This window comes from Heloderma suspectum, chromosome 4 (genome assembly GCF_057233095.1).
Source record: "Heloderma suspectum isolate Gila_16-S chromosome 4, 16-S_ref, whole genome shotgun sequence".
Lineage (NCBI taxonomy): Eukaryota > Metazoa > Chordata > Lepidosauria > Squamata > Helodermatidae > Heloderma > Heloderma suspectum.
The window spans coordinates 146952810-147023738 of NC_139461.1; the positions used below are offsets into that span (position 1 = coordinate 146952810).

The following is a 70929-nucleotide window of genomic DNA, read 5'->3' on the forward strand; positions in this document are numbered from 1 at the left end:
TTTTGCAACTTTTATTTTATCTTACTGCCTTCTGTCTCACTCAGCTCTATTCTGTAAATACCTTAAGTTGTGATTTGCTAGTTTTAATTTACCAGTAAACTGTTGTGGTTAAACATGTGTCTAGAGTGTCAGTCACCTCACACCTACAGCCTAAACCCCATATTGGAAAGGGGAAGGTAAAAGAAGGTGGGATTCTTAAGGAGTTGCTCAAGGGGTCCAGGTCATAAGAGCAGCCCTGACGGAAGCATACATTTGAGTTATAATTGAGATATAGTAATTTTGGCAGCAGTTCTGAATTTTTAAATTACCACTTTTTTCAGCATCAGAATGTCATAGAAGGCTGGATTATACACCAAACTATGCATCATGGAATATTCAATAACTAACATGTTTGGTTTCATAACAGATTCTGTACAGATTTTGAAATGCTGCCCAAAGTAAATTTCAATTGGTTGTCATTTTTTTAAAAATTGTGATTCTTGGTTTTAGGGTCAACATTGCTTAGGTATAAACAGATTTGGATTCAGCAGGTCACAAAACACATGCGACACTTACACAAGCAAATTTCTCGTAATCTCAAAACTATTTGGATATCTCCCTATTGTTAAAGGCACAAGAGCGGTGTCAGAAAAAATGTGACAACTATGTGCAACATGAAAACTTGTTTTAACCATTTAAAAAATTAGCTGTTCCAATAACAGCATTGTCTCATCTGTTCCATTTCTTGTCCTCTGGGAGCCATTCTGTTCCTTACAGCAGGATCCTATGTATGTCTGTCAGGGGCATTGCTAGGCCTGGGTCTGTTCCTCAGAACCCTAAGGGTCAATTGGTACCAATGGAAGGTTTTTCCCCAGTTTAATTGACATGCAGGAGGAAATTTTCAAAGACTACTGGAGCTGGGATGGGTTGACCCTCTCCTCATGCTGCAGCACTCTCCAAAAATCCCCCCTAGACAGCAATTAAATTGAGGGGAAAAAGCCTGTCCATTGCTGCTGTTGGGAGGGTTTTTAAAGTCTTTGCCATTCAAGGAAATTAAAACCTTGAATTTAATTGCAGTGGGGGAGGGGAGTTAACCTTACCCTCCCTGCATGCTGTGACCCCCCCCATGTGGCAATCAAGCTTAGAAGAGACAACAGCAGAAGGGAGAGAGGGATGGAGAGCCATCCTTCTACCTCAAGCTGTTGCCTCTTCCTCTTCCCAGGCTCTCTCCTCCTCCTTCATGCTGCCTAGTCCTTTTTCCATAATTCCCCTCCTTCTGATCATCAACCCCAAATGTGCCTGATTTCCTTCCTAACCTTCTTCCTTGCCCCCTATTTTAGAGTGCAAACAGCTACATATTTCCCATTAGATAAAGATTCTGGAACGGATCGTTCATATTAATGCGCAATCCTATGCCTGTATAGACAGAAAAGTTCTAAAACTCCCAGCATGCCCCAGGCAGCATAGCTGGCTGGGGCATGCTGGGAGTTGTAGGAGGTTTTTTCGGTCTAAACATGCACAGGATTGTGTCTTAGGTTAGCTGTATAAGCATGGAGGACACTGTCTATCATGACAAGCAGCAAAACTAACATGCTTTTGAAAGGCCAGTACTTCCTAAGGTTTCACGCTCAGCCACAGTGGAAAAGATGGGAAGCACATTGCCCACAAGTCCAGTTTCCTCAGAGCTGCTGTTTGTACTAATAGAAAATGAAGTAATTAAAAAAAAACACCCAGTACTGAATAACCCCAAGTGACTTAGGCTGGTAACATTCCAACAGAAAAGGAAACAAACTTTATTTTTTAAAAAGAAAAAAGCTGAATAACCCTGTGGCTTCACAGGCTGGTAACATTCCGTAAAGGCTGTACAAATCTGCCACATTTAAAAAAAAAATGAAACCAAAGAGACTATTCCTCCAGCCTACTCTTGATCTCCTCTATGAGATTCTCCTTAGGAACATCGATCTGAAAAGCAGATGTGGAACACTGGATCAGTACAATTAGCCAAAATAAGGAGTCTTCTACTGAAGGAAATTCAACCTATAAACATTTATCTGATGTCAATTATGTCCAAAGAGCTCCAGGGAAATATTATTTCAGATCAATGGCTTCCAGTGGACTCTTAAAACACCAACCTCTTTCCTGGTAGCAACATCCCGAAGTTTCACAACTCCATCATTCAGCTCCTGTTGTCCTATGATGACAACAAGTGGAATTCCTGTTACTTCACAGTATTGCAATTGGTTCAGCAGCTTGGGGTTTTTCTTATAAAACATCTCTGCCTGTAAGACATTCACAGCAAACAAAAAGTCAACATTCACGCTGTGTGTAGGTTGTAGTAGTGAGTGAACTGCCCTGGGAATTATTTGGAAGTATCAACACTATCATACAGACTGACCTCAAGACAGACTTTCCACCAAGTTAGAGCCCAATTCTGTCCCTCAGTTTCACGAAACAAGATGAAGGGTCTAGTGAGCTGCTTCTTTCTCTGAAGACTCTCCCACTTCCTTGTGCTTTGGGCTCAAAAAATACTAGCTTCTAGGAATACAACAGTGTAACTTTGACTTCTCAGAGGTACCTTGATTCCTGCATCCCACAGTTCAGAGATGAGCTTCATTCTCCAAGGAAGAAAGTTCTTCTGAGCAGCTGCCACCAGTACTTGTGTCTCTGTTGTGCAGATCTTCCCCTTGGACATTTCAGAGCAGAGGGAAAAAAAATACACTAAAGCAACTGGAAGTTACTACAATATTTACCAACCAAGCCCCAACTTAACTGGGCTCAATCACGCTCGGAAAAAAGATATTCCGTATGCACTTAATTTGTTGACTCCTCCTTGAGACAATTCCACACACTTTCTTGAGTCTGGGTATTCTTAAACACAAGTCTGCAAACACACGGTGACTTGGACTGCAAGCCTATGCACATTTACCTGGGAGTAAGTCCCATCAAACATAGTGAGACTTACTGCTGAGTAAACATGGATTGTGTTCATATGTCCATTTCTCCCATTGTTTCTAAGCCAGTTTGTCCTGATGGTCTCTAGCTTGCCTCCTACTTAAGTCTAGAGAGAAAAAGCAAGCTCAGCCACCTGCTGGTGGGTAAGTAAAATGCTTGCTTCTCCTACCTTCTAGCAGCAAATGTGGTGCTCCCTTTCACAGCAACAAGAAAAGCCTTTCATTGCTGGCTGGAAGGAACTTACAGCATCAGATCTTTCCCCTAGACAGGCTCAATTTCTTCCTGCTTGTACTGAACAACACTCACTCACCTGGTGTCAGGCCCACCCATCCTTGGTACTGAACCTCACTGAACAAGTTCCCAGGGTGGTTAAGTGGGAGACTTCATCCCTGAAGTGCTTCTTCAATTATATAACGTGTAATTTATTTATTATGGTTTTAGAATTATGCATTACGGTGCCTTTAATAAAAGCATTCACCTGTTAATTCTGAAAGTTGTTAAGACCAATGAAGAGGTCATTTTAAAAGTGAGGAAGGGTTTTTGAGTTTATTAAAGAAATCTTAATCAGGCTGGATGTTAAGCAAAAAGAAAAACTGAGGGCAGGGGAGAGAAAATGGTGCTGGGCAAAACAGAAAGCCCTATTCTGCAGACTGTAAAGTGTAATGGGGAAGATGTTAAGTGACTTTGATTAGGTTAACTGTTAGTCTGTGCATGGTGCAAAAAGATTTCAGGTTGCACTGAAGGCTCAAGAGACAAACACGTTTTTTTCCCCTTTGAAAATATAAGCACTAACAGTTACTAGATTCTAGCATTACTTGGAACACACAGGTCCCTTGTATGGCAAAGAGGAAAAGTAAAGAGAAGCAATGTAGTCTTTATATTAGTGAGCTGGAGACTGATTTTAGGTGATGCTCTAGTTATAAAACCAAAAGAAGCCAAATTTAATAGTGTTACCTAGTGGCCAGAGGGCATGTTGATGCCCCCATAGGCAAAATCCCATCAACAGGTGAAAGAAAGTCATCTTCCTTGAATTCTGTGAACTACTACTTGGACAACTACATCTTGTGAAGTAGACAAGCATTGCAGGTAGTTTGGTCAATCGTCAGACTAGGCCTTTTCCATCATGCTCAGCAGCAGCCATTTCTCTCCCTCCACACTTTTTGGTTTGTTGGTTTGGTTTTTTGCTTATCATCCAGTGTGATGAAGAGTTTTGACAAAAGCTTGTTTACTTCTCTGAAATCACTCAGTTGGTCCTAATAAAGGTATTCCATTACTGTTACTTTGGGATTTTTTTCTGCATTTTTTCAGCAAAGTTTAATTTTATCGCTAATTTTCGCCATCTATTTCCATCTACATTCCAAAATGTTATTAGGTATACCACTGCTAGGTAACAGCATTGATAATTAAAAAACAAAACAAAATGGTACGCCTAAAAACAAACACAATTATAGCAACATCAGTACATGGAAAGCTAAAGGCTTTCTATCAGTACATAGAAAACTAGTGCACCATAGTAATTAAAAGCATGAGCCAAATCACCAGGGCCAAACCTTATACTAACTATGAACTCAATTGGGTGGCCTGAGGCAAGCCACCAGCTCCCATCTCTCAACCTCAGTACTACAACTGTAATATTGGGCAGGGCAGAGTGAGGCAGGGAAAAAAATACTGGACTACATTACAGAGGTGAGAGATACAGGTAGGCAATTGTTCAGTATTGCTTTGTCTTCATTTAAAAGATGCAGCCATTCTCTCACATGTTACCTAAATAAATTTTTTATACAGGAATAAGAATTTGGCAAAGCTTTTGGTATTGGTTTAAGTAGGTAAATGGCTGTGCAATGCTGGGGTGTTTACATGCTTGCATTTTTGAAAGAATACATAAATTCTTTCAAAAAGAATTTTTTGGCAAGAGTGTTGGACTGGGAGCTGGGAGATCCGGGTTCTAGTCCCCACTCGGCCATGGAAGCTCACTGGGTGACTTTGGGCCAATCACACACACTCAGCCCAACCCACCTCACAGGGTTGTTGTTGTGAGGATAAAATGGAGGAGGAGGAGGACAATGTAAGCCGCCTTGGGTTCCTTGCAAGAGGAAAAAAGGCAGGGTATAAATAAATAAATAAATAAATAAGGTCTCTTCAGAGCGTTGCCCAGCCATTACCTACTTAAACCAACACCAGAAGTCACTACCCTCCCCCCCAGTAGATCAGCCTTCCATAACATGGTGCCCTCCAGATATTTTGGACTACAATTCCCAGCATTCCTGACCACTGGCCATGTTGGCTGGGTGCCAGGTTGGGGAAGGCTGGTGTAGATCATTAGGAAAGGAACTGAAAATAAAACCACCAATATCGCAACGCACTCATACAAATCTATGATGTGACCACACTTGGAATACTGTGTACTGGTCACTTCACCTCAAAAAGGACATTGTAGACAGTGATACGGATTTTCATACTTTTTTAGTATAAGTAAATGTATGCCAATTGCAAATACAGTATTAGGCAAGCTTGGAGTTGTAAGTAATGTTTTTCAGGTGATTATCCCTAGCAAGCATGTGAGAGAAGTAAAGCAGTTTGCAAAACAGGGATAAATATATTTTCTTTAATTTCTCCCAAATGTTTCGGCTTCCACCTTGGTCAGTGGCAATTAGTATAAGAATTGAAACACAGCCCCTCAGGGTGAGTTATAGAACATTAGTGCTGTGGATGGAATTCCCAGATTGCTTCTTCTCTTGCAGAGGCAACTTGTCTCTCAACACCAGTTCACAGTGAACACGAGAGGAGGGCGTTGTTGCCTGCATGTCCTGCTTGTGGGCTTCCTAGAAGCATCTGACTGGCCACTGTGGGAAACATAATGCTGATCCAGTAAGGCTCTGCTTATGTTCTTAACCTCTGCTGACAGAAGGCAGCTAAACGAGCAAAGCACAGGCAATTTGCATACACACACACCAGCAACTCATGAAGTTCATGTAATAATACAATAAAAACAGAATTAAAAAGTTGATCACAAGAGCATAATTAAAAAAAAAGAAATCTGGGGTTGGACATTATGCTCAGCAGCAGCCAATCATGGGTTGCTGAGTAAAAGCAGAAGTGCAGGACAACTGATAGGTTTTTAAACTGATGTCGTTATGTGTGAACCAGGTCATTACGTCAAATTCACTTATCTCTTAAGATGGTTCAAAGTCAGACTTTGGTAGGCCTCTCTAGAATAAAATTCCACAATTATGGTGCCATTCCATGCCTGACAGATTGTGCTGGCTTGCAGCTGGAGGCTCATTTTCATAGACCATCCCTTCCGCCACCCCACCTTACTGGTGATAAACAGCTCCCATGTGTGTTCAATGAAGCTTCCATAAAGAAGAGTGCTGAGAGACATAACTGATCAAATGATTGGTTTAAACAATTCATTCAATTAATCTTCATGGCTTATAGGCAAAGCAGAGGGACTATTAGCTCCTCACTATTTTGGATGGCATATGACTACAAGCAAATTGTTGACTTACCTAGAAGTCCTACATTATATAGATCACCCCTCCCATTTCCAGTGCTGCTGCTGCTGCCTTGCTGGAGCTCTACCTCCACCTGGGGGACTTCTACTCTGCCTCCCTGCAGACCCAGGTCCAGCCAAGCCCCACCCCAGTCCCAGCTGCAACACCTGTGGGAGCTGGGGCATAAAGCCCAGGCCCTGGTGGGGATGGGACCGCTGCTGGCGGGTGTCGCTGCCGAAGGGGGCAACACCAAAGGGGGGGCCGCTTCGGGGGAACACAAGGGCGAGGGGGACTCTTTGCCTCAGTGTAGCCTGCAGGACTGCCTGCACTAGACATGTGTTTCTTAAAGAAGTGGGGAGGTGTTGGGAGCCAGGGAATGGCCATTATGGTTCTACAGGGCAGAGGGAGATACGGAGGGGGAGACAGTCACACTCTAAAGGCAGGGTGTGTGACAACAGGGTGTTGACTGTCCCTAAATTGTCCCCCAACTCAAATAACCTGGATGGCCCTGGCAACAGACCCCCTGGGTTGAAGCTGCTGCTGCTGCTGCATGCCAGGTCAGTGAATGGTTAAACAACTGCTATCCAGGACTTGATCCTGGATGAGCACACTGACCTAGCCTGCATTACAGAGACCTAGTTGGAGGAAGCTGAGGGGTTAACCTCTCTCAGCAATGCCCTCCAGGGTTCTCTGTCCAGCAGCAGGCAAGATCTGGGGGGCAGGGAGGTGGAGTGGCAGTGGTCTACCAGGATTTGATCCCCCTGACCAGGTGCCCTATCCCACAGTCTGCTGGGTTCGAGTGTGTGTATTTGAAGGTGGGTGCCTGGGACAGAATAGGGATTCTGTTGGTGTACCGTCCACCCTGCTGCTCAACAGTCTCCCTTCCTGAGCTAGCCAGGGTAGTCTCGGGATTGGTGCTGGAGACCCCTCAGCTTGTTGTGCTGGGGGATTTCAGCATCCATACTGAGGCTGCCCTGGCGCAGGATTTCATGTCCGCCATGAGAACAATGAGTCTGTCCCAAAAGGTATCTGACCCCACCCATGCTGCTGGGCACACTCTGGACCTCTTTTTCTGTGCTGGATGGGGTGATAGTGATCTGAGACTGGAGGAACACTCTATAGTTCCATTGTCATGGTGGGGTTTAGACTCGCTGGCACTTGGAACCTCTACAGGGGTGGAGGGCCGATTAAGATGGTCTGCCCCAGGAGGTTTATGGACCCAAATAGTTTACTGACGGCTCTTGGGGATTTTCCTGTTGCCTTGGCAGGTGATTCTGTCAAAGCCCTGGCCAATCTCTGAAATGGAGAAATGACCAGGGCCATGGACACAATTGCTCCTGAGTGTCCTCTCTCACGAAATGGAGCCGCACCAGCACCCTGATTTTCGAGGGAGCTGGTGGTGATGAAATGAGGGAGAAGATGACTAGAGCGACTTTGGAGTGAATCCAATCGAACACAGGCTAGAGCCTATTTGAAGGCCTACTCTGTGGCAATACAGGCAGCAAAGAAAATATTTTTCTTTGCCACTATTGCGTCTGCAAAGAGCCATCCAGTGGAGATGTTTTGAGTGGTAAGGGGTCTTTTATACACTAGCCCACAAGAGGATAATTTAAACCTCTCGACAGCCTGCTGTGAACAATTTGCTCAGCACTTTGCAGACAAAATCGCTTGGATCTGCTCTGACTTGGATGCTATAGTTGATACAGACTCAGTGACGTAACTGTGGCCCCTGCTTGTCCAGTGTTGTTGGATACTTTTGAATTTGTACAGCCTGAGGATGTGGACAGGATCCTGGGAGAGGTGAGAGCCACCACGTGTGTTCTAGATCTCATAAAAGCAGCCAGAGGTGGACTAGCCAAGTGGGTAAGTGGAGTGGTTAATGCCTCCCTTAGGCAAGGTGGAATTCTAGCCTGCCTGAAGGAGGCGGTGGTGAGACCTTTGTTAAAAAAGCCCTCCCTGAACACCACCATATTGGATAATTATCGGCCAGTCTCCAATATTCCATTTCTGGGCAAGGTATTGGAGCACATGGTGGCCTCCCAACTCCAGAGATTCCTGGATGAGACAGATTACCTTGATCCATTTCAATCTGGCTTTAGACCTTATTATGGGACAGAAACAGCTTTGGTTGCCTTGGTGGATGACCTATGCCAGGAACTAGACAGGGGGCGTGTGTTGCTGCTGGTTCTGCTGGACATCTCAGCGACTTTTGATACCATTGACCATAGTATCCTTCTGGGCCGCCTCACTGGGATGGGACTTGGAGGCACTGTTTTACAGTGGCTCCATTCCTTTTTGAAGGGGTGGACCCAGAAGGTGATGCTGGGGAACTTCTGTTCGACTCCCTGGCTGTTGGCTTGTGGAGTCCCTCAGGGTTCTGTTTTGTCCCCCATGCTATTTAACATATACATGAAACCACTGGGAGAGGTTGTCCGGAGTTTGGGGGTTCGGTGTCACCAGTATGCTGATGACACCCAACTCTACTTTTCCTTTCCATCTAATTCCAAGGAAGCTGTTGGGGTGCTGAACCGGTGTCTGTCGGCAGTAATGGACTGGATGGGGGCAAACAAATTGAAGCTTAATCCAGACAAGACAGAGGTGCACTTGGTCAGTCAAAAGGTAGATCAGGGAATAGGGATTCAGCTTGTGCTGGATGGGGTCACGCTCCCCCTGTAGACACAGGTTCGCAGCTTGGGTGTACTTCTGGATTCAGCCCTGAGCCTGGATGCCCAGGTTTCAGCGGTGGCCAGGAGTGCATTTGCACAGTGAAAGCTAGTGAGCCAGCTGTGCCCGTTCCTTGAGATTTCTGACTTGGCCACAGTAACACATGCCCCGTTTGGATTACTGTAACGCGCTCTACGTGGTGCTGCCTCTGAAGAGGGTTTGGAAACTTCAGCTGGCTCAAAGAGCTGCTGCCAGACTCCTGACTGGGGCTGGCTACAGGGAGCATATAACTCCCCTGTTAAAACAGCTTCACTGGCTCCCAGTCTGTTTCTGGACTCAATTCAAAGTGCTGGTCATGTCCTATAAAGCCCTATACAGCTCAGGTCCAGGCTGTCTGAAAGACCATACTCTCCCCTATGAGCCTACTCGTGCCCTGAGATCTTCAGGGGAGGCCCTTCTTGCCGTCTTGCCACCATCATGGGCACATCTGGTGGGAACGTGGGAGAGGGCCTTCTCGGTGGCTGCCCCAAGGCTCTGGAACTCTCTTCCCAAGGAGATGAGAGTGGCACCCTCCTTGATAGGCGTTCGCAGGCATGTAAAAACTTTTTTGTTCCAGCAGGCCTTTGGGGATAGCTAGTCTGGACCTGTAAGAATATGATGAATGGATACTATACTTCTTGTTGTCTTTTAACGTTTTGATATTTTATACCATTTTAATAATATTGATGATTTAATTATATTTCTAACTTTTGTATACTTCTGTTTATACTTTTTATAGGTTTTAATTGTACTAGTTTTAATGTTAAGCTGCCTTGTGTCCCATTATTGGGAAAAAGGCGGGATATAAATAAATATTATACCACCACCACCACCTTACCTCAGTATTCTGCTCTATGATGGAGAAGATCCTTTCAACACCAATGCTGATTCCTACACAGGGTACCTTTCTCCCTTTTGGATCAAATTGTGCTACAAGTCCATCATAGCGTCCACCACCAGCCACACTGCCCACACTGAGAGATTCCTTTAGGTGACCATCTTGTTGGTGCAGCAAGACAGCTTCAAAGATCACTCCAGTATAGTAATCTAGACCACGAGCCAGACTCAGGTCCAAGGAGATCTGTGAAACAGGCCAGGAATCCTATTAGCAGGCAAAAAATAGATCAGCCCGGGCCACACAGACAGGCTTAAGGTAGTATCCAAACTCACCTGATCCATGATGCCAAACAGAGTAAGGTATTCAAATAGCAGTTTCATGTCCTCCAGCCCTTCCATGGCCAGCTTACTCTGGGACAGCTTTGGATCCTGGAGCAGCTTATCAATCAGACACAGACCCCCTGTAGAAAAGACGTATTCAGGATGGAAGATACATTTGCACTGGCCCAGTTTCCAAAGTACTTGTTCCATCCACCTCAATCCAGCTCACAGTGACTATTCCTTGTCCTGTCAGAAAGGTTTCCAATTCTCTCAGCACTGCTTGAGTTTTGAACAAATTTGGGCTGGAATAGAATGCTGGGAGCATATGAAAAATGAGTAGGGCACTTGGTTTACATGGAAACAAACAGCCAGTCTGGCTGTCTTGGTCTAGGGCTTAAGTACTGACCCTCTATATGGTGCCTGCATTGAAACTCACCATGGAGCTGAACATATTCGCCAACATGATCTACAGCCTCAGGACAAACCCCCTTCTCTTTGATCATCTCATTTTTCACTCCTTCCCATGTCATCTATAGAGGAGATGGGAGTGTTAGCTCAGCATATTCTTGGCCAAAACAATTTATTTTCTGGCTCATGGCCAGATCCCTTTGCTAAAATATACTCTAGCAGAAGACCATTTAAACTGGTAGTTTTGTCAATATGGATGTGGTAAAGGCATGCGGAATGTCAATCTGATAGGGCCCAAGTATAATTATTATTCTACTTTAGTGATAATGGTGGAGAACTCTTCTGGCTCTGGGGGCTCGACTGCCTTCTGGGACAACCCCTGAGGTCAGATAATATCAAGAGCCCCCTCCCCTCCCCTCCCCCAAAGACCCACCCCAGATGTCACTGGACTCCTTTCTCCATGCAGAGAGAATCACTCCGTGCCTCTCTTTGCATGGAAAAAGGGAACGAGCAGAGAAACCCCGCTCTTCTCTCTGATCTTTCTCTAGTGTTGAGCACTGGGCATGGCTTGTAAGAAGCTGTTGGGCTTGAAGGTTCCCCATGCCTGCTCTATGAGATCATAGCTGGCTTATGCTAAGATGTAGTCCAAGAGAGACAGATTGGACTGAAGATTCTTTAACTGCTTACCTTGTCCAGTTTGTCAAGGGTGGAGCAAGCGGTTTCAAACTTTGTTTTGGGAACACCACATACTGTAAAGATCCCATTCAAAATACGTCTGTCATTGATCTGGGGAAAAAGAAGAAACACTCAGTAAAAATCAAGTAAAGGATCCAAACTAAATGCACTCACTTCAGCACCCATTTTTCCATCTTGTTTTCATTCCATTTCTATTTTTCACAGGCAGGGTCCATTCTGGCCCTCCTAGGAATAGCAGAAAGCTATCTTACTTTGATAAGGAAATCTCCAAACTTCAGGGCACTTAGAACCTCATGCATGACCTTCAGACACTCTGCATCAGGAATCATGGGATCATATTGGCCGGCAATATCGAAATCCTGAAGCACAGAAGGCAGCCATCAAAATCCCAAAAGCACAACCTAGATGGAGTAATTGTAACAGTGGAAATACTAAACAAACAATTCCTATTGTCTTGAAGTGTGAAGGAAGGTAAAACTTATACCGTCCCACAGAACACCCCACTTCCTTGCATTTCAGACAGACCTCTCTGCTCCCCACCTGCTCCAGTCTGAGATTCTAAGGGCACAGCTCTCTCACTCTCTCTCCTCTCACAGGAAATTAGCAGTTTGCAAATACTCACACACTGGCAGAACTCTCTGAAGCGTCCCCTTGCCATCACTGGGCTGTCACGCCTGTAGACTTTGGCAATGTGGTAACGCTTAAAATTGGTAATTTTATTCATAGCCAAATAACGTGCAAAGGGCACCTGGAAACTCTTTGTTAAGAAAAATTGTCTGTAGCTCAGAAACGGATGACAATCCTCTTTTGTCAATGTTCTGAAGGCTGCTATTATGATAATTCTACTTCATGAATAGCTGAGTTCAATGCACCGCTGATGCCAAGTAAATGTTTAGAAGCAATTGCAACCATGTTGTCTGAAAGGCTATGCAAGAATCTTTCTGACAAATACACAACAGTGTATAATTTATGTTATATTACAGATAAGATCCCCCACATCCTCACTTCTAGTGCCTTAAGAATTCTAAACTTCATCACATCTGCTGTTCCATATGAATTTCAGTGAGATCAAAGTAGAAGCAGTCTAGAGAAAAAGACCTGGTTTGCATGTCACACTAAGCCATGGTGGGTTGTTATCATGGGGAATTGCAGGGTGGCTTAGCATGACTTCCAAACCCGGAGCATTTTTTCCATTGTGGCTTCCTTTTCGCAAACAAGCCACCCTGAGAACCCATGGCTTGTAGTAGGGTTGTTTAGGGTGGCTTGTTGTGACATCTGAACCCAACAGGGTGATTTTATCATGGGATACAATCAATGGGTCATTGGGAACAGCAGAGAGCCGCCCAGCAAGAGTGGCAAAAGCCCCTGCTGCTCCTCATGATCTTGCTAGTGCTGCCACCATTCTCCCTCGTCCCTTTGCAGCAGCCTCCACCTCAGGCTGGATTTTTTAAATTTTTCAAAGGAATCTTGAAATAAGGACCCTGGAGAGTGTCTCAAATGTGATTGCAATTAAAAAAAAAAAAAGCCAATCCTGTGCAAGTGCACAGAACTGAACCTCCACTGCTAGGAATTTTGTGTAATTTCCCCATTTTACTGCTCTGCTTTGAAATTTGCACAGTTTTCCCCTCTGTGCATGTTTACCCACACAGTCCTTGCCCTGCCTTGAAATTTGTGTAGGTTTAGTGATCCCACACACTGCTCTGTAAGCCTCATGTACATCTGACAGCTAGCAATGGAGACCAATGGAGGGAAGTGACAAGCATGGAGGGTGGGGGGAGAGCTGAAAGCATCTGGTTGCTGCAGGAGAGAAGGAGCTTTAGGGGCAGGTGTTATTACTTCAGTAGAATGTCAAGTAGATTTTTTAAAAAAGGTATTCACCAACAAGGGAAGGCTTGAATTGGAGGATGAAATTAACAGAGATATTGACAAGAGAGGGATATGGCTATACTGGGCTCAATAGCAGACAGGTGGCCATGCGGTCCTGCACACTTGTACAAGACGCCTAAAATATATTTTTTTTTAAGATTGCAAATGCGTCCCCAGGTTAATAAGCGCTCAGAAACTTAAATCCCTTTGGCGATTTGATGCTGGAGGGGGGTGGGGGAGTTTCCCTCAAGCCAGCAACCCCAGTGGACTAACTGCAGAAAGGATGCTGACACAGGGGTCAAGGAAACAATGATTTCTGCCACAAAGGCGCCTGGGATATATGTCGGCAGCAGCCTGGAGGATTGAGGGAGAAACAAGCCATGGCAAGCCACCAAGCGGGCGATTGTCTCTTGGGAGTAATAGACAAGCCAACCACCATGGCTTATTCTCAGGGTGGCTTAGCATGACATGTGAACTCACCCAGAGACAGAGACCAGGTTCAGACAATCATGGGGGGAAAGGAAGCCGTCTTGGCTTCTGCCCCCTGCCCACACACGTCATCCACCTGTCGTTTACGTAATTACCCACACTGCAGCGCGGGTTGGTGTGTCATCCAAACCTGGCACATGGTGCAACAGGAGAGACTTTGTACCACCCTACAACCCACGCCTTGCAGTAGGGGTTGTAAGGTTGGTACGAAGCCACCTCCACCACTCTGCACGCTGGGTTTGAACGACACGCCAATCCATGCTGCAGTGCAGGTAATTATGTAAACAATGGGTGCACATGCAGGGGGAGTGGGGAGAAACTACAATAGCTTCTTTCCCCCCGCATGATTGTCCGAACACCCCCAGAGTATCTTCCTTTTGTCTGAAAAACAGAAGCTCCAGACTTTGCATTCTTATTTATTGATTACAAAATTTATGAATTGTCCTTCCATGCTTCTATATGCCTACGATGAGGTTTAGAGGATAACACGAACACACCAACACCCCCCCCCCCTAAAAATCACTCCTTTTAAAATTAACAGCAGCAGACTAAAATACTAAATATTTCTAAAGGACCAGCGGGTCAGAAAGAAAAATGGTAAAAACATAAAACACAGTAAGGTCAGAGCAAGGTGAGTCTCTCTAGGGAGGACATTTCAGAGCTGCAGCATCACAACAGTGGAGGTAGTATGCTGTGACCCTGGTGTATGAATTTCCCTAACAAATGAAATGTGGAGCAACATGTCCCCACGAGATCTCAGCTATTGCTGCAAGGGCAAAGCACACCATAGTTGTCAATCATAAGAACTTAAGAACAGCCCTGCTGGATCAGACCAAGGGTCGATCTAGTCCAGCATTCTGTTCACACAGTGGCCAACCAGCTGTTGACCAGGGACCCACAAGCAGGGCATGAGCGGAACAGCACCCTCCCACCCATGATCCCCAGCAACTGGTGTACCTAGGCTCAATGCCTCTGGTATTGGAGGTAGCACATAGCCATCAAGACTAGTAGCCATTGATAGCCTTCTCCTCCAGGAATTTGTCCAACCCCCTTTTAAAGCCATCCAAAATTGGTGGCCATCACTGCATCCTGTGGTAGAGAATTCCATAGTTTGACTATGCACTATGTGAAGAAGTCCTTCCTTTTATCTGTCCTGAATCTCCCACCAATCAGCTTCATGGGATGACCCCATTGGGTTCTAGTATTGTGAGAGAGGGAGAAAAATGCCTTCTTATCCACATTCTCCAAAGCATTATGGTATGAAGGATACAGCAAGAACTTAGTTCTCCAGGAGGAGTGCAGTCAGCATATCCTAATTCTACAGTTCTGCCTAAGGCAGAGTTGTAATACCCTCTGCAACAGAGGGTTTCCTATGAGACAGAACTCTGGGTAGGATACAGTTAAGTCATAGCGAAGAGACAGCAGCTCTCCTCCCTGATCTTTCAGGTCATAGACCAGTTTTGACTCCTCCCCATAGTTCTCCAACAAGAGTTCCTTGAAGAAAAAGAAAACAAGAAAAACATGCAGTATATTTTGTCATATATGGTTGTTTACTATTGTGGGTTATATATTTAAAGATGTCTAATATTTCCTTCTGAGCAAGTTACTCTGACTTAGATTAACATAAAATGACCTAGCTACAGTAATCCATGCTTTAGTCACATCCAGACTAGATTACTGTAATGCACATTGTATGGAGCAGCCTCTGAAGAGTTCTCAAAATGCAGAATATAGCCACCAGACCATGGGCCGGGCCGGGCCGGGCCAAAGAGAACACATGCCAATTCTGAAGTAACCGCACTGGTGTCGGGGGGAAACTGAGCCGACAGAACCCCAGAGCAGTTCTGATTCTGAGGAGGATCAACAATCTGTGGGAGAGGAGCCAGCTCATCCCTCACAGGCACAGCAGCTGGCAGAGATTCCTCCTGCCGGCATTCCTGAGATAGTGATCCTGGCAGTGAGAGGGTGCGGGAACGGGGCTTGCTGGACGCTCGCTGCAGACGCAAAGAGCGACGAGCGATGGAGGGCGCGGAAAGGAGGAGTAGTGCCTGTTTGGTGCGCAAGCAACGGCCGCCTCCTGTGGACCCAAGGGAAAGAGGGAGGATCTCTCCCTAGCCCATAAGTTCAGGGCCTTCAAGTGACTCTCCTTCAAACGGGGATCAACTGCCTACTCGGAGCATAGGCTACTCTGCTGTTCCTTGCTTAGTCGCTGGTAATTAGCATCTGAAAGAGTCATTAAGTTGTTAAAGGATTAAAGCCTTGAAAAGAATCCTTTCGTCTGTGTCTTGAGTTGGCTATTGGAGTCTACTGAAAGAGGCCGCTAGGGTGCATCCTGACAGCTTGATCCTGGTAGGTTTCCAGGCCCAATTTGAAGTGCTGACCTTTAAAGCCCTAAATGACCTGGGGTCCCTAAAGGTCCACCTCCTCCCTTACGCACCTACCTACTTGTTAAGCTCTCCCTTAATAGCCTTGCTCAGTCTCCGAAGCACAGCTGGGAAGGGCATTTCCTACAATGGCACTCAAATTCTGGAACTTCCTCCTAGGGAAGGATCATCCCACCCCTTCACTGTTGGCCTCCTGGTAACAGACAAAACTCATGTTGTTTTGGGAGGCACATGGCGCCCCCTAAGTGCATTGACGATTTCTGCAAGTGTGTTGAAGGGGCTTAGCTTCTCTTCCCTCTGCTGATTTGAACTGTACTGCTTTTTAGCTAGAGGGGCTCAAACATTTTATGACCAACAAAGCAGAAGGCCGTGTAACTTGGAAAGCTGACTTCTGTAATACTGTGGGATGTGTGCGTCTTTAAGAAGTAGATAACATTTGCTTCCTCTTCCTCTTTGCTCTCCAAAATGAAGTTCTCTCAATAAAGCTGACCAAGCTCTAGCTTGAACTTGAGGTCTGTACTGCATTCTTGTCTGCATGTTGTTTCTTCCATAAGAAGGGAACCATGTGGCTGTTTCAGAAGACCCTTTCCAACATACCTTAGGACGGATAAAAAAGAGAACCAGTAACTAAGTATAGCTGCTAAAGAAAGCAGGAAGAATCCTACAAGTAGCTGAAATAAACAGGTTAGCATCCCCTATTCAGTCAGGATGCACATGCCCTTTGATTTCACAGAATGCAAGGTCATATCCCATTTCCCCCACAATTAACTAAACCATAAAATGATAGTGTATGGAGATGGAGGAGGGAAAAAGAGGTTACAATCATACAGTACATCCATTTCCTATAAATGATGCATGTCCCATACTAGTGAGTACTGTACGTATCTGTATTAGTTCTGAAAAGCTCCTGCTTAATGGGAAACAACCCTTCAGCAGGAAATGCCCAGTTCCTTATTTAGGACCAATCTATTTAGTCAGCCAGGATAGAGAATCATGGGTAAAGCCTCCTTCATGTTTTCACCATCTCCGCACCTCAAAGGGGTATGGGAGAGATCTGCAATGCATTTAGAAAAGAAAGAAAAGATGCTGGCAATAATGACAGTGGAGTCCAGGATACATTGGTTTTTACCATACACAGGAACACACATGCAGAACTAGTAACTGACTAGCTTCTGCACTATTTAGCCCAGCATTAAAGATGTTTGTGTCAATGTAATCCAGGTCACCCAGAGAACCTGCAAGCAGATAGTTTAGACAACCAACCATGTCCTATAATGCCATGTCCTACAATGCAAAGTCAAGTGAACCACTCCCAAGATGGTGAGTGAAAGCAGCTACGTCTCATATTCCAATCCTAAACATACTTATTTGCAACTAAGTGGCACGAAGATCAGTGGTGTCAACACTACAAGAGTTTATTTCCTTCCTTAGCCCAAATCTCAATCCTGCACACAACTTCATTGAAGTCAATGAAATTAAGCAGCCTCTGTGCAGACCTGCAGCCTTCAGCCGAAATAGATTATATGCGAGAGGATCTTGTCGGCCAAAGAGGCCAGTAGTACTTCAACAGCACTGACTTGTCCTCACCTTCCGTTCAAACACAGGAGTATCTATTGTCACAGCTCCATGTCGCCTGAAGCAGCTGATTATGGTGGTGAAGATTTTTTCACGGATGCCCATCTGCTTTGGGCTAAAATCCCTGGTGCCCTAAGAGTCCATGCAGAGGAAAAGGTGAGGGTTTAGAAAACACATTTTTTAAAAAAGTACTTGCTAACAACTACACAGTTAAAAAAGTAACAGCAGCCAAGAGCTGAAGGGCTTCCAGATGCTTCAGTTGTTTAATACTAAGTATTTTTATCTATGCCAAAAAAGCTCCTGACCGGAATCAAGTACAGCTGAAAATAATAGGAAGTGATTGGAAGAGAGGGCAAAACTGAAAAAGCAGCATATTAAGCTTGGGGGGTGGGGAGGCTGAACACTGTGTGGTAACTGCAGGATCATCTGGAGGTATGACAGTGCAGCTTGTGCAACTGAAGGGCATACCAGAGCCAGGCACTGCTGGAAGGGGACTCTACAAGAGGAAGCGGAACACAGAAGACCCAGATGGGTGACTGAAGTGGAGAATTACCTTGGGAGTTTTGAGAAGTATGTTTCCTGCAGCAGCTCCCAGCTGTGGTGAGGGGTGATTTGCCACATCTTCAGTCACCTGGGAAATGGTAAATCAGATTTGATAAAGGACAGCACTGAGCTCTGAGTCTCTGTTACTGCCACAGAATACAAAGGTCTGAAAGACATCGATTCAACTGGCTAGATCTCCCATGTGGCCAGTAGCTCCTTTGCAAACCACCCTTTGCATTTGATGCTTTAAAAGCTTGGTTAGAGGGCAAAGGATGTCTGTGTAACATCTGCACATTATTGTACTATAGAAATATAATTAGAACCATCCTAGATTTTAATGGGAAGTAGGAAGCATTCAATTCTAAGTCACCATCGTGTCGATAGATTGTGGGGAGCATCAAATGCTGCCACTGCACTCCTACTTCATCTGTTGTGCGAGCAGAACCTACCGCTCACACACCAGAAAGCTGGCGGTTCCAAAAACAACCCCAGAAACAAGCGGAAATGTTTGTTTCTGGGTCGGGATAAGCCAGCAGAGCTTCCTTCTGCAAGGTCTGCTGATCTGCCCTGTTCTGGAAACAAGCATTTATGTTTTTATGACTACTAGCTCCCTTTTGCACTAGTAGTGGGTCATGCTGGCGCATGGGCACGCTTGGACAGTGTTCGATATCCTGGAACAGATTTATCCCATTTGTTCAAATATTTGAAAACTTTGATAGGACCACATTCTTACACTACAAGGCTGGTATCTGCTGCCTCTGTACCTTTAACTCGCATATGATCAAGCTTTCACAGTATGTTTTCTCTTTGCTGACAACCAGCTCCACACATATGAAGCTGCTATACCAAGTCAGGCCTTTGGTCCATCTAGCCAAGTTTATGTGACAGCGGATCTCCATGGCTATTGGGCACAGAGGCCTTTTCCAGACTAGCTATCTGAAATCCTTTTAACCAAAAATTCCAGGGATTGAACCTGGGACCAAATGTATGCATCTGAAGCATATGCTCTATCATCAATTGATGGCTTTCCCCTAAGTAAAACACTAGGGACTGCAGGACTGCTTTGTGGATAATAATTGATACTGTTACAGTTTTACTTTGAGCTATAGTTCAACACTTTTGGAGCCTTTGGCTGCCTATTAAATCCCTATAACAGACAGAAACTTCTATACAAAACTTCTAGGATTGTTTGGTAGCTTGCAATCCAGGTCTCATACTAACAATAATTATAGTACAAGAAACCATTTCTTTCTTTTATGGATACAAATATAAATTTCCAGTCAAAATACAAGTAGTAAAGTATTCAAAAGCAACTAAGAGAACAATCCTATGGACACTAGACACTGTCTAGAGGGCCATAGGATTTTTCGGTTTCTGGGAACCGAGCTCTCCTTTCCCTACCTGCCAGCACGGTTCTCTCTGCGCTGCCTGCTTCTCCACACTTGCAAATGGAGTAGAGAGGGCGAAAAGAGGGAGGTCCTGGCAGTGGGGAGGAGACTGCGGAAGCCTCTTTATGAGGCTTCCTATGCACCACGCAGCCTCCACACCTCTCGCTCCAACATCCCTGGCTAGATGCATGAAATCGCACATCTAGCCAAAAATGCAAGGCAGCCAGAACACAGAGGAGACGATCCCCTCTGTGTCCCAGGCACCCTGCACAGGATAGTCGCCACCCTCTGAGTTCAGAGGCTGGAGACTATCTTCCTAGGATTGCACCCTAAAGTTGTATTTCCTAAGCATTTCTTGTTGTTACAAAATTGAGCATTGCTGAGCCCATTTTGCTGACCAACACTTCTCTGTAGAGTTGTCTGGCAGTATCACAGGCAAGGAGCTTCAATATTAAAGAAGCTGTCTGACTACTGAATCAGACAATATTTAAACTGTTTCTAAAATATTACTTCACTGCCAATATGTCAGTACTAATTGCTACATCATAAATCTAGGTTCACAATCTGGACTTCTAAAAGAATCCTTTATGATAAAAAACACACATACAAAAGCTTAAACATACACTTTTCAAGTTAGATACAATTAATTTTGATATATGCCTTTGGCAAAGTGATTTCTTGTTCAACGTTTACCAATTAAACCTAAGTGGATAATTTTTTTAGATAAACCCTAAAACAATGTTATTAGAGCTTTCTCAATCTGAGGTCCCAAAAATTAATCAGCCAATGAGATCTATTTTGTTAACAGCAACAAAAATGACTATTGCCAAGAACTGGAAAAATACAAAACCAATCACATGTAAAGAATGACTTATTAAAGTTTGGGAAATTGAACAATTACTGAAAATTAGTGAGGTAGTTAGATTGAGAGATGGTAGACAAAAGATTCCCAAATTTATGGAGAAATGGAAACTTTTTATTGAATTTTGGAAAAATAATCATAGCATAGAAATATTCTTGTTTTGCTACTTTTTAAATCATTGGTGTTGAAAAATATGTAAAACTTCATCTTATGTATTATTTAATCTATTAATGTATTTGATATTTAATTCATTCTTAGACATTTATACATGGTGTTATGAGCTATTTAGAGTGCCATCCAACAGGGATAGTCTGCTGCCTCCAAACTCGGAGGTGACCGACTACCCAATGCATGCTGGGTGGAGTATGGAGGGGATCTGCTCCTCTCTGCTCCAGCCACCCGGCATTAGTGGCTAGATGGCTGATTTCGGCTGTGTACCCAGAGTGGATTGGAGCGGGGGAGGAGGATGCTGAACAGCACATAGAAAGTGTCATAACAATGCTTCCACTGTCCCCTCCCCACCCCACCCCACCCCACCCCAAGGAACGCCCCCTTTACACCTCCTTGCTCTGCACTGCTCCTACGAGCACAGAGCTGGGAACGAACCGCATCTCTTATGAGGGGCCGGGGGCAGGGAGGCAGTTCCCCCCCAAAAAATAATCTTATGGCCACATAGGTGCTGTCTAGCAGCCATAGGATTGCACTTTTAATCTATTTGATATTCAAATCATCCTTAGATGTCTATATGTGGTGTTATGCTGGGTGTTTTTGTTGAGTAACTAATATAATTGTATATGTATATTGATTGTGTTCTATAATGACATGTTGTATATTGTTTTATGTATTAATAATTTAATTTTTTTTAGCTATCTAGAAAATCCAGCGTTTTTTGCTCATTCATTGATAAGTGAAAATTTTAAATTTACTTTGACCCTGAATAATAGAATTCGATATATTTCCATCTCTCCTATAATCCTTTTCTTCTTTACTGATGAGGTATAATTCAGCATTTTCTCTTTGGATATTATCCAAACTGCCTTGCCAATTACATTTTGATAACAATTACCTAAAGTTCATTGTGAACTCGCTTTGTATTTTCCCTAGTAGTTAGAAAAAAGAAAGGTTCCTCTTGTGCAAGCACTCAGTCACTACTGACCCCTAGGGGGACACCATTTTTCCTCGGTGTTTTCCCGGTGGACTGTATAGCGGAGTGGTTTGCCATTGCCTTCCCCAGTCCTAACTACCTTTCCCCCAGCAAGCTGGGTACTCATTTTACCAACCTCAGAAGGATGGAGGGCTGAGTCAACCTGAGCCAGCTACCTGAAAACCAGCATCCACTGGCATTGAACTCAGGTCGTGGGGAGAGTTTCGGTTGCATTACTGCTGCCTACCATTTGCACCACACGAGGCTCTACTGGTACTAGGTACCTTATTATTTATTTAATTATCTGGATTCCCAGTTACCTTTTATGCAACTTGCTTAATTTCGTGGGGCTTGCAGCTCCAAGACAAGACAGCTTTTGCTTTTTTGTGGGGGGAAATAGTCATTTTCTTCAGTAATCATTTTGAGCTTATTAAGGACTGTGTCACCAACCTTTTATGGCAGATCCGTGACAATACAACAGAGAAAATGTCTGAAATAAATGTTATATGAATACTTTTCACTTTGGTAAGATTTCCAGTTGGCTTGAGATAGATCTCTGTCAATAAACAGGGGCCTAGAGGTCTGAGGCAATCTTTGCAGAATTCTAAGGACATATAATCAGACCTCAAGAATCCCGAAAGTTTAAACATGTTCAAACAGTGGCAATGCTTCTTTCTGCTGCCACACCTGAGCATGACAAGGTTTCGTTTTTTTCCAAAAAACACATTTTCCTGTACTGCTGTAAGGCAAGATGCTTCAAAACAATAGGCTTGTACTTCAAACCTTGGCACTACAAAAATCTCAGAGCTGTGAACAGAAGAATTAAGTTGTAGTAAATGGGACACACCTGGTTTGGGAGATGACTGGAAAAGGCCTGTAGGATGCAAAACTGTACTTGCAGATGCTGATTCCTGTAGGAAGCCTTTGTGAAGAAGTGGGCAGGCCAGTGCATGGTGTGGAGTTTAGACAATAACATCATTAGCACTAGTTCCCTACTGTGGATTTATCAGGTCTTCACAACACCAAATATGAGGAATTCCTTGCATTCTAGCCAGCAGAAGACGCAGCTGTGATGTGTACAGAATGGGGAGAGAGACAGAGAGAGAGAGAGAGAGATGACTGACCAAGAAATCCCTTTAGTGGGGAAGTCACACAGGCCCATCCTTTAGCAAGGCAAACACAGCAGGCCACAGCTGGCAAACACTGAGTGCATCTCCCATGTTACTGATGACCATGAAGCAATGCCCAGGGGACTGCATCCACACTCTTGGATGATGTGCACACAGTCGACAAATCTGTAAAGCTAACCAACCAGAAAATACATAGTGATAATACATACCATTTATGTAGTGCTTTACAGCATGCAGACACTATTTGGTTTATTTCACCTTTATCCCACTCTTCCTCCACAGAGCTCAGGATACATGGCATACATGCCCCCTCCCTTTTTACCTTCCCTATGATAGGTCACGCCGAGAAATAATGAGCAGCCCTGGTAAGCTCTGTTGCCGAGTGGGGATCTGAACCCAGGTCCCGGACCACCACTGCAGCCACCAAACCAGCTCCCACATTAGTTGAATAATCCTCACGATCACTCTCAGGTTGGCCGGAGCGTGGCAGCTGGGGGATCTGGTAGGCCAAAAGGCAGGCTGTGCACGTTGGAGTTAAAATGAAGTTAAATCCCCGTATTGCTGCTGCCGGGCACGGAAGGCGGAAAGCAAAGGAGCGCCGCCTTGCCTCGCCCAGGCCACCTGACGGGCCCGCAGCTGCGGAGGAGGCACTCACAGGACACGCGCGGCGAGGCCGCAGTTCTCGGGGCGGCTCCTCCCGCCTCCGTACGGCGGATAAACCTCGCAAGAAGCGGCACCTCGAGACCGGAGAGCGCTGCCGCCTAGCCGACAGATCTGCGGCTAGAGAGGACGCGACTTCGTGAGGCGAGGGCCCCGCCCCCACCGGAAGGGCGCTGTCGCATCTCCGGCTCAAAGACACAAAATCTGCTCGACCGACATGTCCTTCGACGGCATTCGCGCCCCCCCCCCCCCGGTTGCAGTGGCGGCTTCTCACACGGAATGGGGAGGCCCGGACATTGATCGTCGTCGTGATTCGGGGGCAGAGTGCGGCCATGTCTGCCCCTTCCCAAGAATAAAGGGGAAGCGAAGACTGGCGCGCACGGGGTCCATCCCCTTATTCTGCTTGGAAGATGCAGATTTGCAAGGGCCGTTTTGTAATTAAACGATTGCGCTCTGCTAGGCAGGCGGCCAAGGCTGAAAGACAGCGGCTTACAGCAGCCCTGTGGTGCAGAGTCCGCTGTTAAGAGCTCCACCTTGCAGACTGGGTTTACAAGCACCCTATACTATGACCGCTACATCCCAGGTTAGGGACCAGGAGCTTGATACGACAGTAACTTGCAGCGGCTCCCTGATCAGCGGCGTGAAGGGCTGCCGCCGACGTGCTCTTCGCGGGCGGCGCCGAGCGTCGGGGTCCGCTGCAGCGCCTCCCGCCTGGTCCTCCCGGCGCAGGGAGCTGGCCGGTCCGTCGCCCGGGAAGAGATCTGGTGGTTTCTCGAGGGCTCGTTTCGCTCGTCGCGCCCGAGCGTCTCGGCACATGCTGCCTTGGGACGTGGCCTGGCGAGCGGGATGGGAACACTTCAGGGGCGCGACCCCGCGCATGTTGAGGCAGAAAAAAGCCCGACGGCTCCCCGCATCCCTCCCGACAGCCATACTGGGCCATGCTCGGGTTCTGGGCCTTTTTTCTGCCTCAACGTGCGCGGGGTCGCGCCCTAAATAAACCAGATAATAACATAATGGACCCGAATTTTCGCGTCATCATGTTGGGTTCAGAGAGAGCTAATCCGCGCAGAACAGCTCTCTCCGCTTGCTGGAAAGGAAAAGGCGGCGGAACTGCGACCCCCGTCCCGCCCCGCCCCGCCCCGCCCCGCCTCGCCTCGAGGCCAGCGCTCCCGCCACCCTCAACAAGGGCGATCTCGGTCAAAGCAGGAAACGAGGGCCGTGTGCTCCTCTCACCTTTTGCGGCCTCTATAGCGGCGCTGTGGCCGCTGCTCCGGCGGCGGGAGCGCCGCCCGTGACCTTCCGGCTCGCCTCGCGATCGCTCGTCTTCCGGCTTCCGGAGCGCTTCCCAGGCAAGATGGCGTCGGGCAGCGGGGTAGGTGCTGGGCTTGCTCGGGAGAGGCGGCGGGAGCGGCTCCTTCTGTTCTGCCTTCTGTGCCGAGGAATTGTGACGTCTCGGGAAATGGGCGGCAGCCGCTCCGGGGGAATCGCCCCGCGGCGTCCCTTGCAGAGATCAGGGACGCGCCACATACTCGGTGGGGCGGATAAGGGTCTCGCCTTCTTGGCCGCAGTGGTCGGCAGATTACGCCGCGGCCGGACCCGCCGGGCTCCTTAACATCTTCGTGTGCCGCTCGAGCTTATCCGCGCTTACTCAGAAATGCAGCAAAGAGTCTTGTGGCCCCTCAAAGACTACCGACTTCATTCTGGCATGCGCTTTCGCGCTTTCCACTTCATCAGATGCATGGAGTTACTGTGTGTGTGTGTGTGTGTGGGCGGGGGGGGTTATACAGTACATATGGTGAGGGAAGGCGGGAAAGAGAATTGGAAACAGTGAGGTCAGAAGGAGGGTTCGATGCAGGAAGTCCTGATGGTGACAGTCACATTAACAGAGGCCGTTCACGAAACAGTTGCTGCTGAGAACGCAAACATCCTGGCACTAGGCTAATTAACACATGTAGTGTGATAAAAATCCAGTATCCCGATTCATTACCCCTTAGAGGCAGCTCCCAAATAATTTTAAGTAAATAAAAATAAATAAGTTTCTGGCGATAGAATTAAAACTGGCAATGAATTGTGATCTCCCTTTGAAGTTCCTTTGCTCCACAATGGCCACTTTAAGATCTGTGATAGAGTGTTCTGGGAGGCTGAATTGTCTCCCACTACTTTTGGAATATTACCATTTCCAGTGTCAGATTTGTGTCCATTCTTTTCCAATCAGACTGGCCTGTTTGTCCTGTGTAGAATGCAGAAAGGTTTTGCTGGCAGAAGATGGTATATATATTACATTGGAAGATGAGCAAGTGACTGTTCCTAATATTGTGGATGACATTGGGCCATTTGTACAATCAAGCAGTCCTCCATGGCTTATTTATTTAAGCCACAATGGGTGGGCGCCCACTTTGAATATTCAAGCTGTGTTCGTGGCTTGTCATGTCATATGATGATGAGGGTGGATTGCTGGCATGGTTAACAAACCACCCACCACAACCCTAAAACAGCCCATGGTTTCTGGGTAAGCATAAATATTCAAAGGCCACCCAGCATGTGCTGCAACCCACCTCATGTGAACCCAGTCCTTATTATGTCCTGTAATAGTGTTTCCAGAGTAGATATGGGGACTGACTTGGTAGCTTGGTTTATTACAGAGTCCATAATACTCCATGCAGTGGACTACAGCCCATGAAAGCTTATGTTAGAATAAATTTGTTAGTCTTTAAGATGCCACAAGACTCTTTGTTGTTGCAATAGACCAACACAGCTACTCTCTAGGACTCAAAAATAAAGGTTTTAGGATTATATTTTAAAGTCATGACAAATTTTGGAGGGGTAGACTTATTGGTCTGTTACAGCAAAAACAACTGAGAGTCCTGTGGAACCTTAAAGGAAGTTCCAAGTTTTGTGCTCACTTGGGCTGCAAACATAATACTAAATCACCATATCTTAAACTTGTAAAGTTTAAAGTTCAGTATCGTCCAGAAGGCAAGTGAAGCTCGGGAGTAGCCTCATTCTGTCTTAGGCTGGTATCCCTCTGAGCTCCTAGAAAGCCTTTGTAATGGTATTTGAGACTGTGTTGTACAGTGTTGTGCACCCTACAGTTTTTGGAGCTCTTTGGCCATGGCACTTCATGGCAGTCACTCTCGTTCCTGCTTACACATGGTTTTCCTTTTTCTAATTTCTAGCCGAAACCTGGGGCTGCTGTGGAGAATAAGAATGTGTGCTCACTTGTGTCTTGGTTCTTGAATACAAAGGGATGCACCACTTTAATCATTAGATGGACCACTGACCAGTGGACTCACAGGGCAGTATCCAATGCTGCTGCTCACTTGCCGTTGACATAGTGCTTGTCTAAGCAACCTCTAGTGCAATAGCAACAGTGTATGCTGATGTGACAGGTCCCCTAGCATAATTGGCGTTGTGCTAGGGGTTGCTTCCGCTAGTGCTACATCAATGGCATAAGTGGAGCACCAATGTTGGATGCTGCTCACAGCCTGAAATCTGAGTTTAGGTAGCCTAACTCTGCATAAGATTGGACTGCCAAGTGTGTATGAAATGGATGCATATGCCTAACATTGCTGGTGTTCTTGGAAATGTTGGGCACATCAAGAACTGATAAACATGTGTTCTGCAGAGTTCCCTACACCTATGATTTTCATTTAAGTTTGTAAATGTTCTTTTGTCAAAGATGTTTTCAGGGCTCTGAAATGGGCATTCATGTAAATTACTGGCTTCCATTTAAGTGGAATTGCTGCTGTATTAAGTGAGATGATATTCAGTAAACGTATTTCCACCACAGTTCAAGATTCCCCAGGATTCTGATACGCTTACAGTTTCACATGGCCAAAGACACAGTCACCCACTTTAGTACCAGCAAGTGCTTTACTTTGTGTAGGAATCCTGATGGGCACACTGGACCCACAAGAGCAGGGCACAGGAGTGCTGTGTTTTCGTAAAAAATGTTTTTGCATGTGTAAGTACTGCTTATTCGACATCTTAGGAACTGTATGAACAACTGAAACTGCATTAGTTTGAGGAAATCTCCTGCTACAGGTATGCAAAGTTTGCACTGATCTGTACTGTATCATATTAGTATATTAAAAAAAATGGAGTGCACGGGTATCTTAGAGAATGAGGGCATGGCGTTAAACTGGGTAGAGAGTGCACGCATCTGTAACTTGTTCGAAAATAATTTAAGTTAGGAGTGAGCTATGAACTACCTAAGTCTGTGGATGACACCAAATTATTCAGGATGGTGAAATGCCAAGTAGACTGCAATGAGCTCCAAAACAATTTCTGCAGAAACGAGGAACACTGGAAAGGGAGAAGACAAAATTGTCCAGTGTGCATTGTCTTGTATTCCCATACTAAGGCTACAATCCCATGCCCAATTACCTGGGAGTAAACCCCATTGAACTCAGTGGAACTTATTTCTGAGGAGTCATGGATTGTGCTGTGAACCTCAAACTGTCATGGGTGCTGGTCATAAGACAGAGCCTCTATGGTTTCATATGTAATGAGAAGCCACCGCAGGTGAATTTCCCCACAGGCCCTGTTGTTGCAAGGCCATTTTGAATATTCAGGGTGCTGCGGGGTGTGTGTGTGCAGGTTCTTGTTACATGCAAACCCAGCGAGGGTGGGGTTTTGGGGTGGTTGACAAGCCACCCACAACCTTAAAACAGCCTATGGGTTCTGAGTGGCTTGTTATCCACCTCAACAACCTACACTCTCTGGGATGCATGTAACAAGAAGCTGCTGTGCCCCCTGCCACACCCCAGATATTCAAAATGGTGGTCACCGCCACAACAAGCCCTGTGGGAAAATTCACCCATGGTGCCTTCTCTTTATGTGCGAACCATGTCACTCTTGTCTATAGTTTAAACAAAATTCCTTGCCCCTTATGAGTCCTAAATAACAATACAACTTTTAGGAGTGCTACTGTTGAGGGCTCCAAATTCTGTGAGAGGCTGGGGATACACTGCAACAATTTTTGCAATAATGGTCACATATTATTAAAGCATTCTCAGTATTAGAACAGCAAATATATACTTAGGGTAATTACAAGAACAATTAGTTAACATTGTGAAACAGTGCGATTCAACTTTTATAAAAACTGTAATTATACATTTTAACAGGCTTCTATAACTGAACATTTCATTGAACAATTTTTGTCTTTGGTTTTTTATTCTGGAATGAAGGGGTTAACCAGCAGCTAAATTTTTAAAATTAAAAAGAAATTAAAATAGAAATAAAGCAAAGTAATAGAAACAGTTGAGGACAAGAGTAGTAGTCAAGGACAAGAGGGCAAGCAGTGCTCACTCCTTCCCTTTCTAAGAAGTGACACCATCTATAATAATAATAGGGGCATGCATCTATCCATCAGCACCACAGTGCCAAGACCATGGAACCTAGAGACCTGAAACTTGGCATGCATACTAAGGGGACCCTAGGAGTGTGCACTTCTGGATTATTTTGTTTTTTAAATGCCTTAATTTTAATATGTCATAGAATAGTAGGGTTGGAAGGGGCCTACAAGACCATCGAGTCCAACCCCCTGCTCAATGCAGGAATCTAAGTCAATGCATCCTGACAGATGGCTGTCCAGCTTCGTCTTGAATGCCTCCAGTGTGGGAGAGCCCACCAGCTCCCTAGGTAATTGGTTGCATTGCCGTATTGCTCTAACAGTCAGGAAGTTATTCCTGATGTTCAGCCGGAATCTGGCTTCCTGTAACTTGAGCCCATTATTCCGTGTCCTGCATTCTGGGATGATCGAGAAGAGATCCTGACCTTCCTCTCTGTGACAACCTTTCAAGTACTTGAAGAGCGCTATCATATCTCCCCTCACTCTTCTCTTCTCAATGCTAAACATGCCCAGTTCTTTCCATCTCTCTTCATAGGGCTTTGTTTCCAGTCCCCTGAACATCTTTGTTGCCCTCCTCTGAACCCTCTCCAGCTTGTCTGCATCCTTCTTAAAGTGTGGTGCCTGGAACGGGACACAGTACTCCAGATGAGGCCTAACCAGTGCTGAGGAGAGGGGAACTAGTACTTCCCGGGATTTGGAAGCTATGCTTCTATTAATGCAGCCCAAGATAGCATTGGCCTTTTTTGCAGCCACATCACATTGTTGGCTCATATTCAGCTTGTGATCGACAACAATTCCAAGATCCTTTTTGCTTGTAGTATTGCTGAGGCAAGTATTGCCCATCTTCTAACTGCATTCGGTTTCTTTTTCCTAGGTGAAATGTCCATATGGTTGAATCCTGCAGTAACATTGTGAGTCACTGTGGGCAGATATCCCTAACCAGTACATAGCTTTGCTGTCAATATAGTTTGAGGTCAGGAGAGATTAGTAGGCTAGGAGACAGTTATATGGCTTCTTCCCCAACCCCTACTGTGGGGGCAGCCACCACTCGGGGGAATGGAGTAGACAGACCCCTCCCTCAGCGCCTCTAGAGACGATGTATGGCAGGGGCCATGCCTAGGGGTGCCAGCAGGCATGGCGTCACTCAGGGCAGGCACAATGTGTCCAACGCTGACAGATGTGTACATTTGCTTGAAGGCTTCGCTGTATCAAACTAAGGGCTATTCCAACCCATGCAGAGCTGGGGCCATTTGCTAGTAATGAAATAAAAAACATCAGCTGCCACCTACATAGTGACATTCTTGGTGTCATGAAATATTTGGCAATGATTGACTGGAGTCAAAGAGGAGGTAGTCAGTTGAGTGGTGTTTGAATCCTATGTTACGCTGCTGCTAAATGAATAGCAGGAGGGCCAGCAAAAAGTTGGCAGGCGTAGTTGACAGACCCAGGAAGAGTACAGTCTTAACAATACAAAAGGTGTATTCTACAAGTTGTGGCTTCTCCTGTCAGAGCAGTATGATCTGTATTATATGATAAAGAATCGGCAACGGGGTCAGAGTCAGACAGGCAGGCACAGCGCTGAATTGCACATTTGAATTAACCAGCCTCTTATTTGGCTGTAGCTTGAGCTGGTGGCAGCAAGGGAGTGGACTGGTAAGGGAGCTTTGAAAGAGGATTGTAGGCCAGGAAGCTAAGGGAGGTCGGTCTACCCGGCCCATATACTGGGGTGGCTTCTCTACTTTTAAGATAGAAGGGGAGATTCCACTAGGTGTAGCTTCGCCCAGCATTATAACACTATGTTGTGGGGGAGGCTGCCCCTGGTACAATTTCCCATTCTGCACACAAAGATACACAGACATAGTCTGGGTCTGGAAGTAAGGCCCAGATGGGAGGGAGTGGAGGATGGATGTGTGTCTGAATGATCATAGAATCATAGAATAGTAGGGTTGGAAGGGGCTTACAAGGCCATCGAGTCCAACCCCCTGCTCAATGCAGGAATCCAAGTCAGAGCATCCCTGCCAGATGGCTGTCCAGCCTCGTCTTGAAGGCCTCCAGTGTGGGCGAGCCCACCACCTCCCCAGGTAATTGGTCCCATTGTCGTATTGCTCTAATGTCATGAACCCTGACAAAAGGAAGGCAGGGAAAACACTGGGCTGATGCTCTTAGCAACGTGCAAGAGACCAGCATGGTAGGCAGCAGTGATGGCTCTAGATTTTACTTTGCTGTGGAGGGAGAAAAGTAAAGCATTGTCAACATGGCAACTGCGATGGACACCACACCCTGTTCCATGAGTGGAAGGCAAAATAGAGAACCCCCACCAGGTAGAAATCTTTATTCCTCTGGCTGCCTCCACCAAACTAGCCTTAAAACTCTCTGCGTCTCAGGTATTTACTTTAGGTAGTATGGAGGATGGCTGTTGACACGGGATATATACAAAAAGAAAAAAGACCACAACACTTTAAACTACTAAGTTTAAAGTATTACTGAAGAAAAATGTTAACAGAAAAAAGTTTTAAAATCTGAATGGATACACTCACACACACAACACAAAAATCCATATGGGCAACAGGGTAACAAAATAACCAGAGATAAATTCATCCAGCTAACCTGACTATATCTTGTCCCTGTGTTATCTAAGTCCCTTCCAAGGCAGCCAAGGCATGGGTTAGCCCGGACCTCACCTCTCTCCTCTCAACCTCTAGTCAAGTTATCAATTATAAAATTGCATCACTTGCCCCCTCCCCCTTTTTTTTTTTAAACTCTCGGGTTAGTACGAAAGCAGAGTTCGGGACTGGTAGACCTGCCTTTGTACCAGTAGCCAAAAGCTTTGGATTGCTGTGCATGCCCAGCTCAGACGTCAAATTAATCCACTTTAATTTGCTGCTGGAGACTGAAATGCTGTCCTCTACTTTAGGATTGGAAGAGACGCGTTGCTGCCTCCCCAGCCCTGAACATTCAAACTTGCTTTTTCTTCCTCTTAGTTTGACTTTAATATCAATAGTGCTCTTGTTTATGCAAACACTTGTGCTTTTTGTTTGGATAAATGCTCTTGTGCAACTGATAAGAACAAAGGTCTTGGATTAGAAATTCTTTTCTGTTGGCAGCTTTGACTGCAACTTGTTCTATGAAGCTGAATATTTCTTGCCTTTTTGTGCCTGTGAAGAACGTTGGGGCCTGAGGTGCTTTCCCCTCCTTAGCTTATGTCATCTCTTGGGGAAAGATTCACTGTAGATACTAAGCACTTGTTAAAAGATGTTGGGGCTTCCAGCAACCCCCTCATTTGATCACACTGGAAAAGTTTATTTGGAATTACAAGCTAGGCCTTATTACAGCAAGATCAGAAGTTGAGTTCGATTCATTTCTCTCTGCCTGGCCTAGGGACATGGCTAAAAGATCTTCAGAAGGCTAGAGTTTCTTTTTATTATCTAGGAGAAAAGTGAAGCAGCTAGTAAATTGCCTCGTCTCCAGGCACAGGCTAACTTTGATTTGTGATAATGCTGCTTCAGTGTGGTTGAATCTGGAAAATACTCTCCCCCGAAATGATAATTTCTGCCTTGGAAATCTCCTTTTACCTGGAGAAGTGGCTAATGAGCTTAGTCATGACATGTTTAAACTGCTTAACAGACTCTGGCAATAAATGAACCAAGGTTTCAACCTATCTCCGGGGCTCTTTTAGATTCCTAACTGTAGTTATTTGCAGTGATTCCATTTTGAGAATTGCAGGGGGTGAGAGTGGGAGGAAACTTTGCCTCTAGGGCTGCACTTCCTTTAAATGAGGCTTTTGTTGCTTGTTTGTTTTTTTGGGATTGTGGTGAGATCATGCATGGGCTAAATAAGAGAAAAGATGACATGAGAGGGTGTTGAGGTACTTAAATCCACCTTGTGATGCCTCCCCACCCATATGCAGGCCCTGTAGTTCCCCTCATTATTAGACAAGTGTTATTGGAGTGCCTACAGCTCTGAAGCGCACAGCAGGCCTTTCTGCACACTCAGTTCCCTGTTCCAAACTTAGCCTCAATTCTGGGTGACGATGTTGACCTAGAAGACTTATTCAGGTTCCTGAGATCTGTTGAATGGCTGCCCTCTTTTTAAGACCATTCGTTCATCTTATTGGGAATAAGTCACTGATGTAAGAATTCTTCATTTGCAACTGGATTAATGTATGGTGCGACATGGTCTAGCTGTTGCTGTGTCATAAATGTCAATATACCTGCTTACCTACCTTTGGTGCATCATGTAATTTCAAGGTAAAATTAGCCATAACAACTTGCTCATTTGTCTATAACATGAAGTGTCTGACATGGAAGTGCTGTTGTCCTGGCAAGTCAGTGGCCAGCTTACCCCTGTGTAACTGAGTGTAATTTGGTTGCGATCCTATGCACTGCTCATAGAAGTTGAGGGGAAAACAAAAGGAGAATGGAGTAGGGGGTTCATTCTCTCCTTACTGTATTGGATCCTCCCCTCCACAGCTCTATTCTGCATGTATGGGTGTGTGGATTCAGAACAGAAATCCATGAATGGAAACCTCATTCTGTGTCTGGATAGACCTTGCAGGGTTGGGGTGCAATATTGGAGCAAGCAGAGAAGATGTCTTGCTGGAATCTCCAGGCGCACACTGAAATCCAGGGCTTGTATCTGGGAAAGGGAAAAAAAAAAAGTAAGAAGAAACACTAAAATTAAAATTCTTGTGTAGAAATGCTTGACTGATTTTATTTTAGGTTTCTCATTGTAACTATCCCTTAGGCTCAGGCTTAGTAACAATTTAAAAATGTAAAACTGAACATAATTTAAATATGAAGCTCTTCTCTTTCCTGAATGCTCTGGGCAGCGACAGTAATTTAAAACAGGCATAAAATGGGTATTTTTGAAAGCAGATTAAAAACATGAGAAATGTGAAAACTGTTCCTCCTCTCCACTTAAAAATAAAATAAAAGCTACAACTAAACTACCCATATTATCTTCAGCCATCCAATGCTCACTTAATTAGAAGTCCAGAATTATTTTGATGGACCTCCAGAGAGATGCGTTTTCAGAGCCAGGGAATTGCTGCCTAAGAACATCCCACTCCATGCTCCTTTGCTCTTTGTTGTTTGGTGCATGAAGGGCAGAGTGAAGAGGCTAGCTTAAGCCAGATAGAGGGCTGACCCATGAAGACATCCTGGGAGGCATTCCTGTATGAAAGACCTGAAATTATGCTTGAGGACCACATAGCTGGTTCTATGTATTGGACGGCTATTGTGAATTAACTGGCCCCATGTAATAGGTAAGCATGCCAAAGGCCCCAATTCCTTACTTCCCAAACTGGTGCCTATTCGTCATGTGCTGATGACATTGCTATAGTTATGAGCGTTAAAAAGGCAGAAAGTAATTGTAACTCATGCTCTTAAAATACATTTAACCTTGAATGCGACCAAGAGTAGATCTTTGGATATTACTAAATCTTGCCCATCACTGAAGTGGTGCCTCTGCTCTTTTGCAGTTTATCTGGGTATTTGAAAGCACCTGGGACCATAAAATACAATTGGAAATGTTTACATTGCTTTTTCTGTGATACAAACCCTGGCTTTATGCACTCACTGACAAGGCACACGTGCTGATTTTTACCCCCGCCCTAACCCCGTTTTTGTATCAAGAGGCAAATCTGCCCTAGAGTTTCCTCACATGCCATGTGTTGCTGTGACATGCCATGTGTTGTTGTGTGGAATGCATGTCTTACTGGACTAGTGAACTCTGTTACTTGGGGAGGGCGTTGTTTCCTTGGCTGTGTCCTTTGCAGAACTCAAGGCACAGTCTGCAGATCTCGCTTTTCATAAATCTGCCATGTTCCAGTCCTTATATGATCATAAGAAGAGAACTGCTGAACCAGACCAAAGGTCCAACTAATCTCACATCCTTTCTAACAGTGGGCAGACAGATGCTTCTGGGAAGTCCAGAAGCAGGACATAAAGGCAACACTTTCCCCCAGCAACTGATATTCATAGGCACGCTGCCTCAGAATCTGGAGGTTCCATTGAGCTGCCCTGGCTAATAGCCATTGACAGATTTATTCTCCATGAATTTGGCTAATCCTTTTTTAATGCCATCTAAGCCAGCGGCTATCACAATATCTTGAGGCCGTGGATTCTGTAAGTTAGTTACGTATTTGTATATTTATTGAATTTATATCCTGCCGTCCTATCCAGAAATGGTACCCAAGGAGGCTAACAATAAAATCCAGATTAAAAACAAAAAATTAAAACATGACATCAAAATAAATAAATTAAAAACACAACAGTAAAAGAAATAAATAACATCAGTCAATTAAACTCCCTTTCAGCAACAAGCTTATATGCCAGATACCTGGCTGAAAAGAAGCGTCTTTGCCTGCTGGTGGAAGGACAACAGAGAGGGGGCCCACCTGCCCTCCCTCGGCAGGGAGTTCCAGAGCCTGGGAGTGACCACTGAGAGAGAAGTCCCCCTCTTGCGGCCCACCAGATGTGCCTCTGACTGGGAGGAGGGCCTGCCCTGAAGTTCTTAAAGTCTGGGCTGGCTCGCATGGGAAAAGGTGGTCTTTCCGATAGCCTGGTTCCAAGCCGTGTTGCGTGAAGCTGTTCTTTCTTTTGTCCGCCCTGAATCTGTTACCCAGCCATTTCACTAAGAGTGCTTTACTTGGTGATAACACTCTAATTTCATGGGATTTATACCCTGGTTGCATGTGCCTGCCTGTTTCCTGGATCCACTCAAGTTTCTGTGTGCTTATCAGAAGCCCAATGCCCTTATTTGCTGTAGTTAGCATTGAATAAGCAAGAGCTCTAGAGTTCATAGAAAGTATCATAGAATCATAGGGTTGGAAGGGGCCTATAAGACCATTGAGTCCAACCCCCTGCTCAGTGCAGGAAGCCTGATTCCCAGGCGGTCTCCCATCCAAGGACTAACCAGGGCTGACCTTGCTTAGCTTCTGCTTTCGCCACACCATGCAAAATGTTATAAATCTCTATCATGTGCCACTGTTTTTTGCTTTGTTTTCTAAACTAAAAAGTTTCACTTCCAACCAAGTGGTCTTTACTTTCTCATAGTTTAAACCTCCTCAGGCATAGTGCTGGTTTGTTTGTTTTAAAACTTGGGAATTACTCCCTCTTCACAGATTTGCATCATGGTTGTGCTTTCCTGCCTCCTGTATCTACACGAATTCTTGTGTGCTCGTCAGATGCCTGCTGCCTTTAATTGGCTGCAATGAGCATTGAATAAGCAATGCCAGCTTTCTTGGAGTGCTTCCAGGCAAGGCTTTTACTGGGCAATGGCACTGCCCCATTCATCGAATTTTACAGGAGGTCCAGATGATTACACCTTCCATTTGTAGCCAGCCCCTCCATGTTTTCCCACCCCTTCTTCCATCTTTTTCTTTATCAGAAAAAATCTGTTCAGAAGAAAAAAGACTGAATAGCTGCATAGTTCCTTTTGAGTGTGAGTGCTAGGAGCCCTCTGTGTGGAAGCACCCTTTTTAGCAGTCTCCATGTGATGGCATTTATTTTAGTCACTTGGGAGTAAAGTCATGGCCTTTATTTGTAAAACAATCATATAGGAAACATAAGAACATTTTAAAATTAAGCTGTTCATGAGACTTACAGTGCAATTCTATACATGATTAATTGCAAGTAAGTCCCACTGTGTTCAGTGGGGTTTACTCCCTAGGGAGGGTGTTTTGGATTGCAGCCTTCATCAGTGCTGTGACTTTAAAAAGCTTCCATCTGGTGGTTTAATATAGCTGAAGTTTAATCTTCCTGCATAAGTATTGCTTGATCATGGCCTTTCTCATGTAGGAGCATTTGTGAGTGAAACTGAGTACCCTGTTTATTGCAAGCAACCTACACAACCAGTGGCTGATTTGCACATAACAGCAACCTTGGGTTACCGTGAGTGAGCCAGCAGGCTAGTGCACATGGTTCAATCATTCCCGCTTGGCTCCTTCTGCCAGTGGGAGCAGCTAAACAAGCTGGGGATGCTCTGTCTTTGGCTTCGTTAGCGTTGTGTCTGAACCAGGAACTCTGGCTTGTCTCTTCCCTGACTGCCTGAGCCAAGTTAGCGTGATGGAGCCATGTGCACTAGCCTGCTGGCTCACTCATGGTAACCTAGAGTTTAAAGAAACCCTGGATTGCCAGTGTGTGCAAACTGAGCCAGTAGGCCCTGATCTTTCCAGGACTAGAGCTTCCCTGTTTTGCTGAACTGAATGTTGGTCCTCCATTTTTCTTTGGCTTGTAGGCTAAAAACCTGGACTTCCGCCGGAAGTGGGACAAGGATGAATATGAGAAGCTTGCCGAGAAACGACTCACGGAGGAGAGAGAAAAGAAAGATGGTTAGTAGCATGCTGACTAAGGGATGGTACTGCTTTATTCCATCAAGAACCACCAGGTCGATTTGTAGAATGAGGAGATGCAGTGGGCAAAATTGCAGAGGAAAAGTACAGGCCACTTTACCTTCTGTTCCTCATCCTTCCAAAACAACTCTGTAACGACTTCATTTCTTCCCTAATTCTCTTACTCCTATTCAGAAAAAAAGTTAAAGGAAATTGTTCATCTACTTTTACAAACTGGGGAATTAAAAATAAGTTGGGAAACACGGAGTTCTTGAGAAGCCTCCTTTGGCCATTCAAGGAAAAATAAAATTGTTGCAGTTGAAATGATACTATTAAATTCCCAGTTTAAACCAAAGCGTTTTAAAAGAACTCTTCTTGGTTATATTTTAGGCAAACCAGTACAACCTGTCAAGCGTGAGCTTCTTCGACACCGAGACTACAAGGTGGACCTGGAATCCAAACTGGGGAAAACCATTGTTATTACCAAAACAACTCCTCAGTCTGAGATGGGAGGGTAAGTTGTCTCGCACTTTTGCAGTACTAATTCATATGCCTGTTTAGTAGAGAGGGTACAGCAGATAAACATGCAGGTGCTGCTATCTCATTCCTAATGAGAGCCAGTGTGGTGTAGTGGCAAGAGTGTTGGACTAGGAGCTGGGAGATCCGGGTTCTAGTCCCCACTCGGCCATGGAAGCTCACTGGGTGATTTTGGGCCAGTCACAGACTCTCAGCCCAACTCACCTCCCAGGGTTGTTGTTGTGAGGATAAAATGGAGAGGAGGAGGATAACGTAAGCCGCCTTGGGTTCCTTGCAAGGGGGAAAAAGGTGGGGTATAAATGCAATCAATCAATCAATCAATTCTGTGTCTGGAGGCTGTGGCCAGGTGGATGAGTACTAAGAGTTTGAAAGTGAGCCCAGACAAGTCAGCGGTGTTGCTAGTCAGATGGCAAATGCAATATAGCATGAGCAGACTTCCCCTTGTCCAGTGGGAGTTTCCCTCCCTGCTCCTCCTCCCTACATACTCCCCATCCTTCCCCAGATCTGCTCTGGGGGGTCCTGTTTCTAGTTCTTGTAGCTCATCAGTGACAATAGCTGCACCTCAGCCATCAAAAGGGCAGCATTTTTCAAGGTCTTAGCAAATGCTGTAGGTTTTTATTAAACTTGGGTAACCTGCTTCTCCACATCTGTTGGCAGCGGGCCTTCATGTCCAGTGAATTGATAAGGTGGAGGAAGGGAACAAACATTGCCAACTGACCAGAAAAAATGTGCTGGTTGGGTTTTTTTTTGCTTTTGGGAGCATTGCCAGAAAAACAAGGGACAAGGCTAACATTTTTTTCCACTCAGCTGTTGGTTGGTTTGTTTTTTAGCTGAACACCTCAGTGAATAGACCACTTTTGTACTGGGCTCCAGTTTGCAGCCCTCAAGGAAACATACCTGATCGTAGGTGTCTGTAGGGGCTTTATAGTGTGCGCAGGTCTGTAGAGTAAGAGCGGGGGAGTGACCTGCGGCTCTTAAAGTTGTGCAGTTCAGAGCTCCACTCTCCAGCTCATTCATCTTTATGTTCCAATCACCCGAGGTTATCTGACCTGCTCCCAAGTTGTTACTGGCACTGCTTCACAAAGCACCCCCCCATCCCCCAGTGGAAAATGGAACATTGAAAATGATGTGCATTGGAAACTTATCCTTGTTCCTGCTTCTGTGGGGAAGGTCTTCATCAGAGTTTAAAAGTTGATGGCTGCTCCTGGAGATGGATGGCCCACTGTGCTCCCTAGTCTAGCTACTGGTTAATCCCCGACCTTTGGCCTTGGTGGCTGGGAATTATGGGAGTTGTACTCAGCCTCTGGAGGGCACCAGGTTGCCTACCCCTGCTAATCCTAATCTGATCCATTTTCCAGCTCTAATAGCTTATGAATCCAAGGGAAAGAAATTTCAGTGGCACCCGGCAGGTGAAGCCTGTCTGATACAATATTGACTAGACTGCCCTTGTGTTTGATTCCAATCTTAAATGGATATGAAAGAGAAACTGGAAACTTCAGGTAGAATGACTCTCATTTCTCACTGGAAACCAATGTCCTTTTTTCTCCTCCAGGTATTATTGTAACGTCTGTGATTGTGTAGTGAAAGATTCCATCAATTTCTTGGATCATATCAATGGCAAAAAACGTAAGGATAACTGACCTCTTTTTTTTGTCAATCAGATTCAACCTGGGTATAGAAATGAGATGTCACTTGCAGTTTTAGTCAACAGAGAAACGAATCTGTTGGTCTTTCAGCAGCCTTTGGTTCTGTGGGACCGGCCAAGTGCTCATTCCATGCTGCTCATTTTTCACTGAGATATGCCAGAGGATGAACAGATGTTCCTTATCTCTTTAAGAACTTTCCCATGAGTTTTCAATACCTCCTGTTCGATGTGGATATGACATTCCAAGAGAACCGATAAGATGTGAATAGCCAGGTTCAGATGATCAGTAGGAAAAAGAAGCCATGGTGGCTTCTTTTCCCCACCCTGCACATGATGCTCGCATGCCCACCATTTCTCTAATGACCCTCGCTGCAGTATGGGTTGCTGTGTCTTCCAAACCCAGCGAGGTGCACGGCAGGGATGGCTTCCAAACCTCCCCACAACCCATGGCTTGGGTTGTGGGGAGGGTGGTTATGGGGTGGTTTGGATGTCACCTCCGCCATGCACCTTGCCGGGTTCAGAGAATATGGCAACCCGTGCCATGGTGAGGATAATTTAGGGCGGAGGAGCCGCATGCACGGAGCAGGGAAAAGAAGTCATGGTGGCTTCTCCTCCTCCGCTGATCATCTGAACCCAGTCAGTATGTCATTAGTACTCCTCAGAATACTCCAGGTATTTCCCTGGCCCTGTGCTCTCAAATCTTCCTCAGTTTTGATTTTGTAGTAGATGCAGATAAACCAACTGCAGATGAATCAAAATGAGACTTGAGGCAGGCCATGTGAGGGGATGGGGTGATGTATCACTGATGGGGTAGTGTCAAGTCTCAAACCCTCCCAGCGTGTTCGTAGGGATGCACAACAGTAGAAGAGAAAGTTGTTGCAAATCTGATACCAGTCTGCAGCACAGAACCTGGAAGGCTTTCTCAGTCCTGCCTTCAGGACTTCTTCCCCTAGAGACCTCCTGTGATGGGCCAACTTTGTAGAACGCCTTACTTCCCTACACTGCTCCTTTTTCTTGACCCTGTGTCTGATCCTTGTGACTGTCATGCCCACCTTCCCCCCGCCCCCATGAGTTGCTGTGCTCCCACAGAAGGAGAGATTATGGTTGGGCTTTGATCCAACTGATTTGACTGCACCTGGGAAGATTCTTCTCTGTCTTTGTCTCCTTGAGGCTCAGGTTCCACCCCCACCCCTTCACACTGTTCTTCATCTGACTCTGAGTCCACTCTGACTTCCACAGCCACTGCAGAGAGCCTGGGCCCAGTCCTGACAGGTTCAATCTTTCTTCATCATAGAAGCTTGAATCCTTGGTGGACTCCTGAGCACATTGTTGTGTGTTCATCTTTACAGGTAGCGAGAGGAGCTAGGAGCAGTGTTCACAAAGTCTCATAGAAGGGCTGCAGTGTTTCTCTGTGTTTTCCCCCTACACCAGTACTCTGATGGAGATACAATATTTGCTTCTATTAATATAGACAGAAGCTTCTACTCTTTTTGCCAGACTGTAACTTGGGTACAGGCAAGCATCAAAGCTCAGAGGTTAGGAATGCCACATGGTGCAGGTCTAAAATATGGAAACAGTATCTGAACTTCTGTCGTATCAAGTCTTTTTGATCACCCTGTCTGATAGTCAAGCAACTAGAAGACCTTAGCCTGCTCCAGTTGGACTGGCCTCTCCCCACCAGAGGGCAAACTACCAACTGCACTGTGGGAAGAATCCTGGTGACTTGTTACAATTTGAAATTGTTTCATTGTAATGTTATTTGTATCTCTAAATTGGGATATAAATAAATATGATAAACGTATCATGGATAATATGACGGATTGTATTTCCTGAGTATAAGGGTATGGTATTGTTCAAATTTCAAAGTAGCTTCTTTTGATTCTAAATCACATAATTTGTGGTAACTTCATTGAGAGAGTGACCCCCTGCCCGCCAGGTCATAAATTGTGCTTAGGCATCCTTCGTATTTATGGATATAGTCGGTATGGCTGAATAAATTCAGCCTGAGGGCAGAGGCATACTTGGCTTTTGGGCACCATGTATTGACATGTGAACTCTTGCAGCTCTCAAGCGTTTTGGCCCTGACTGCTAGTTTTTTAATGTATACTCATTCAGATTAAATGTTGTGTTGTCTCCCTTCCCCCTCCCCCCAAACCCCAAATAAATCTTTACGGGCGCAATCCTGTGGGGATAGACAGCCGCCTCCGAACTCGCCTATCCAGTGCAGGGCAGGAGAAGCACAGAGGGGATCATTCCCTCTGCACTTCTCCTGCCCTGCATTTGTGGCTAGACAGCCGATTTCAGCTGTGTACCATGGGAAGGTGGAGCGGGGGAGGAGGCTGCTGGACGACACATAGGATGTGTCGTACCGGCATTTCCACCTTCCCCGCCCTGGAACGCCCTGTTTTGGCTGCTCCGTGCTCCTCTTCCGAGTGCAGAGCACGAGGCCATTCTACGCTGCCTGCAGGGCAGCGCGGAACGGGGGGAGGTCGGTTCTCTGGGAACCGACCTCGGAGCGCTTCAAGGTCGGTTCCTGGAGACTCACGTATCCTATGGCCGCCTAGGCTTTGACTAGTGGTCGTAGGATTGCTCCCTAAGTGTGATGATGCTGTACTTCTTAGTTATTCAAGGCTCTGCCACTTAGTACCCACACAGATCTTTCAGTACTTCCAAAATATGCAGAAGAAGCCCCCATGTTCAGTAAGAAAGAGGCAAACACAGATCTTATGTCCATAGCAGCTGTTTATGTTAGTCAGATGTCATTACAGTTGCAGACTCAAGGTTGATCTATTTTTGTAGAAATGTTTCCCTTCAGTATGGAAACCAAAACAGTTAACAAAAGAAAGATAACCAAGAAGGCCCTGCTCCAGGCCTTCACTGATTGCACCTCATGTCTAGATGTGATATGGTGCATGCTAGGTTAATTAAACTCTGCCAGGTATTGATGGAAGAATCAGGTAGAGTGTGAGTCATTTATTACCAATTTCTAAGTCCAGCAGGCAGATTTGGTCTCGTCCCACTTCAGGCATGCAGCATACAGATTTCACCAACGTGATCACCCAGAGTGTTCTGAGATGCATCTTTTTATGGAAATCCCTTTTGCACACTTAGAAAGGATGTTGTCACAAATGCTGGAGGCTAAGAGCCAGTTTACACAATCGCCACAGCCCACTGTGACTTATTTAAGTCATGGTGGGTTTCAGCATGTGCTGTTGGCTATTGTGAAAATTCAAGTTGCAGTGGGAAGGCACTGCAGCTTATTGTGACAGTCAAACTCAATGCAGGGTGGGTTGTTGGCATGGTTAACAAACCACTCACAACCCTAAAACAGCCAATGGGTTGTGGGTGATTTGTTAGCCATGCCAAGAACCCACTCTCGCCAGGTTCGGACATCATGATAAACCATGGCGAGCGCCTGCTGCAGCTTGAATAGTCACAGTGGCCGTTGCTGTGCACCACACCCCATCGTGACTTAAATAAGCAACAGAGGACTGCAGTGATTGTGTGATCCAGGTCTTAGAGTCAGTCTTGAAGTTTATGAGCACCAGCCATATGGACACAAACCTAATTTGCTATGCATAGTTGGATATTGGTTGGGTGACAGTGCAGGTAATCAGAAAGGGAGGGAGAACTGAAGATAGTTAGACCACTTCTTTCTTGCTGAGCCAATCAAGACCTCCAGCACTGAATAGACTATTAATTAAGAGCTTGGAGATCATGATAGCCTCTCGCTTTAAAATTAACTGTCTCTCAAATTAACCTTTGGAGTAAGCATTACCTGCCTGTACAAAAACATGGCTGGGCATGTTTTTTTTTTGTTTTGTTCTTTGCCATTCAAGAGAATGGCAAAAACAGCATTTTCCCAGTTCTTTGCTACAGTAATGCAAGGATAGAAATAATTTCTAACATGCAGTCTGGAGTTAGGTCTGTTGTGAAGAGAGATGCTAGGATGAGATGAATCTAAGTATCCAGAGAAATGTGATACTGGGCTCCCAGACAGAACAAGGGTTTGTTTGGCTGCTGATATACTGGCGGGGTTTCTGAGGGTACACTGAACAATCTTGTTGGTTCCCACCTTTTCTAGATCAAAGGAACCTAGGTATGTCCATGAGGGTGGAGCGCTCCACACTGGATCAAGTGAAGAAACGCTTTGAAGTGAACAAGAAAAAAATGGAGGAGAAGCAGAAGGATTATGACTTTGAGGAGAGGATGAAGGAGCTCAGAGAAGAGGTGAAGTGTTGCCCAGAACTGAAACAATTAGGCATGACTGGAGAAGAATAACACCTAAATTTGCTGGACTTTCTGTCATGATTAGATTGCTAAAAAGAGAAAATTTGCATGTTAAAAAATATACGTCTGACAATTTCCTTTCCCACTATTCCAGCATCTCTGAAATGCTGTCTGTCTGTGATCCCAGATGGAATTGGATCTTGGAGAAAATATTAGCTTATCTGCTCTCCTGAAATTGCCCCTAGCCTTGCTGCTCTTGAGTGCTTAGGAAAATGTTTCCTTGTGTTGGTCTCTTCAGCGGAGTTCTGGCCTGCAGGTGGCATTAAAGATATTTCCTATTGTAGTTCATTTTATGTGCAGCAACCTCATGAGGTTATTTATGAGGAATTTCCAGTGTGTTTTATCCTGTGCACGTGGAAGTGTAGCTTTCTGGCCACTTCTTTCTGTACTGAAAACAAAATGCGGTAACATTTAGAATGATTTCTCAGTCCTTCAGTAGCTGGATGGATGAGGTCAGGGGAGGTAAACTGTTTTCCCTCTCCACCAGAGGCAAGATCCATTTCTTTAATATCTCTTTGCACTTAAAGGGGCGGGGGGTCTGAGGAGAATTTCCAGTAGTTATAGGAGAGGCTTCAGTGCCATCCATAGATTTTTGTCCCTCCAGGAAGTCAGATAAATCATTTAACTCATTAATTAATACATGCATATTTGCTCAATTTTTTTGCACAGAATTTTAACCTTTAGCAGTGTGTGCAGCCCTCCCTGTAGGTCCCAACAAAGAACAGAGGCAGATCCTTCCCAACCCTCCACAAATGTGTGACTTGAGTCGACATGACAGACCCGCTTCTGTAGGGGATGCAGTCTGCGCATCTCGTACAGTTCCTCCCCCCTCCCAGCAATCCCAGAATTCCTTTGATACATCTGGTTTTGGTGAAATCTTTGATGAAGCTTCCCCAACTCTTGCTCTCTTTCTCCCCTGCCCCAAATATACTGGCAGTTTGCCTTTAGGTGAGAACAACTGTTTACTTGCCATTTTGGAAAAAAATGAAACTGCGATGTCATATGTGGCGTGCAGATGCTGATTTTCTGAAATTCCATCTAATGGGAATTTTTCCATTTCACAAATCAAGCCATGATTTTGATCTCTCAATATTTGCAGATGGCTGCCATAAAAGAGCTCTGTGATGCCTGTGACGCCTCTGTGTGTTGGGAGGGTTGTGCAAACAAGAGAGTCCTTTAAGCCAGCAGCTGCCAAGGAGTTAGTAGCTGGAGTCACACTTCTGCATCCCCCCAACACAAGTCTGGCACCATTCCAGGGTTTGTGATCTCACAGAACGAAACATTTTGATTAGAGCTGTAGAAACCCTTTGATGCCACCCCCCCCCCCCCAAGCCACTCGGAACACAGCTTATGTTCTGAGCAGCTGTCACTCGGCTGCTCCAGCAGCCATCAGATACTGACGTTGTCTGTCACTATCGTTCAGCACCACAGTTGTTGGAACCGGGCTTCCGTACAGAATCCATGTCCGCTGCTTTAAAAGCAAAGGTACATTTCCATTGCCGTTAATTTCTGATGAAGTCTTTGGCATTTGTTTAATAGCAGGTGCTGCCAGTTGCTGGACGTGCTTGTACAATCATATCCTTCACATGTCACTTTGTGTGTGTGTCTTTGGGCTGCTGCCTTTCCGCTGCTCCTCTGGGACCAACCAAAGGAGCCAACCATTTCTCTTTCACCCATTGTTTGTTCTTCAGACCAGAAAGAATGTTGTCTCTGTCGCCTGATTTCTGAGGTTCTGTCTTCCCTTTCTAGGACTTTGGTTGTGCAAGCCAGCTTGATTCATTTGGCAGTTATTTCCCTTTGTTGCAGGAGGAAAAGGCCAAAGCCTACAAAAAGGAAAAACAGAGGGAGAAGAAGAGGAGGGCTGAGGAAGACTTGGCATTTGAGGAGGATGATGAAATGGCAGCTGTGATGGGTTTCTCTGGTTTTGGATCAACCAAGAAGAGCCACTGATTAGCCATGAACTTTCCTCTGGATGGCTATTGTTTCTGCCCTGGTGATGCTTGAACACCCCTTGGAAGACTTTACAGAGAATTTATATCTAAATGTCTTGGTCGAAGTTGACTGTAGGAGTTGGGAAGCAATTCCACATTCTTCCTGCGTGGGGCTGGCTATGCCCTGCCATCACTAGTATCCTCCTGCCTGCAAAGATAGCATCATATTTGCCAGTATGGTGGTAAACCTGAATATCAAATAAAGGACTTTAAATTAGCAGCACCCCTTCTCCCAATCTCCTTAGAATACTTTGGAGTAAACCCATTTTCAAGATTTCTTCTTTTTAAAAAACCTCTTCATTTATTATGAAGAGCATGAAGTTGAATGTTTCTTTTAGAATCCTGCATCTCTTGGCCTTGCCTGCGGCTGCCTCTTTCCCTATATGAGTTCTGCTTGCTTCTCACTTCGTGCTGTGTGTGGCCTTCTGTGCATGAGAGACATTCTGCTGGGTATATTTTTTTCTGTTAATAAACTGATAAAAATCCTGCATGGGTTTCTTTGGGCATTGTTCTTCCGTCTATAAAATGGTTAGTGTGTGTGTGAGTGAGAGAGAGAGAGAGAGATTCTTGTAGGTTGAGCTAGTGTATATTATCTTTCAGGGACCATAGGCGTTTATTATAACTTGTATATCTGAGCATGGAGCTGTTTGCACTCTGAGCTTGCTGAAATTTCCTCCTTATTTGTTATATCTCCCATAGATTACTTAGAAAGATGAAGGTTCAGTTCTCCCCTCCAGCCCCCCTCAGTCATATAGATAGATGAGATTGGATAGATGAGGATTCAGTAGGGTCATACTAATGTGGAAAAATAGAAAATAGGGAGATCATAATTTATTTATGTATTTATTTATTTACAATATTTATATACCACTCCACGTCAAAAGATTTCGAGCAGTGAACAAGATAAAATAATAAAACACCATATTAAAACAAAGCATTTTAAAAGAAACAGATTCTGTACTTAATAAACCATGGCTGGTTGCTCAAGGAAGGCCTCTCAAAATAACAGTGTCTTCCGGAGGCGCCAAAAGCAACACAACGTTGGCACCTGCCTGACCTTCAAAGGCAGGGAGTTCCACAGGAAGGGGGCCACCACACTGAAGGCTCTTCTCCAGGTGACTCCAGCCAGGCCATGTGTCCATGTAGAACCACCAGGAACATGCCCTCCGATGACCTCAGTGACCAGGCAGGTTGGTAAAGGAGAAAACACTTTCTCAGGTATCCTGGTCCCAAGTTGTTTAGGGCTTTGTTCACTAGTACTGAAACAAACCTGGCCTGGTAGTAAATAGGCAGCCAGTGCAGTTCCCTCAGCAAAGGAGTTGCTTGCTGAAAAGGGGCAGCTCCTGACAACAGCCAAGCTGCTGCATTCTGCACTAGCTCCAGCTTCCGGACCAGCCTCAAGGGTAACCCCACATGGAGTGCATTGCAGTAATTCAGTCTTGAGGTTAGTAATGCCTGTACCACCGTGGCCAAGCTATCCCTGTCCAGGAGAGGCCGTAGCTGGCGAACCAGTCGAAGCTGGTAAAAGGCACTCCGAGCCGCTGCAGCCACTTGGGCCAACAGCGATGGATCTAGGAGTACCCCCAGACTACAAACCTGATCTTTTAGAGGGAGTGCAGCCCCGTCCAGAACAGGCAATGTGCCTCTCTCCTAGATCCGGGAACCACTCACCCACATGGCTTCCATCTTGCCAGGGTTCAGCTTCAGTTTAGTGGCCCTCACCCAGCCCATTACTGAGTCTAGAAACTGATCCAGGACTTGCACAGCCTCTTCTAATTCAGATGTTACAGGGAGACAGAGCTGTGTCTCATCAGCATACTGATGGCATTTAGCTCCAAATCCCCTAATGACCGCTCCCAGCGGCTTCATATAGATATTAAACAACATTGGGGACAAGATGGTACCCTGTGGCTCCCCATAGCTCAATTGCCAAGGGACCAAGGAATGTTACTCAGTATAACCCAATGTTACTCTCTGAAATTGGCCCCATAGGTAGGACCAGAACCACTGTAACACAGTGCTTCCGATACCCATCCCATGGAGTCGATCCAGGAGAATACCATGGTTGATGGTATCAAAAGCTGATGAGATACCAAGCAGAATTAACAGAGTCGCCTCCCCCTGACCCTGTTGCGCTCCCCCTGACCCTTTCTCCATAAAGGTCTCCATTAGGGTGACCAAGGTTGATTCAGTCCCGTAACCAGATCGGAACCCAGACTGGGCTGGGTCTAGATAACCAGTATCCTCCAAGAGCACCTGCAGTTGCTCTGCCACGACCCTCTCCAGTACCTTCCCTAAGAAAGGGGTATTTGCGCCTGGGCGGTAGTTGCCTAATACTGTTGGGTCCAGAGCAGGCTTCTTCCAGAGTGGCCACACTCCTGCCTCCTTAAGGACAGCAGGGATCGCCCCTTCCCGCAGGGGAGCATTTATCACTCCCTAACCCGCCCAGTCATACCCCCTCGGCTAGCTTTTATAAGCCAGGAGGGGCAGGGATCGAGAGGGCACGTGGTTGGCTGCATTACTGCAAGCACTTTGTCCACATCATCAGGCTGCAGGAACTGGAACCGATTCCACAAAATCAAGCAGATGGTGGCATCAGACACTTCGACTGGAACTGCGATAACAGCATCAAGTTCACTGCAGAGACAAGCGATTTTGTCCTCAAAGTGTGATGCAAAAAGGTCACAGTGGGGCCTCAAAAGGGCCAGGGCCCCATTTGCTGGGGAGGGCGTTAAAAGCCTGGAAGAGTTCTGCTGGACAGTTACTTGAGGATGCAATGGAGGCAGCCAAATAAGCCTTCTTTGCTGCCAGCACCGCCAAGCAATAGGCACGATGATGTGCTCTCGAGTGTGCTCGGTCATCTTTGCTTCGAGTCTTGCGCCATTTATGCTCTAGCCGACACCCAGCCTGTTTCCCTGACCGCAGCTCCCCAGTATACCAAGGAGTGGAGTGGGCTCTACAGTGCTGGAGGGGGCACTGGGGTGCAATCAAGTTGATGGAACTAGCAGTAGATGGTGTTGCTGTATTCTGAGCTGAGACCTTGGACCCTCTCAACAGGAGCAATTGACCTTGCTGCTTATGCATGTGCCCTCTTTTTCTTAAACGCTGAGAAACCGCAGTTTAAAGACAGTCTCCAAGGTTATAACGCTGTCCTCCTTTGGATTTAATGCAGGTACTGAGAAGGAATCCCAGTTGAGTCTCTCTCCTACTAAGCTAGAAATGGTCTCTTAGTATCTTGCCACTGACCGCATTGAATGCACATTCCTAAATGTTATTGAAGCAGGTGGGGTTGGTAGGAGGGATGGGGCTCCTTTCCCATCTTGATTCAGGTGGGAGAAGTGTTATCTGTGCTGCTCCAGCTGCTCTTTATGCCCCATGTCATTTTCATTGCTTTCTTGATTTAGTTCAGCCAAACCTGCCGTGACTCATTCATTGCCTTTTTCAGTTTAGGGCGATTTACATCTGGTGTGGCTGATTTTCATAGTGCCGTCCTTTTAATATTGAAGGGATCATTGTTCTTGCCTTTCTCCGCACCTTTATGGAATCTCACAGTGTACTGAGCCTTTTTTCAAATACATGTAGAATAAATCCTATCCTGCTTTGCTGCTGTTTTAATTCCTTAATCTTAGACTGCTGACAGCTTCATTGCCTCAGATATTTCCACTTCAATTCAGATTATAATCCCCATTGAAGATGCCGCTGAAATGATACATAGCCTGTAGCACTGCCAGCTGAGATACAAATGTCCTTGGAGACTCGACCCTTTAAACGCAAAGTATCTTTTTAATGTGCCTCAAATTCCTTCTGTGCACCAAATAGAAATGAGTGTTTAATTCCAGCCACGTACCCGTCCCTGTTCAAACCAAGAGAGTAAACTCTATTTGAATGTGTGAGAGAAATGAAGCCTGTGACTAAATATCCTACAAGATTTGAAGAGAGGAGGAGATGCAGAAAAAGAAGTGATATTACAGTACTGTGTAGCTCCCTTCATGCACATTAAAACTTTGGTACATTTTGGATTATTTTACCCTGGGTAGCAGCTTTGTAGCGTCTCATAGCCCCCTGGTCCTGCTTAGACACATTTGCAAACTGCTTGTTATGGCACATTGAACTAATTGAGTTTGGTTGGTGTTGATGAGAAATAGCATGGTCCAGTGGATCCCTGATGGAGGTGGGCACTGGGACCTGCTGTGTCCTCATCCTCGTGCTAGAGCAGCTTCCATGTGATTTCGACAATGCCATCTTCAGAGTTAGATGCCTCCATTCCACTTTCTGTTCAGCGGTTCTAAGCAGGTGCTTAGTGGGGGTTGTTGCAGGGGTTGTGGGGTGGGTTAGAAGCCACCCCCACCACGCCACATTTGGACGACACGGGAACCTGCGATGTGGGTAATTAGGTGTCACGCAAGCAGCATGTGCAGGGGTGGAGGAAATGGCCCGTGCGGCATTGTCCCATCCCCCCCCCCCCCCAGGCTGACCCTGCGAATCTGGGAGCAGAATGCTGGACTAGACAGGTTTTTGGTTTGATCCAGCAGGGCTCTTCTTCTATTCGGGGTGGGGGGTGGGGTGTTACAAAAAGAAATAGAGAAAGGTGTTTGTTTTTAAGTCAGAATGTGTAGAATTTTAGCTTTGCCATGCACATGCCATGCACATCTTATGCTTTCCTACACTAACTCTTGATAATCTATTATTTGTCAAATTCCTATAAAGCATTATCATTTTGACTGTTAGTGGGAAAACGAATTTAATGAGACATAATGTTGTATATAACGAAGTATAGATTCACAGCAGTTGCCAAACTGCCTTGCTTATGGTGACGGGTGAAGGAGCCCCTCTGCATAATATGGAGTGTCGCTGTGCTTCAGCAGGGGGAGGCGGGTGGGGTTTAATTTCCATGGTATTTCTTTCCCCTAGCCCAGTCATTAAAAGACTTTTACCTAAACTCCAGCCTCAGGGCATCTCCCTCCACAGGGCCGGAGCATCCGGCTGTACATGCCAATATGCCAATATTTCTGCCTCTCTCTCCTGCCCAGCACAGGGGCTTGGCTCTCAGGTGGGGAGTGGGGAGAGGGGGAGGCTGTTTGTCTTGGTTACTTGCTGGGAGCAGTGGAGTGTGTAGTGGCAGAGATACAGGCTCCTGCTGGATTCCCAGCAGCAGGAGCTGCCTCCAGCCAAGGATGAAAAGCCAGTTTTGTGGGAGGAAATAATACTTGGGGAAGAGAGCAAGAGAGAGAGAGAGAGAGTGCCTCCCGCAAAGCATGTTCACCCTTGGCTCCCCCTGCTTCTCTACAGAGGTGTTAACTCTCTGTTTTCCTTTGATGAAACCAAGTCTTCAGTTCACAGCTGCTGACTTCATTGCACCAGACACTACAAACACACTGGTCTTTGCTCCCCTTTGTGTGCCAGTGGTCCCTGGTTCTCCTTTCCTTATATATGCCTAGGGTTCTTCGCTGTGGGGCCCAGGGCTGCAAAGACTGCCCTGGGTGCCTGCAATTCTGGCTGAGTTGAAACTGTGCCTTGCACTCTGAAAGAAGCTGTTTGGGCTACCCTGCTTTTGTTGGGCAGACAGTGGGGAAGCACAGGGCAAGGTAGGATATGGCTAGGGATGTCAGAGAATTCCGCAACGGACCTCGGTGAAGCCGAATGCCAGTGCATTTGGCCCCCCGAAATCCATCGTGGAACAAAGCCCCTGCCCCCCCACCCCACAAAAGGCGCGTGGGACGAAGTCCCTGCCACCCCCACCCCACGAAAGGTGTGCGAAATGGAGCACTTACTTGCTCCCGTCTGCGCTGCTTTGCGAATGGCGGCCGTCCTGCGGCCGCCATTCACTTCCTCCTCTTCATAGCCGTGATAGGCTACGTAAATTCTTATGTAGCCTATCATGGCTAATGCAGGGATGCCATTTGCATCCCTGCGGAGGCCGTGATAGGCTACGTAAGTGTTTATGTAGCCTATCACAGCGGAGGGGGGGAACCCAGTGTACGCAAATGGCGGTGGCTACCGCCATTTGCGTACGCTGGGTTTTTTTCCCCCTGCCGTGATAGGCTACATAAGTATTTACGTAGCCTATCATGGCAGGGGGAAAAAAACCCCAGCGTACGCAAATGGCAGTGGCTACCGCCATTTGCATATGCTGGTTTTTTTCCCCCTGCCGTGATAGGCTATGTAAATATTTACATAGCCTATCACGGTTCAATACAGGGACGCAAATGGCGGCGGCTACGACAGCCGCCATTTGCGTCCCTGCAGGGCTGCCTAGCGGCCGGATGTCCGGCTGTGGGCGGCCGGAGCCGGCTGGCGGCTCCACAGCTTGGCCATGGAGCGGACCTGGCCGGGTAGGATTCCAGGGCGGGGGGAGGACCGGATCGCCTCCCCCCCATCGAGGATTCCGGAGGGAGGGACGGAGCGCCTCCCCCCCACCGCGGATTGCCCGGCGCGGAACCAGGTAGGTGTTTCGTACATCCCTAGATATGGCTGGGCAAGGCGTATTGTCTCCGTACTATAATTTATTGCTGCAAAAGCTACAGCTGGAGGTCATGTAAAGTCAGAGGGTGCAGGTTTTGTTAACCCAGCAGGCTGTTGAGGATGGTTTGCATCTGAACATGGGGTAGTTATGATCCAGCATTCGACATAGAAAACTGCCTTGTGCTGAGTGTTGGTCTCTGTAAGCCAGTACTGTGGCTGGCAAGAACTCTGCACAGGGTCAGGCAGAGGTCCTGCTACCTGAGATCCTTTGTCGCTGGAGAGTGAACTTGGAACCTTCTGTGTGTGAAGCAGCAGCTCTGGCACTGAGCTGTGCTCCCTTCCCACAAAGCATATGGACCTGTTTTATCCTGAGTCGGATCATTAGCCTATCTCTCCCTGGCAGCAGTTCTGCCACCCCTTGGGCAGAGGTCCCTTTCCCATGCCTACTGTCTGAGATTCTTCAGCTTTAGAAGTGTGTGTCCGTGGCGGTGGGGAGCAATTAGCATTATGTCCTCTTTTGAGAGCCTCGTGAGGCGCAGAGTGGTAGGTGGCAGTACTGCAACCGAAACCCTCCCCACAACCCGAGTTCGATCCCAGCGGAAGCCGGGTCTCAGGTAGCCGGCTCAGGTCAACTCAGCCTTCCATCCTTCCGAGGTTGGTAAAATGAGTACCCAGCTTGCTGGGGGAAAGGTAGTCCCGACTGGGGAAGGCAATGGCAAACCACCCTGCTATAGTCCGTCAGGAAAACGACAGCGCAAGCGGCATCCCTCTAGGGGTCAACAATGACCCGGTGCTTGCACAGGAGGAACCTTTCCTTTTCCTTCCTCTTTTGAGGCCGACAGATGTTGCAGATTCACTCAGTCTGCTTGGGCAGCGGGTTAGGGAGAGCTGTTGGCAGTTTACCTTAGAGTGAGTAATGGCAGTGTTGGATTGGGTAGTCTGGCTCCATTTAAGGAAAAGTAGAAGAGTGAAGCTATAATTATGTGGCTGTTTCAGTGTCACGTAATTTCAGTGATAAGCTGGATGAGGGATCCATCCATTTGTGGGGAGGGCTATGTTTGACCAGGTGGGAGGGACATGATCTTCCACTTTGTGGCCATGCTGGCTAGTGCAACACATCTGGAGGGCACCAGGCTGAGGAAAGCTGGACTAGGCAGTGGAGCCTCTCCATCGGTCAGCCCAAACTTCGACCACAGTTCAAGGAGTTACTGGAAACTCTGCTCTCTCATTCCGTACTATTGCAGTTAACCCATCATTCACCATCAGGTCTGAGTCGAAGCTGGAGTGCAGCTGTCCTGCATGTATCACGTTCCCTGCTCTGTGGTGCAGGCTGCAGCACACCAAATCCCCAAAATCAGGGTGTTCAGAGGAGAGTAATTTGCTGGGTAGCAAGTGTGATTATGCAGCCATGTTTTCATATACTATGCTGGTGTAACTACTAGGTTCTCCTTGATGTAGGCATAACATGATTGGGCTTTGGGTGACGTATTTTGTATAGTGACTAAAGCTGCAATCCTGCACCCACTTACATGGGAGTAAGCCCCATGGAACTCCAAGGCACGTACTTCTGAGTAGATGTGTGTGGGATTGCTCTGGGAGGGACTGAGCTGTGAACTGGGAAGTCCTGTTCAAATCTCACCTCTGTTAGGTGGTCTTAGCCACCATCTCTCAGACTCCCTCCCCCTGCAATATGAGGATGATAGCACAGACCTATGTTAGAGGGTTATTAAGATCACTGAGCTAATGTATGTGATTTACTTTGAATATTAACACAATTCTAGCTAATGCGTTTTTCCTGCTGATTTGCACCGTGCGTTTGAGTTCAATATTATTAAGTGGGCGGGCCATATAGATCATCTGGTTATGTGTCTGCAGGGAAAGGGTGGTGCACACAGGCGGCCGAGTCAGGGCCCTCACTCACACCCACCTCTGTACTGCTTCAAGGTCTGGATCCTACAGTTGTCGCACACTTTTGCCCTAGAAGAGATCAGGCGAAGAGTTGTTTTGAGGAGACCATGACGCAGGTAATAATTTTGAAAGGGCTGGCCATTTCAAAGTGCATTGGACTATGAGACAGAATGTTGAATTAGGGTGCTAATTTAAAAATTACCCTATTTCTGTTAGGTTGAGGTCTACGTCAGGTTTTAAATGACAGGGGCAACTGGTCAGTGATCACTTAGGCTAGGGAGTAAGGTTGTAGAAATCAGGGGCTAGGTAACAAGGAAGAACTCAAAGACAAAATGGGTGAATGGATTACGGAGGCTAGAGGCTGGGGCAGGCTATGGTGCAGGTGGCGGGAGACCTCAGATTGCTCAGCATGACTGAGGGATTTCTTTGGGATGTCAGAGTCAATTGCATAAGCCAGTTGCCTGCAGCCAGATGGAGGCTTGTTGCCAAAGTCATTATTGAGCCTTCCCAGTCTGTCACGCCTCTGACTGGTCAGCCTGGGGTAGAAGGGGCTGCGGCATTGCAGTGGTTCTCTCTGTGTCCAGTGAATGCAGAAATTTATATTTGACCTTTTCTTGAAGCTGCATGGAAGTGTAGCTGTAGTTTATGGTGAGGTTTTGACATACAGATGGTGAGGTGTGCAGTCATTTGGGCCTCTTTATGTAGCCAAGCTCCAGAATTCAGACATGTGCAATTTGATACTTTCAAAACACTGTTCTTGGTCAAGGACAAGATGACTGAAACACCAGTACCCCTTGGCAAGACGCCTCCTGAGCTTCCAGGGTAATAAAGATCTTAATCTTCATTTGCGATTTTATGTACAAAAGGCTATATTTTAGTTCTAGCCCAGTTTTAAAATCTGCTGAGTTGGGGGTGATCTCCTTGGTAGTAGGAACATTCTTCTCCATTAGACAGTATATATGCTAATAGAATGATGTCCCAGTTAAGCAGCAGCTACTGCCATTCATTGCCATTAGGGACAAATCACTTTCACAGAGACATCCCAGTCAGAGACAGCCTGATTTACCTTCCTGTGCCTCAGGAGCATAAAGAGCACACCTTCCTCTCTGAGCCATTTAAGACTTGCTTGTGTGCAGCAGCTGGAAATTGGAGAAGCATTGTAAAATGGATCCTTATTCCGGTGGCAGGTGTGCCCTGCAGAGCTAAAGTATCTAATGTGGAAGAAGGGATTCCTAGCTGTAGAGGGGGGAAATGCATGCAGCTGGGTTGTCCAGCAGAAAAAACCCAGGCAGCAACAGTAGCTGACTTAATTCCTCCATTATTACGACCATCTGAAAAGTCACAAAGTTTGGATTTCACCAGAACTCTTCTTCAGGCTAGATGTTAAGCAAAGCAGCTAGGACTGGCCCTCAATTAAAGAAAGCTGAAGGTTATGTGATTTCTGGATTGATTATATTCACATATTTAATCTGCATATTTACATATGCAATAAACAATAGTTTAAAAGGAAAAATAGTTTGTTTTTAGATAATGGAGGTATCATCCTAGAGGAACTATTCCCCCTGCTCTCCTTCCCCACACAGGAGAAAATGATTCTTCTAAACTGGCAGTTATTCAAATGTGCCAGGAATGGATCTGACTAATTGCTGGCTGATATAAAGGCCTTCTTAAATGAACAATGCAAAGAAATCGAGGAAAACAATAGGATGGGAAAGACTAGAGATCTCTTCAAGGAAATCGGAGATCTCAAGGGAACGTTTTGTGCAAAGACGGGCGTGATAAAGGACAAAGAAGGCAGGGACCTAACAGAAGCAGATGAGATTAAGAAGAGGTGGAAAGAATACACAGAAGAACTATACAGGAAAGATCTGAATGTCCCTGACAGCCATGACAGTGCGGTCACTGAACTTGAGCCGGACATCCTCGAGAGTGAAGTCAAGTGGGCCTTAGGAAGCATTAGTAACAACAAAGCTAGCGGAGATGACAGTATTCCAGCCGAGCTATTTAAAATCCTAAAAGATGATGCTGTTAAAGTGCTGCACTCAATATGCCAACAAATTTGGAACACTCAGCAGTGGCCACAAGACTTGAAAAGGTCAGTTTACATTCCAGTTCCAAAGAAGGGCAACGCCAAAGAGTGTTCAAACTACCGTACAATTGCACTCATTTCACATGCCAGCAAGGTGATGCTCAAAATCCTACAAGCTAGGCTTCAGCAGTATGTGAACCGAGGACTACCGGAGGTACAAGCAGGGTTTCGAAGAGGCAGAGGAACTAGAGATCAAATCGCCAACATTCGCTGGATCATGGAGAAAGCAAGATAATTCCAGAAAAACGTCTATTTCTGCTTCATTGACTACACTAAAGCCTTTGATTGTGTGGATCACAACAAACTTTGGCAAATTCTTCAAGAGATGGGAGTACCAGACCACCTTATCTGTCTCCTGAGAAACCTGTACGAGGGTCAGGAAGCAACAGTAAGAACCGGAGATGGAACAACCGATTTGTTCAATATTGGGAAAGGAGTACGACAAGGCTGCATATTGTTGCCCTGCTTATATAACTTATATGCAGAGTACATCATGAGAAACACCGGGTTGGATGAATCACAGGTCGGAATTAAGATTGTCGGGAGAATTATCAACAACCTCAGATACGCAGACGATACCACCCTAATGGCAGAAAGCGAAGAGGATCTCAAGAGCCTCTTGTTGAGGGTGAAAGTGGAGAGTGCAAAAGCTGTTTTGAAACTCAACATTAAAAAAATGAAGATCATGGCATCTGGCCCCATCACTTCCTGGCATATAGAAGGGGAAGAAATGGAAGCAGTGACAGATTTTACTTTTTTGGGCTCCAAGATCACTGCAGATGGGGACTGTAGCCATGAAATTAAAAGACGCTTGCTCCTTGGGAGGAAAGCTATGGCAAACCTAGACAGCATAGTCAGAAGCAGAGACATCACCTCGCTGACAAAGGTCTGTATAATCAAAGCTATGGTTTTCCCAGTAGTAATGTATGGCTGTGAGAGCTGGATGGAAGGCTGAGTGCCGAAGAATCGATGCTTTTGAACTGTGGTGCTGGAGAAGACTCTTACGAGACCCCTGGACTGCAAGGAGGTCAAATCAGTCCATCCTAAAGGAAATCAACCCTGAGTGCTCATTGGAAGGACAGATACTGAAGCTGAAGCTCAAATATTTTGGCCACCTAATGCGAAGAGAAAACTCCCTGGAAAAGACCCTGATGCTGGGAAAGACTGAAGGCAAAAGGAGAAGGGGACGGCAGAGGATGAGATGGCTAGATAGCATCACCGATGCAATGAATATGAACTTGAGCATGCTCCGGGAGACAGCGGAGGACAGGAAGGCCTGGCGTGCTATGGTCCATGGGGTCACAAAGAGTCGGACATGACTTAACGACTGAACAACAACAATATTTTTGAGGGGAGAGCAATTCTTGCTCCTCCTTCCCAGTATGACTTGCTGCAACCTGAGTTTATTTTGCGCCAAGCATGGTCTCTACCTTAATTTAGGCTGCATTACAACTCCTCCTATCCGGAGTGTAAACTGAAGCTTTTCAACATGCCTGGCAACATATTTTTCTTCCCTCCACCTTTATTTTTTTTAAGATGCAATTTTTAGCAGATTAATCAGTTAGAACAATCAAGTTAAAAACACTGTAATTGCTTAAAAAGCTGTCTTGATTAATAGGGTAGCATATATTCCTTATAAATCAATCAATGTATGGTTAATCATCAGTTCTGGTGTGTCCTAGCTGTTTTGCTTAGTACCCAGTCCGAAGAAGAGTTCTGGTAAATTCGAAAGCTGACTCACAGCTTTGATGTTCTAGCTGGATCCAGTTGGGCTGTTCTGCTCCTGCTACAGACTGGGCTGTTTCTAGAGCTAGGGTACAGGAACTCTTTCAGCCTGAGGTCTGAATTCCACTGGGGTATGCTTTGGGGGCCACACCCGAGTGGCCAGCCGAGCCGGAGGCAAAATACAGTGTGCCAGAGGTGAAAGGGGTGGGCGCCAAATGCCGGGCTATTTTTGCTTCAAGCTTTCCCTGCCACTCACTCACCCTTGGGAGAAGGGGCTTTTCCGCCTTTTGGGGGGGGGAATTGCATGGCAGCCAGGAGGCCAGCAAGCATTCGATGGGTGGGGGGAAGGGGGCATGGCCAGGGGAAGGGGTGGGGCCACCTGGGGAACCCAGGAGGGCTGGCTCCGGCCTCTGGGCCTGTGGCGCTGTGTCCTTGCTCCAGAGGAATCCCTTCCCTTACAGTGAAGCGCAGCCATATTTCTGCCCACAGAGGGCCGATGTCCTTGTAGTCTGCTGTGCACGTGGGGAGTGCTGCTGGCAATTGAGCGTCCCGTGAGGTTGTGTCTTGGCAGCACTCAGAGTTCAGTTCAGGGGAAGCGCCGTAAGGCAGAGCAATCATCACACGGTCAAAGTCTCACAGTGTGATTTGTCCTTGGCGGATTTTCAGGCATTGATTTTGAAGAGGGGGTGGAGGAGGGAAGGCATGCAAAGGGACATCAGACACCAGTTGCAGTAGCCCTGGATCTGGTCTACACATGGAGGAGAACGAGGCAGTAGAATGGATTGTACCACTTCAAACTGCAGGTGTAAGGATTTGGAATGCTCCCCATGTTAGAAAACCACCACCACCACCTTTGCAAGTAAAAACCTAGCGCATCCGAGAGAGAGGTTCCAGCCCAGCCTTCCTGGTATGCTAGCGTTCTACTTCCAGGGAGTGTTTATGTGTAGAGCAGGGGCAGGCAACTTGTGGCCCACCAGATGTTTTGGCCTACAGCTCTCACCGGATCTCAGATTGGAGCTCTGCTGAATTCCGCAGTTCAGCCGAGTGGCTCTGCACAGTGTGTGCTGCATGAAGCTAGGGAGCAGCTGCTCCGCCCAGCATCGGCCAAGTCCTTTTCTCCATGCCTCTGTTGGAGGGACTCGGACCACAACTCACTTAACCTGGACTTGAAGGGTGAATATGCACCTGAGTCAGGTGGGAGGGGGCTCTGGGAGATGGGATTGCCCTTTCCTTGCCTCCTCCCCCTACTCTCTATTCTCCTTCCTCCTGCAAGGGATGCTGACCATGAGGTGGACCCCAGCCAACTTACCTCGAGATGTAAGCTTGTTATATCGCAAGTAAAGTCTGTCCTTAACCCACCACTCGGGTGTCTTTTGTCTACGTCCGTGGCTACTGACGGTGTGTGTGTGTGTGTGATTCGGACTTAAGGTTATATGGCCCAGCAGCCAATAAAGAACAAAGGCTTTCACAAGGAATCACCCGGAAACCTGTGAGTACTGCCCTTCAGATAGACAAGGGGAAAAATCTTGGAGGGTGGAATGATGGCTGAAGGAAACATACATGCAGCCATGGAAAAACTAGGCACTGGGAACTACCAGATATGGAAGTTTAAGATGGAAATGGTTAGGGATGGCAGAGAATTCCACCACAGATTCCAGTGAGGCTGGATTCTTTAGAATCCGGCCCCCTGTAATCCGTGGTGGAATGGCCTCCTGCCCCCCTGCCCCCCCTGAGGAATCCCCCTGGGACAGCACTTACCTGGGGCGGATGCGGCGGTTCCGGCAGTGGCTCTGGCGGCGGCTCTGGCTCTGGTGGCTCTGGCGGCGGCGGCTGGTCTCCTGGTCGGCCGCGGCCGGGCTGCTGCCGCTGCCATTGCCTTCCTTGCAGCCGTGATAGGCTACATAAGAATTTACATAGCCTATCATGGCTAACCCCCCCCCAAACCCAGCATATGCAAATGGCGGCGGCCACGGAGGCCACCATTTGCGTTCCCTATTTTTCGCCGATTTATCTTACGTAAATATTTATGTAGGCTAGAACGGCAAAAAATAAAGGAATGCAAATAGCACCCACTACGCTATTTGCGTTCCCCTATTTTTCGCCGTTTTATCTTACGTAAATATTTACGTAAGATAAATCAGCGAAAAATAGGGAACGCAAATGGTGGCCGCCGTAGCCACCGCCATTTGCATATGCTGGGTTTTTTTTTTTTGGAGGGGTTAGCCGTGATAGGCTACGTAAATTCTTACATAACCTATCATGGCTGCCTGGCTGGATACAAATGGCGGCTGCCATTTGCGTCGGCAGCAGCCTGTCCGCAGCGGGAAATCCGGCTGCGGATGGCCTGGAGCCGGCTGTCGAGGATTCCAGGGGGGAGGACCGGATTGCCTCCCCCCGGTCGAGGATTCCGGGGGGAGGGATGGAGCGCCTCCCCCCCACCGCGAAAGATTCCGCGAAAAGGTAAGTGAGTTTTGTACATCCCTAGAAATGGTGCTAGTGAAAGAGGACTTGTGGGAGGTTCTGGAATTGTCTCACCCCACAGAAAACCCCCAGGACAGAGAAGCAAGGGCAACAATTGCTCTATCAGTCCAAAATGACCAGTTGCTCCACATCAGAAATGAGAAAAGAGCTAAGCAAATGAGGGAGGCTCTGCAGATGGTGCACCAGCCTACCAGCATACATGTGTAGTAAAAATGTAACCTAAAAGCCATTGTATGTGTCTTAAGCAGCACGTAGTACTGTAAGAGCTGCGCATGCCTGGAATGAGCAGACAGTAACCCTAAGATAAGGTTGCTAAGCAAACCGCTGGCAACCAATCAAAAGTAACACACTGGCTGAGGAATGCAAGCTAAGTGATAAAACTGTAGCGTGGGGGTTGCCCAGGGTCGACTCTGCTTTTGAGCGTGAGCTCCTCTGTCGAACTGTTTGCAAACAATAAAATCGAGTTGGACCCAGCCTGAAGTTGACTCTCCTCTTTGGGGCAAATTGGACTAGCCTCCAGGGGGCGAAACTAGCATTTTGTGCAACAAACTGGTGATCAGTCAGGAGTCCCTTGGACCACCCTGGGGTCAAACGACAGAACCGGCAAAGGTGCCTGTGGGGCGTGCCGGACCGCCTTTGAGGTCTGCCACGGCACCAGAGAATGGGGGTCGGGACACCCAGGAGGTTAAAGGCGTGGACTCCATTGATTGAGTCAACCAGGCTGAACGGGTCTGAAGAGACGGCACTAGGGTGTTGGGCAGAGTAAGTACTTGATTTCCCTTCTGTCTTTCTGTTTGAGTTGCCTTCGGAGCATCTGAGGTTTGTCAGACTCTGTGTAAACGTCTGAGGTTTGTCAGACTCCGTGTCAGTGTCGGAGGTTTGTCAGGCTCCGTGTATGGTTTCAAATAGAGGTAGGCACAATGGGGGCGGGTAGCTCCCGTTTAGAAAGCTCTGCCACTCCCTTGGGATGCATGCTAAAGAACTTTAGCAAAGTCAAGCGTCTGAGGTTTGTCAGACTCCGTGTACTAAGATGTCGAAAGGCAAGCTGGTTACACTCTGTCAATTGGAATGGCCAGCATTTGGAATTAGTTGGCCAGACATAGGATCCTTTGGTGTAAATCTTGTAAATGCTGTATATAAAAATGTGGTGACTAATGGGCAATGGGATCAATTCGCCTATATTGATGGTTGGTTGAATTGGTGCGGAAAGAATCCCCCTTAGTTACAGAAGTGTAAATGTGTAAATGTGTTACTGGCAAAGGACCACAGGGGCAAGAGACCCTGGGTGGTGTCTGAATCAAGTAGTAAGAGATAAATTTGCCTCAGGGAAAGTGAGGTTATCAGCATTTGGATGAGTGCCAACCAAAATCCACTGAAGGCGAGAAAAGGTTGAATATAAAGTTCAATATTGTAAAGTCATGATGGTATGCTCCGAGGTGAAGCCCAAAGCCCCTGTTCTCCCTGATTCAAGCCCCACGGAAGGAGCTTGAAGGCTGGGAGACCCTGCCCAAGGTGCCCTGAGCTCCCCCCCGGTCTTATTCGGTCTGTTAGGTTGGGAGGAGAGGTTGTTGGGGGAGAGAGGAAGGCCAGGATCTCTTCTCGATCATCCCAGAGTGCAGGACACAGAATAATAGGCTCAAGTGACAGAAAGCTGGATTCCGGCTGAACATCAGGAGAAACGTCCTAACTGTTAGATCAATATGACAATGGAACCCATTACCTAGGGAGATGGTGGGCTCTCCCACACTGGAGGCATTCAAGACGAGGCTGGACAGCCATCTGTCAGGGATGCTCTGATTTGGATTCCTGCACTGAGCAGGGGGTTGGACTCGATGGCCTTGTAAGCCCCTTCCAACCCTACTATTCTATGATTCTATAATTTCCAAGGCTTTGATTTCATTTACCCTAATGAAGCATACAGATACAAATTTCTAGAGATTCATAGACTACAAAGGAAACAGCCTTCAAAAAGTTCAAAGAGAAACTACGAAAGTTAGTTTCCCTTTAAAAAGGGGGGCAGCAAATTCTCTTAAATTAAGAGGTGAGAGAGAAAGAGTCCCCCACTCTCCCGTGATACTTCTAAGCCCAGCTGTGTTTCTGAAGCCTAAGAAAGTTCCTGCCCCATGTGTTCCAGCTCTTTCTCAAAATCTGAACTGTTCTGACGTTCCATTTGCTCAGAGGCAAACCTGACACTCTGCCAAAACTCATGCAGTGTGGAGTTGCCGATGCAAAAATGGTGGCTTGGAACTCTTTGCATGTATGAGAACGCTCTTCCCTTAATTTTGATGGGCCCTGACCATGCAGTCAGAGGAGCAGTATAATGGTTAGATCTGCTCCACCATGCCCTACTATACAAAACAAATGTTTTCCAGTCATGGTGTTAGATTTTAATGATATGAAAAAGGTATAAAAGAAGGCAGAAGAAAGTAGCAGACAAAAAGGCTTAAAAAAGAAAGAAAGCTTATCCCAAATGTGTGTCGTTGAGATTAGTAAGAAGATCTAAGCAAGTGAGTCGCTGTCGAAGCAATGGCAAACAGCCTAACTTGCAGAGAAGACAAAGAGTTAAAACTGGTGCATGGCACAGAAAATTTGAAACTTGATCTGCAGAACAGGCAAGCCAAAAGATAAGTGTGCCTATTACAAGAGGGAGGCTATAGTAGCCATAAAAAGGGGTGAAGCCCCCGTATGAAGCTTTAACAAAAATATTACCCACTAGAAGTGGACAATTAAAATAAAAAAGGCTTTTCTTAAATTGAAGCAAGCCTTAATATCACCGCCTGCTTTAGCCTTATCAGACCCCAGATCATGAAGTTTTTAGAGCTATGGTGCACATGAGAGCACATGAAAAAAGTGCCATTCCTGGAAAAAGGAAAAGGCAATGCTGGCAGCCACCATGGGCGGAGATATAAACAGCAGCTTGAGAGCACAGAAGCGACCAGGGGGGGGGGGGGGCAGAAAAGGAAAGGGCCGACCGGGGCTCAATAAATGTGCGTATTGCCGAGAGAAGAGACATTGGAAGAAAGATTGTCCAGAGCTGAAAGAAAAGAGAAAAGAGACTCACCCTGAAGGCTGCCAAATGCTGGCAGGGTCCTCCAGTGGAGGGGAGTCTAGCTGAAGGGCCACCACCCTACGAACAAACGCTCGGGAGAATCCCAAGGTAAAAGTAAGGGTTGGTGGCAAGGACTGTAAAGCCCTAGTAGATACTGGAGCCACATTTTCTATGATCCCTGTGAAGCCCCCCGGCAAGAGAAAGTGGAAAGCATGTAACTATAAAAGGAATTAAAGGAAAAAAAAACCAAACTAAATTGCCCATGTGTAAGCCCCTCCTCACGAAGACTGGAAATAACATACTGGAACATGCCTTTGTAGTTTCATCTGCATACCTGGTTGCCCTCTTGGGGCGGGACTTGTTAACAAAACTGCAAGCTAAAATCTTCTTCCGTGATAATCAGATTGTAGTACAGCTGCCAGCAATGCAGGGCTCAAATTATCGAATGGCCCTTCAAGCAATCAAGATTGTGTCAGAGGCCAAAGGGACTGAGATTTTAGAGAATGTTGATCCATGTGTGCGGGCAGACAGAACCCCTGCCCGAGCGAATTCATAACACAAATTAAAATCTTCTTTAAAAAGGGAGAGCCCTGTGTGCGTAAGGCAGTATCCTCTGAAAAAAGCCACCTGTGCAGGCTTGAAGCCGCTCATTGAGAAGTTCAAAAATTATGGTTAGCTAATAAAGGGATCATCCCCCTTTAACACCCTGATTTTGGGTGCGCCTGAGGCAGATAGCACCTCCTTCAGGTTAGACCAAGACCTGAGAACAGTGGCTGACTGCCCTTTGTGCCTCAAAAATGATTCAAAGATGTTTGAGCCCCCAGCTCAAATGAGAAGTCGCCCATGTGCTTACTATCCTTTTCAGAGATTTCAAATTGACTTTTCAGAGTTGCCCCAGACTCATGGCTATCGGTACCTGCTAGTAATGATAAAACCAATTGACCGCACCTTAAAGACAATGCTCACTAGAATTTGTTTAAAGATTAAGTTGAAAGGCCACAGGCCTTGCCAATCACCTTGACTCGAGTACGGTGCACCCCCAAGGAAAGGATTAAATTGACACCCTTTAAACGTTCTATAAGCGCCCACCTCGGATATTACCTATGGCTGATAGCTTAAATGTGAATTTAAAAGTAAAAGTTTTAAGATTCAAGGTTATGTTACTGCTTTGCAGTCTGTTTTGTTTTCACAGGTTTGTGACACCGCACCAATCCTGGCCTTTAGATGCTCCAGTGCATAATCTCAGTCCCAGTGATTGGGTGCTAATCCAGTCCTAGAAAGATGAACCACCTACCAAGGAGCAGAAGGGTCTGTTTCAGATCCTACTTACCACTCCCACTGCTATGAAAGTCGCCAAAGAAAAGAAGTGGATTCATCACACTGAATAAAGGCATCACCTGCACCAGAGAGGGTCACACCGGAAGCTGACCCACCTGAAGGTCACCGTTGGAATAATGAACCCCTGAAAGGACTCAAGTAGCTCTACAGAAAGAGGGCGCTCTCGTTTCAAGGGTTCCTGATGAACGGAACAAAACTGAGTTCCAAAAGTTCAAAAAAACTGTGTTTTTGTTGTCAACATTCTAGTAGCTAGAACAAAGGCGTCCTAGGCCTCACTTGCTGTTTAGAGAAAACCGTCAATGCCACAGCGATAATAGTTTGAGCCTTTAAGTGCGTAGTCCACCGCGGGACCAAAGAGAGTATAAATTTGAGAAAAGCCTTTTGAGGGGGGAATTGTAGTAAAAATGTAACCTAAAAGCCATTGTATGTGTCTTAAGCAGCACGTAGTACTGTAAGAGCTGCGCATGCCTGGAATGAGCAGACAGTAACCCTAAGATAAGGTTGCTAAGCAAACCGCTGGCAACCAATCAAAAGTAACACACTGGCTGAGGAATGCAAGCTAAGTGATAAAACTGTAGCGCGGGGGTTGCCCAGGGTCGACTCTGCTTTTGAGCGTGAGCTCCTTTGTCGAACTGTTTGCAAACAATAAAATCGAGTTGGACCCAGCCTGAAGTTGACTCTCCTCTTTGGGGCAAATTGGACTAGCTTCCAGGGGGCGAAACTAGCATTTTGTGCAACACATGCAAAGCTCTTCTTGAAGAGGAAGCTGTTTAAAATGAGGCTCAGGAAAGGAGCCAGCTTGCCAGACCATGTAAATGCAGCCTTGCAAGTTGTTGAGGAGCTGCGGGCAGTTGGCTCAGAGACCCCAGAGGAAGATGTTGCGGCCATCATTTTGTGCAGCCTGGAAGACTCCTATGAACCCCTCGTAACAGCCTTGGAAGTGTGTCCTGAAGCAGAGCTAAAACTGGACTGGAAAACATGGCCGACGCCTCACGTAAGAGTACAAAAGCTTGGCCAGAGTCAAAGCCCACGAGGGAGTCAGAACAAGCCCTTCAGGCAAAGACAAGAGAATGCTACAAATGTGGAGCCAAAACACTTTCCAGGAGAGGCTGTCCTGAAAACGGCCACGAGAGGGAGCCAAAGGGCAACAGAGGGCAAGGCCGAGTAAACTGCAGCCACAAGGGGCCGTTCCTGCCGGTCTGCTTGCCTCGGAGTAACCGGCGCGCAGAGGCACAGCCTTGGTTGGTGCTGGACTCCGGAGCTAGCAGCCACACGACTGGCCGGAGGGAGTTCTGTGAGGAACTGGGTCACCAGAAGCAGGGTTGGGTTTCCCTGGCTAGTGGGAAACAGATAAAAGTGGCTGAAATAGGAGAAGGCACCATGGACTGTTTAGCACCACCGCGTGGTGGGAAAACCAAGCTAAACGATAACTTGTTTGTGCCAGACCTGGAAGGGAACTTGCTCTCAGCAAGAAAGCTTACAGCAGATGGATTTGTCCTACTTTTTGAAAGGGATGAATGCCAAGTCTCCAGAGAAGGATGGTTGGGGGCAATGCCAGGATAAGGAACTCTATGTATGAGATTGCTAGCAGCAGGGAAGAGGCCCAGAGGGCAGACCACACCCCCCACAGCAGTTACATCCACCTCTGGCACAGATGCACGGAAGCACGGAGGCAGTGAAGGAGTTGGTGAGCAAGGAACTCACTGCAGACTTACAGATCCCAGCATCCAGGTCAAGGATGAGCTGTGTGTGCTGCATCAAGACCAAGTCCATGTGAGCCCCACTGCCCAAGGCAAGCGAGAGCAGAGCTAAAAAACCACTGGAGCTCATCCACTCTGACCTCTGTGGACCAAAGGAGGTGATAACCCCTGGAGAGGGTCAGTACTTCCTCGCTTTCCAGGTTCACAACAGTGTACATCATCAAGCATAAGGATCAAGTACTGAGCAAGCTGAAGGAGTTTGTTGCAGCAACCAAGAACAAATTCTGCAAGACATTGGGCGCCATTCGTACTGACAGTAGAGGAGAGTACATCAGAAGAGAGATGGAAGTGTACCTCCAGGCCCAAGGCATCGCGCACCAAAAGACGGTCAGCTACTCGGCAGAACAGAATGGCGTGGCTGAGGGGGGCAACAGATCACTCCTGGACATGGTAAGAAGCATGCTGTCAGATGCAAATCTACCATTTAAATTCCGGGGAGAGGCAGTGTCTACGGCGGCCTACATACAGAACAGGCTGCCAACCAGGGCCACTAGCAAAACACCTTTTGAACTGTGGCATGGAGTCAAGCCGAAGGTGGGCCATCTGAGAGTGTTTGGGTGTAAGGCCTATTCTCACATCCCAGAACAGAAAAGGACCAAGCTGGCTGACAGAGCCATCGAAGGGGTCCTGGCGGGGTACAGTTCCTACCATAAAGGCTACAGAATTCTTATTCCCGAAGCATAATTGTCAGCCAAAGTCTGCAGTTTGATGAGACTGCAAGTCCCGGGACTATGGAGCTGGTAGAGGTGAACCTGAGCACACCTGAGAGTGGAGAAGGGGAGCCCACAGTGCCTGAGGAAGATGAGAGGGCAGCCAGCACACCTCATCCCAGCAGTGAGGCCAGTGACACCGGGGAGCCCAAGCTGTGCAGAGCAGCAGGAACGCAGGAGTCAGCATGCCGCCAGCCAGGTATGGGGACTATTATTTTGCAGGCAGAGCACAGCAGATCCAAGAGCCAGTGAGTTGGGAGGACATTGCCTCCTTGCCCAAGGATGAGGCAGACAGGTGGAAGAAGGCAGCAGAGGAAGAGATGGACTCATTACACCAAAATGGGACCTGGACCCTGACTGAACTTCCCCCCAGTCGCAAGGCAATTGGCTGCAAGTGCACCTTCAAAGTGAAGCGCAACGCAGTCGGTGAAGTAGAATGCTACAAAGCCAGGTTAGTAGCGAAGGAATACTCTCAAATGTATGGGGAGAACGATGATGAAACGTTTGCCCTGGTGGTAAAGCACACCGCCATTAGAGCAACGCTGAGCATAGCAGCCAGCAGGGAGATGCAAGTTAGGCACCTAGACATTAAAGCAGCATTCCTGTATGGTGACATAGAGGAAGACCTGTACATGATGCAACCACCAGGGTTTGAAGATCCAGAAGGGGCAAGGAAAGTGTGCAAACTGCACAAAAGCATTTATGGACTTAAGCAGGCTGCCAGGGCCCTGAACGAGAAAATTAATGGAGTCCTAGTAAATCTGGGCTTCACCAAGGGGAAAGCAGACTCCTGCCTCTATACCAGGCAGAAGGGGGGCCAGTGGGCATACATACTGGTATGTCCACCAGTATGCCCACACTGGTATGTGGACAATTTGGTCCTGTGCTATGAGTGGGAAAGCGACGGCACAGAAATTATGCTCAGACTGAAGCAGAACTTTGAAATCAAGGACCTGGGTCCAGTAGTGCACTATTTGAGTATACAGGTCAAGAAGGGGGGCGGTGGGAGCATCCTCCTTAGTCAGAGACAGAAGATCGAGGAGGTGCTGCTGGCGTTGGGAATGGCAGAGGCGAAGGCGGTCAAGAGTCCATGACCACAGATCACCTGAAGGGGCGAGATGACGACGTCCCACTGCCGGATAATCAGCAGCATCGGAGGGCCCTTGGTAAGCTGCTCTTCATCGCGACAGTGACCAGGCCAGACGTAGCTGCGGCCGTGGGCACCCTGAGCAGGAAAGTGGCCAAGCCGTCTCAACGCGACTGGAACGGAGTGAAGCGTGTGATGCGCCACTTGAAAGGCGCCACACATGCAGCGCTCAAACTGCCCAGCCGCGCACACGCGGGGCTGATCAGGTGTGTGGATGCGGACTGGGGGGTGGGCCCGCAAGTCCACTTCAGGAAACCTGTTTGCATACAGTGGCGGGACTATCAGCTGGGCTAGTAAGAAGCAGGCGGTTGTGGCCACGTCTTCCACAGAGGCAGACTACGTGGCAGCAGGCAGTGCATGTCAGGGAGTGATTTGACTCAGACAATTATTCCCTGACATGGGCCTGGGGAACACTCAGGCCACGGCGCTATGTGAGGACAATCAGGGGTGCCTAAAGCTGGCTCGAGTGAGAAACTGAGGCCACCGACGAAGCACGTTGACGTGAGGCATCACCTGATAAGCGCCTTCTTAGAGCAAGAGGTGATCAAACTGAAGTACTGCCCGACTGAAGAAATGGTGGCGGATGTGCTGACAAAGCCTCTGCCGGGGGAACTGCACCAGCGCCACCTGATGGGCATGGGATTAGTGCAGTGAGCCATTGCCCTCGAGAAGGGGTGTTGGAGGGACTCGGGCCACGACTCACTTAACCTGGACTTGAAGGGTGAATATGCACCTGAGTCAGGTGGGAGGGGCCCCTGGGAGATGGGATTGCCCTTTCCTTGCCTCCTCCCCCTACTCGCTATTCTCCTTCCTCCTGCAGGGGATGCTGACCATGATGCGGACCCCGGCCAACTTACCTCCAGATGTCAGCTTGTTATATCTCAAGTAAAGTCTGTCCTTAACCCACCACTCGAGTGCGTTTTGTCTACATCCGTGGCTACTGGCGGGGGGCTGATTCGGACTTCAGCCTCTCCCAGTACAGAGGAGGGCAAAATCACCCCCCAGGTCAGTGGGCATGGCCACAGCACTGATGATTTGGCTCCCCACCCTTAAACTATTCTGCACCCCTGCCCTACAAGACCTGTCCCTTTCTGCAATACATGTTTTACCCATCTTCTAACATTACAAGAATGATCCCGTATAGATGCAATTGCAATTTTGAAAAGGAAGAAAGTTAAAGCAGGGGGTCCTCTCATTACCTCAGTGGCATGGGACAGTTCTATGAGGAGATGCATACATAAAAAGGCGTCTTACCGGGAAGGTTCTAGTGAGGTCCTTCTGTGGACAGGAGCTCCATGTGTGTATTAGAGTTCCCACTTAGGCAAGGGACTCCTCTGTTGCATTGATGGTCTGTCTTCACACACTTTCCCCCCTCCTATCCTTCCTCCTACCTCCAGTTCTCAGAAAGTGAGATTTCTCATCATTTGCCTGCTTTATCCAAGTGTGTCTCTCACCATCCTTTCTGCCCTCCCCATGTCCTTGTAGAGATTCCTAGAAGTCTGTCTCAAGCCTTTGGGCCAGCAAAACCATTCCCTGGTTGTCAGGTTCGTTGGCCACTGGTTCCTCCCCAGTCTGTGTCAGCTCTTTGTCCAGGGCCCAAGTCTGAAAGACTCAGAAAGTCTAATTGGTTTTTAATACAATTCTGCATGCAGTTTAAACATTTTAAATGTTTTGGGGGATTCCCTTATTAGACTACAGGCCATTTGGAGGAGACGCTTTGTAATGCTGTGCCATCTTCTGATGTGCTAAAAATCCTGTTTGATCACTTCTAGAGCTCAATTCTGAAGGTTTTTCAAGGAAAAGTTCGACATTCCCCTGTTGGGATGCCTGGTTGCAAGAAAGTGGGGCTTCGTGGGGGAGAGGGTGGGGGAGGGGCGGCATGTGGGCTCAGGGGGCGAGCCTGGCTGCGCTCAGATGGGCCCAGATGAGCACAGTGTGTGTGCACGAGAGAGAAACAGCAAAAGTTCTTATCAAGCCAAACAGAAAATGGCTTTCCCTTGACTTGATATTGCCCCCTAACCCTAATTTTTAAAATCTTCCCATAGAGACTCCGGGGAGAAGAAGGAAGCTGAAACTTCCAGTCCAGTCATGAGATGTGGCAGCCCTAGTCGCTGCTTCACACCCCACACTCATGTGGGGGCTTTCAATGAGAGTTACCATGCAAAGCGTCTCCTTCCTAACCTCTCAGGGAGAGGCCCTGCCAGGACTTTGTCTCTCTCCAGTGGCAGCCTTGAGTTCCACATTGCCAAGGTGCGCTGCTGCTGAAAGGCAGAGCAGAGCCAGAATCAGTTCTATGACCACAACCTCTTGGCCTACCTACTGATCCAGGGTCTGTATCAGGGGCAGGGAAGTATCTTTCTGTTAAGAGCCGCATTCCCCCAAAGGGGTGGGGATGCTGGCATGGGGCAGGTCCAGAGCCAGATGTGGGTGAGGAGACCACCTCTTTCTTTCTTTCTTTCTTTCTTTCTTTCTTTCTTTCTTTCTTTCTTTCTTTCTCTCACAATCCCTCTTCCTCCCTGGCCAGCAGGCTGTCTGTCAGACAAGGGACAGGCTGCTCTTGCCAGGGCTCTGGACTGATCACTTTTGAAACTGGGCCAAGGGCTACAGGTCGCTCACCCCCATCTCTATGCTAACACACAGTCCTCAAGAAATTCCCAGGTAATCCACTAGCCCCGCCCCGC

General features: G+C 46.8%; 2 protein-coding genes across 15 annotated transcripts; one reads left to right on the top strand and one right to left on the bottom strand.

The window, feature by feature from the left end:
• Nucleotides 1-1743: 1743 nt before the first annotated feature.
• Nucleotides 1744-24765, bottom strand: LOC146347543 (histidine--tRNA ligase, cytoplasmic-like). Of its 14 annotated transcripts, none has more exons than XR_014790325.1 (15): nt 22981-23553; nt 22489-22708; nt 18258-18335; nt 17717-17836; nt 15144-15239; nt 12013-12138; nt 11642-11749; nt 11382-11480; nt 10723-10816; nt 10299-10426; nt 9967-10209; nt 9516-9733; nt 2555-2662; nt 2112-2170; nt 1744-1941 (listed from the first exon to the last, which is right to left on the bottom strand). XR_014790325.1 is itself a non-coding variant. In XM_084850906.1 (14 exons), the coding sequence occupies exons 2-14, from the start codon at nt 22618-22620 to the stop codon at nt 1885-1887; spliced, it is 1536 nt and encodes a 511-aa protein (XP_084707032.1). In that variant the 5' UTR covers nt 22621-22708; nt 24665-24765; the 3' UTR covers nt 1744-1884. The 14 variants fall into 14 exon arrangements, 6 of the variants coding, with proteins under 6 accessions (XP_084707032.1, XP_084707031.1, XP_084707034.1 ...); XR_014790324.1 differs by having other exon boundaries at nt 2112-2258; XR_014790327.1 differs by having other exon boundaries at nt 8499-9733.
• Nucleotide 24766: 1 nt separating this feature from the next.
• On the top strand, nt 24767-46067 carry ZMAT2 (zinc finger matrin-type 2). Its single transcript, XM_084850914.1, has 6 exons — nt 24767-24803; nt 37023-37116; nt 37507-37630; nt 39206-39279; nt 43383-43528; nt 45395-46067. Exons 1-6 carry the CDS (start codon nt 24786-24788, stop codon nt 45536-45538), a joined length of 600 nt encoding a protein of 199 aa, XP_084707040.1. The 5' UTR covers nt 24767-24785; the 3' UTR covers nt 45539-46067.
• The last annotated feature ends 24862 nt before the right edge of the window (nt 46068-70929 follow it).

Coding starts and splice junctions, on each gene's coding strand:
- LOC146347543 (XM_084850906.1), bottom strand. CDS start 22,620: ATGATGTTATTGTCTAAACTCCACACCATGCACTGGCCTGCCCACTTC. Junction 11,481..11,641: donor TTGGAGATTTCCTTATCAAA/GTAAGATAGCTT, acceptor CTTTTTCCCCAG/ATCAATGACAGACGTATTTT. Junction 10,817..11,381: donor CCCTTGACAAACTGGACAAG/GTAAGCAGTTAA, acceptor TCTCCTCTATAG/ATGACATGGGAAGGAGTGAA.
- ZMAT2 (XM_084850914.1), top strand. Junction 37,117..37,506: donor GGAGAGAGAAAAGAAAGATG/GTTAGTAGCATG, acceptor GTTATATTTTAG/GCAAACCAGTACAACCTGTC. Junction 43,529..45,394: donor TGAAGGAGCTCAGAGAAGAG/GTGAAGTGTTGC, acceptor CCTTTGTTGCAG/GAGGAAAAGGCCAAAGCCTA.